This window comes from Mytilus californianus, unplaced genomic scaffold (assembly GCF_021869535.1).
Source record: "Mytilus californianus isolate M0D057914Y unplaced genomic scaffold, xbMytCali1.0.p SCAF_1, whole genome shotgun sequence".
Classification (NCBI taxonomy): Eukaryota; Metazoa; Mollusca; class Bivalvia; order Mytilida; family Mytilidae; genus Mytilus; species Mytilus californianus.
In genome coordinates this window covers 93,188,152-93,256,023 of record NW_026262581.1, presented here as the reverse complement: position 1 = coordinate 93,256,023, position 67,872 = coordinate 93,188,152, and the positions used below count along the sequence as shown (strand labels likewise).

The 67,872-nt window shown below is 32.5% G+C and overlaps 3 protein-coding genes across 5 annotated transcripts in view; 1 reads left to right on the top strand and 2 right to left on the bottom strand.

The window, feature by feature from the left end:
• Positions 1-494, bottom strand: part of LOC127726376 (uncharacterized) — a 1,836-nt gene extending 1,342 nt beyond the window's left edge. Inside the window, exons 1-2 of the mRNA XM_052233757.1 lie at positions 396-494; positions 1-228 (exon numbers count right to left, since the gene is read on the bottom strand). The exon at positions 1-228 is cut by the window's left edge and continues 1,342 nt beyond it. Of these exons, the coding sequence (XP_052089717.1) occupies positions 1-228; positions 396-400 (233 nt within the window). The 5' untranslated portion in view covers positions 401-494. The remainder of the gene's footprint in view (positions 229-395) is intronic.
• An 8,944-nt stretch (positions 495-9,438) lies between these two features.
• LOC127726380 (pyruvate dehydrogenase E1 component subunit beta, mitochondrial-like) lies at positions 9,439-27,687 on the bottom strand. 3 transcript variants are annotated; one of them, XM_052233788.1, is made up of 13 exons: positions 27,627-27,687; positions 24,347-24,409; positions 22,676-22,783; positions 20,309-20,371; positions 19,233-19,268; positions 18,630-18,692; positions 16,845-16,889; positions 14,620-14,797; positions 13,598-13,684; positions 13,413-13,436; positions 11,858-11,949; positions 11,111-11,252; positions 9,439-10,839 (listed from the first exon to the last, which is right to left on the bottom strand). In XM_052233788.1, the coding sequence occupies exons 1-13, from the start codon at positions 27,657-27,659 to the stop codon at positions 10,691-10,693; spliced, it is 1,083 nt and encodes a 360-aa protein (XP_052089748.1). In that variant the 5' UTR covers positions 27,660-27,687; the 3' UTR covers positions 9,439-10,690. The 3 variants fall into 3 exon arrangements, with proteins under 3 accessions (XP_052089748.1, XP_052089730.1, XP_052089740.1); XM_052233770.1 differs by lacking the exon at positions 13,413-13,436 and having other exon boundaries at positions 13,493-13,684; XM_052233780.1 differs by lacking the exon at positions 13,413-13,436 and having other exon boundaries at positions 10,344-10,839; positions 13,574-13,684.
• Positions 27,688-34,030: 6,343 nt separating this feature from the next.
• Positions 34,031-43,614, top strand: LOC127726418 (phosphate carrier protein, mitochondrial-like). Its single transcript, XM_052233809.1, has 7 exons — positions 34,031-34,123; positions 34,229-34,355; positions 34,976-35,280; positions 35,715-35,896; positions 38,568-38,740; positions 39,719-39,829; positions 43,068-43,614. The coding sequence occupies exons 2-7, from the start codon at positions 34,235-34,237 to the stop codon at positions 43,220-43,222; spliced, it is 1,047 nt and encodes a 348-aa protein (XP_052089769.1). The 5' UTR covers positions 34,031-34,123; positions 34,229-34,234; the 3' UTR covers positions 43,223-43,614.
• Positions 43,615-67,872: the final 24,258 nt, after the last annotated feature.

Genomic DNA, 67,872 nt, shown 5'->3' with positions numbered 1-67,872 from the left:
GTATTCCTTCCATCAGGATCATCGTGATTTTGTGTAATTTCTGGATATTTTGTAATTTCATCATCTTCAGATTTCTTCATAAAACTAGAGGGTTGTTCTGGTACGTTACGTATTTGCATTGTTAGAACTCTGACTGTTTCTTCAGATGGAGATCGCTGTTGGTTACTGTGTCTGAGAGCGTAATCATTCCCAGTCCATAGTTTTTGGAATTTGTACTTTTTACTTTTCCTGAAAAATAAAAATGCAATAACCTTATAAAGTGATAAAAAATAACCTTATAAAAGGATAAAAAAGTAATTTATGATCAGATACTCAATGCTTTTTTAAACAGTAGTCGAACATCAGACAAACAAACCAACTTTAAAGGAAAACCGATACAGAAAGATGAATCTTACCCCATTTTTTTCAATCTGGTGAAAACTTAAATAGTCTTCTTGTCTTCTTGTACATGTCTCATCCTGAACTAAACATACGTCCGTTAACCAGGTAAGTTGGTACAATTATATTTAAAAAATAATTAAATGCGTTATATATATGTGGGAAAAGGTGCAATCATATATTATTTTTGTCAATATTATACATTTATTGTTTGCCTAATGACCTTTAAATAATAGTTTGGTATAGACCGTAAGCTAGTCAACTCCTGGTATTAAAGTCTGTACAAATCCTCGAATTAGACGTTCAATTGTTGTCCTGGTCGCACCAAAATGTGTACTTTGCTTGTTATTGTATGACTGTTCTGCACTGTTTGAAAATTTAACTAAATCAACACGATCATGACTATTAATATATTTATAAGTAAAACACAAATTTAAAATAGTTCCCACGTTCTTTCTACAGTATTGCTGTCTTTGAAAAGAAAAGAATTTAAATGTCCTAAAATTTTAATTTATTTGTTTTGAAAATAACTATAACATAATGATCGTTGAAAGTGAATGCAGGGTATGAACTGACCTTCGACTTTTCATTGAGATTCAAATCTTAGCCTTTGTGTATTTACAGGGTTCCCAATAGGGATAGATAGATGTATATTTTATTATGATAATTAAGTTCTTTTTAGCAGGTGAAGTTATTTCATATTCGTTTTTGATCAATATTTTAATTAAGTTTTAAGTTGATAAGACTAATACTGTTCATGAAGGTGTGTAATTGCATTTTCAAAACTTCGCCTCGAGTACAAACCACACACCAATGTTATGTAGCATACATGTTTAAAATATGCAAGACGATGATAATAAGGCAGAGGAGTATTCATCTTTCAAAGCATAACTTTTATGTAGAGATTGTTTTGACAGCTTGAAAGAAAATTAAGGATTTTTGACAATGTCTATTATAAATAGAAAATCTAAGCAAAAAAATCACTCCCTGGCTTAGCTTCGTGCCTAACTATATATATATTTTAACAAGAAAACAATAAAGAAAGAGGAAATGTGTAATTTGTATTTCGTAGTTTATATATTGCTTCTCTACCCTTTACCCAATTATTTCACATTATAAACTTAAAGAGGATTAAAACAATTAACAAAACTTTGTTAATAAAAGATTCAACGTACGTGCAAGTATATTGTTTTAGGAAGCGACTTATACTCGTTTAAATGTGAATAAGAAAAAAACTGGCACGCAAACAAGAATATCTATAACTGATATCAACAAGATGCCTCATTTTTTTTTATTAACAACATAGTTGATACGTCTGTTAAAGTGTTATTATACTAACAGTTGTGCTCACTGTAACTTTGTGATGAAGAACAGCAATATAAACGGTGTTCATTTGCCTTTAGTGAGCGTAGTGATTGTGTGTCATGAATTGATACACCATATCCTTTATTTTTCATTCTATAAACAGAGATTGCCTAGTGCTGTGTTGATGCAGTAAAAAATATTCTTGTGCCTGAGATGCGTGCTTTTCCATTTTTACAGATATGGCTTATTTTGTCTTAAGATGACTTCTTACGTATTGTGTGATTCGTCTTCTTTTTTCCTTCTGTCATTTTGTTTCATTATTGACATTGTTATGCAGGACTCTCAAATCATTTGCCCTTTTCATACATAATTTCCTTCCAAGCTATCTAAAATATATCTTAAGGTGTCCTTTGATTGTCTAACTGTTTCTATTGTTTCAGTATTTTCAGTGGCGTAGCTCAAATTTATGCAATGAAGCTACTTCATCAATAAATTTCGACCGAGAAAAATTTAGAAAAGTTCAAGATAGAAAGACGAAATGAACAATTTGTAGTTTCAAATATAAGATGGTTCTAAACATTTTACTTCTCTACCCTTAAAGCGATTATACATCTTTCTGAGTATCAAAAAAGCCTGAAGAATAAGTTCATCTTTATTTTAAAAAGGAATCAGCATATATGCAAGTATCTTGTTTAAGGAAGGGGCTAAATTATTATTTTTTAAATCCCACACTGAAACAGGAAGTTCTGTCAAACTGACATCATCAATCGCTAAAAGCCTTATTCTTTATTGACAACTAATTTTAATACATTCGCTGAATGTGTAATTCAATAGTTGGCTTTCCTATGGGAACTAACTGTGCTCCTTTTCTTATCGACTGTTCCTTTATTCTTTTCACAATGTCTCCATACAAATGTTTTTTTAAGAAGAACTAAACTATACAAGAGATAATTTCAATGTTATCGTAATCTTTCCATCTCTATGTAGAAACATTTTTCGGCGCCTGAATATGGAGAATGATACAATTCAGCAGAAAAAGATTGCACTAAGATATATTTCTCTTTAAAAGTTTTTGTTAGGGGACAATAATCTCATTATGGGGATTGTTGTTAATGAAGGGTTTTTTGCGGACGAAATATTTTATATATATATATATATCAGCTATAGTTAGAGGAGGGGATAAATCGTCTGCGCAATGCTAGGCGGTGCTGCCGTAGAAGTATGAAGTGAAAAGTACAGGTTCCAGCCCCGCTCGGGGAGGAAGTAAAGAATCAAATCTACTCTAACATTGTTAGGTTGATTTTCTACGCAATTTTTATATATACATATATATATATAAACAAGTCTAAATTGAAAACAACATTCAAACCTATGATTGCGTTGGATAAAAACCGCAATTTTTATACGTGTGCATGCAAAACAAATTTCTTGGTAGTGGGGTCTAAATAAAGCACAAACAACATTTTCCAAAAGACCAAAAATGTGAAAAAGTATATTTTAACAAAACGCATATTTTTGACATTTTTACCTATTGTGTCTGTTTGTTTTGTTCACGCATCGTTGTCAATATAATGGAATTTGATGCGACTGTCATACAAGTGAGAGGTTTAGCTAGCTATAAAACCAGGTTCAATCCACCATTTTCTACATAAAAAAATGCCTGTACCAAGTCAGGAATATGACAGTTGTTATCAATTCGTTTGATGTGTTTGAACTTTTGATTTTGCCATTTGATTGGGGACTTTCCTTTTCGAATTTTCCTCGGAGTTCAGTATTTTTGTGATTTTACTTTTGACTAACAGGTCAAACAACAGATGTTCTTAAACCCTGCTGACTGCCATTGGCGATTGCCAAATAAACGGTTCACAAGATGTAACATAATGGATCTTAATTATTAAGTTTATACCAAACAGAAAACAATGAACTTGCGGAAAAGATGCAAAAATTAGTACAACATACCCGGATTTCGACAATTAATGTCTCTTCGGTGATGTTAGGGATCGAAACAGTATTTGGAAGGCCATAACATTTGTCTCAAGTTAGGAAAGACTCTTGAATTTTAAAGAGTCGAAATAGGATGAACGGATCATATAAACCCGAAGGAAAATATAACACATGCCCAAACGAAAAAATATAAACAAGTCTAAATTGAGAACAACGTTCAAACCTATGATTGCGTTGAATAAAAATCGCAATTTTTATACGTGTGCATGCAAAACAAATTTCTTGGTAGAGGGGTCTAAATACAGCACAAACAACATTTTCCAAAAGACCAAAAAAGTGAAAAAGTATATTTTAACAAAACGCATTTGACTAATATATATATATATATATATATACAACTCGTCTTAACATCGGCCCAACAATGTAAGATCTGAAATTTGCTTTCGCAATTTTTTTGTTCTTCCCCCGCCGGGATTCGAACTCATGCTACTGAGATATCGAGACACCAAATCGCCTGCACTGTATCCGACACGCTAGACCACACGACCACCTAGACTTCACAATAATAAAGCTTTCGGTGGCACAGCTAGCCATGTATCACCATCACTGCTGGTGATCCGATGGATAAATCTGTTGTAGAGTTGTCACTGGTTCAGACGTACTTATATATATTTTCATCTGGTGCTAGACCGGAATCTTTAGAGAAACCTTTCTTATAGATGTGTAACATACAACTTTGCATTTTTTATTTTTCTATTCTACATTTTTTGCTGATAATGTTTTGTTTTTGTTTAAAATGCTGATAATGCTCGTGATTCAGCAATCAAAACTGAAAATGCAACAATCCGATAGTTAACGTTTAGAGCAAGACATGAACCCAAGGTCGTATTTGTAGGACTAGCCTTTCTAACTGCCTGTCCCTGATGTAAACAGTAGCAACTGATGCACTAATTGTAATAGATACCGTAAAGTTTCAATCCTATTTTAATTCTACCAGGTTTAATCCACCATTTTCTACATTAGGAAATGCCTGTACCAGGTCAGGAATATGACAGTTGTTTTCCATTCGTTTGATGTGTTTGAGCTTTTGATGTTGCCATTTGATAAGGGATTTTCCGTTTTGAATTTTCCTTAGAGTTCGGTATTTTTGTTATTTTACTTTTCAGCTGTATCATGGAAGACTTTCCTGCTTTATGAAATGCGTAAAATGTGATATACTAACACCTGTTATAGGTCTGTTTTGTCGTTCATAAACGGATATTTAAAAAAAAAGCAAAGTGAACATAAAATAAAACCATTAGCAAAACTGACAGTATATTTTCTAAAAAAAGGTCGATTGAACATCGCCGGCACATACTGAACAGGATCAGGTATTAATAACAGGGAGTAACACATAAACTAACTGCAAGAATAATAATATATACTGTCAAGTAGGGGGTAATATATTCAACTGATTAAAATTAAAACAATTGATGGTTGACTGTCATATTCCCGACTTGGTACTTCATGTATTATGCGAATGCACGTGGCTGAAGGTGTTAGACTTGAACCAGACTTCTTTCGGCCACAAACACACCCAGTTCCATTCTATGAATGCAATTATGGCATATTCCCAAACGTATAACGTTGCAAGACAGAGCTGAACTTTAAGACCACAAAATAAGACACAACACGACACACAAAATTTGAAGAAGGTAATCATTATTCAAACTCTATATACATGATATTATTGACTTGTGTGCTTGATGTAAAAGTCTACTATTTATAGAACTGCATTAAATTTTTTTCATGACAGAATAACTAGTTTATTAGTTTTTATCATATATAAAAATTACGAAGTATGGACAATTGTGTACAAAAATATGGCGATCTTGAATTCTATCGTCCGATGCCATATGGTATTTTGAACCCACGGAAACACCTATGGAAAATTTAACCCCAGGTTTATTCTTTCAAGATACTAATAGGAACACAATATAATGGAATAAGTAGTTTTAAAATGCTATTGTAAATTGAAATTCTGATATCTGATATGGACTTCAATTTTCCATGATGGGGGAATCAAAATACCATGGCCAAAAAAGTGTTATGAAATCTTTAAAACCATATGTTTTTCATTTAAGATACTAATTGCAGCATTACAAGAAGTTCAAGTGGTGTAAATGCTATCATAAATTAAAATTTTGACCTATAGGTAGAGAAGTCAAAATACCAGGGCTAAGAAAAAGTGTTACAAAATATTTTCAAACATATGTTTTTCATTAAAGATATTTATCATTGAAGTATAACTAGTAAAAGTGGTGTAAATGCTATCATAAGTTATGAGTTTGACTGTCCCTCTGGTATCTTTTGTCCCTCTTTTAAAAGTGAACTCATCATAGATACCAGGCTCATAATAAATTGTACAACAGAGACACGTTTCGCCTACAAAAGACTCATCAGTGATGCTCGAAAAAAAAAGTTAAAAAGGCCAATAAAGTGCAAAGTTGAAGAGCATTGAGGACCCAATATTCGGAAAGGTTTTGTCAAATACAGCTAAAGTAATCTATTCCTGTGGTAGAACATTCAAAGTTTTTTTAAACAGTTAATATATAATTATGACCATATCAATGATAATTCATGTCAATTTTTGACCTTTAGAAAGGGGGTTCAAATTTCCATGGTACAAAATACCATGGCTATGAAAAAGTGTTATACGACCTTTTCCAACATATGCTATTCTTTCAAGATACTTAGTGTAGCATTACAACTTGTTGTGGTAGTGTAAATGCTATCATAAATTAAAATTTTGACCTATTTGGAAAGGGGTTTAATTTCCATGGTAGGGGGTCAAAATACAATGACTTAAGAAAAAGTTGTATAAAACCCATGCCTAAGGGTAACGACCCTTTACTATGCAGGATATACTTAAAGATACGCAGACAAATACATGTATAGGGAGTGTACCACATTATCTGCACATTAATAAACCCTTGCAACATTGACGGGCTTATGAGTGACCTGTTTTATGGCACTATGTCTGAACCTGTGCAAAATACCTCTGTTTCAGTGGCAGTCTGAATTTCCCACTCTTCATTCAAGTCAACCTATTTTGCAAAACCTGTACTAACATATTCACTGTTAATTTGTACTCTTACTGAATATGCATGAAATATTTACGAATGGACTTTAAGCAATCATAAACAATCTCCTTTTTTGCATATAGAAATGCGTCTCCGGTTTGTCAGTTTCTATAAAAAAAATCATTTTAAGATTAACACCCCATAGAATATGGAATATTGTACCGATGAGGAGATAAATACTTCATATTCAGGTGCCAAAAGAATGTTTCTACATAAATGAAGATTTCAAAGGCTAAATTGATATCTCTTTTGTCGTGAAGTTTAGTTCTCAACCGTTGTCAAGGATATGTAAGGAAGATTAGTCCCTCCCTAAAACAAGCTATTTGCATCTTAGTTGATTCTTTTATTGAACGAAATGGGCTTATTCTTTTCAATGTCTTCACATTGAATAGGAGATATAATTGTTTAAAGGATAGAGAAGTAAAGTATTTTTAAAAACCATCGTATACTTCAAACTATACATTTCGTCATTCTTTCTCTATCTCTCCTATATTTTCATTGGTCAAATTAGTGAGGAAGTTGCCTCATTGCCTAAATTAAGGCTATGCAACTGAAAATTACACAGAAACAACAAAAACCTTTATACAACCACAGGGCTCCTCAACATATATATTTTAAAACTTGGCAGGAAATTATGTATGAATTGGGGGCATGCTTCACAACAATAGCAATAATCAAAATGGCAGAAAGGAAAAAATGAAGTAGCAATACACATTTTTAAAGAAGTTATCTCAAGAAAAAAAACCTTCATAACTGTAAAAAAGAGCAATACATCTCAAGCACAGAATTTTTTCTACAGCATCAACACAACATTAGACAAGACTCTGTCCATAAAATGGGAAAGAAAGGATTTGGTTTATCAATTCATGACACGCAATCACTACGCAAACATAATAACACCAATGTAAAAAAAACAGCAGTTTTATTGCATTCTGTTTGCCATGTCCAAGTCAGTGAGGCCTTCAACATAGACCCAAACGTTCCCATATAATTGAAGTTGAGAGACTAACCCGAGCACCATTTTTTTGCATTGTCAATCGAAACAATGAAAATACTGTTATAATAAGGTGACCCCTGTCAGACAAACATTTACTCCAAATAGCAATTATAGTTTAACTAATACTCGTATTAAATTAGAAACTGACCTAAGCAAACAAGAAAAACTTTACTTGGATTACCGAACCATGAAAATTAGTCGAGTAAGTCAATAAGAGACACCAGTACTACCAAAGTTCATTACTCATAAATTAATTTTGAATGTTCCTGCCAAGAGAAAAGAACTGTGATGGAATCATCTAAACACCAAATCAGGGCATCTACGCGATAAGAATATCCTATGGTTCAGACATCACGTGTCATGTTAAATCAAAAGAGATAGGATAATGAAGTGCTCAAAATGTGTAAAGTCAGACACTATTATATATCCATTTGTATGATATAAGAGGTATATGAGGGTCAGGATTGGGTTTACAGAATAGAGAATTATGGGTAAAAAGTGCAGAAAAAAGGCCAAAAAATATAAAGAAAGAGAAAAATCGGCCAAAAAAGTAAAGAATAGGGAATAATGGAGTGCTAAAATATAAAGAATAGATAATAATGGGCAAAAAATAGATGATTGTTTTCTTTTTAAACGCAACTGTTTAACATGCAATAGATAATAATGGGCAAATATATAAAGAATAGAGAAAAATGACCTAAAAAATTAAAGAATACAGAATTGAAGGACCCCCCCCCCCCCCCCCATCCAGACCCTCATATATAACTTTCAAAAACAAGAGTTGTCATCTCTGATTATTATAATTTATTTCATATCGGTTAAGAATTAGCTTCTCTTATTTGATAACAAGGGGCCACATGACATTCTTTATTCTTTAGTAAAAAATTCCATCGGTCTTTAACAGAAAAAAAACCGGACCAGAAAACCGGTCGTTAACGGACTTTTACATGTTAATGACAAGTGGGGCGTGGTTTCTCTATTTAGAGTGATGTACCTTTAATAAAACGCAATCGTGATTCAGACGTTTGGAACATGGCTGAACTGGAAGGCACGTCTGCTACAGACAACTCAAATGATCGTTTTGCCGTTCTTTCCGATGCTGATAGAGACAAACTACTCCGCAACAAGAATTATAAAATTATAGAAAACTTTATTTGGTATTCATCTACTGAAAAATTGCACTTAAAAGAATGGCAGTGACTTATACTTATCACTAGGACTGGTCTTCACTCTTTCCTATAGAAATCGTACAATAACTTGAGTTTGCTTTGAACAATTTGAATTTATGAGGATTTTTAAAAACATGGTTCCTCAATGAAATAAACTTAATAGTTATTGAAGAACTGGTCATTATCGAGATACATGGACTGCCCGTAGGATAGTGGTATTGACTGCGACAGCGATAATGACGTCGCCTACAGCTCAGTCATTATCAGTGTCGTAGTCAATACCACTGTCCTGTGGGCAGTCCATATATCACGATAATGACCAGTTCTTCAATAACTATTATTTAAATAAAACAAGAGAAGTCATCTCTTATTTTTATAATATGATGGCTTAATTACATGTCATAGGAACACAATTAACTAGCTTCATTTTGTTTCATTATTCCCCAGTAGATGTTTTATACATTATTTTTATGTTCTACTCTCAGTCATTTCTAAGTACTAGTATATGTTTAATAGTGAGAAATAAACATAAGCTTTATTTCACTGCCTTTAATTTTCACATAAATAATATTGAAACATAAATGATACAAACTTCACACATAACAGAAAACAACAAATGCAATGAAATGAAATTCATCCAAGTTTACTGCAATAACTTTCAGACTGAAATTGATAGCTTAAAACTTTAAATGGGCAACAGTTTTACTTTTATATTTAAATCAATAGTATTTTTATCCATTGTAGATTAACAAATACAATTTGAAATAAAAACTTTTTTTCTCTCAAAAATAAACAAATTGTATCACTACTTATTTTATAATTAAACTTAATAGTTCAAGCCATCTTTCTCAATTTGATCTCATTAGCTTAAATCTGATTGTTATTTTTTGTAAACGCAACTGTTAAACATGCAATTAAAAACAATAACAAGGAAATATTCGTAGGTAAGAGGGAAAAGCTTTCTACATGGTTCTTGTTGTTATTGCTTCCAGCAGGAGTATGTTAAGACATCAACCAAAGTTTGTTAACACAAATACAATAATAAAAGTTTGGTAGTACTTTTTTTGATGGGACATACTTGTTATAACTGGGAAAAATTATGGGAAACAAAAATTTAGTCAGGTCAAAATATAAAACAAGATGTGCAATATGTAGCGAACCTTTTCTTGCAGTTTCAATGAAATCTAGTCACTGGTTTATTAGGCGTTGCAGCTACACAGTGCAGATGGATTTAACATAATCAACAAACAAAAGGACGCAATATTCACTTTAAACATCTCCCTTTCCCCCAGAAAGGAGATAAAAATTCACTCTAAACGCCCCCCCCCCCCCCCCCCTTTTGCCAAGAACATTGGAACATACAATCTCTTTTAACTAATATCTCTGAATAATGCTCTTTAATATACCTTGGTTTCTAAAGAAAGTAACATCATTATAAAGACTTTATTACTGACATCACTTTTAGTTTACACATATTAATCTTCATGAGATTCAACAGAATATCAAAATAAAAAATAACAGCTACATTTGATAAAATTTTATCTACAGGAAATCAACCTGACTTAAAAAATAACTTTTAACACATGAACATTATATCAAAAAGAATGTACTTCATATTAGAAACTGATCCATTTAATAGTAAATTTCTCAAAACATGAAGTCACTGTACTATGTTCATGATGAAACAATTCTGCTATAAGATATATCTAACTCCAATTTAAACTCATTTTCTAAGTAAGTCAAAACAGTTTAAAATCACCTATAATGAGTATCTGTTAGGAAATATTCAAAGACTTTTTGACTGCTCCAACAATGTTATGAGTTTGAGGAAAAGAGCTATCTTCTAACTGTTTTGCATATGGTGTTGGTAAGTCAGCTCCTGTTACACGTAATACTGGTGCATCAAGGTAATTAAAGGCTTGACCTACAAAATAATTATATTACAGCATTTACATGCATGGTAACCACAAATACCTCAAATAAAGATACTGTTTTTCTCTCTCACACATACTTAAAGTATCACTATGCATAACATTCATTTTTTTCTATCTTTAAACACATAAGCTTAATAAATTCTATCTTGTGAAAATTTTCATGTTAAGAGGTATAACATTTATGATATTATGAAAATTAATTGCATGCTTCTATTTGTATAATTACTTATTGCAGAAAGAAATAATATTGACTCAACATACTTTCTATGATTCTGGCACATATTTCAGATCCTATTCCACACTGTGGCCATCCACCCTCGACTGTTACTAAATGGTTTGTTTTCATTACTGATTTTATAAGCGTTTCTTCATCCATTGGCCTAATTGTTCTTAAATTTATTACCTGAAATCAAAGTACTAATTTACTTTTTAAGTCAAAGTAAGAGAAAAATTTATGCCATGAATATTCATCTCAAGGTATTACAAGAACAGCAATATCATTGGACTAAACTGTCACTTAATATGTCATTTAAATTACAGATGTTTGATTATATATTGTGTAATAATAAATTTGATATTTGCATGCTATGAAATTCTTATGTCTAATATTGTATCTTAGAAGACGATCTTAGTTGGACTAACTTGTGTCTAATCCTTTTTGTGAGTTTTTTTTTGCAAATAAAATATGTTTAAACTAAACTAAATCAGAGTAAAACTGAAAATGTGATAGTATAGAATCTAAAAAAACAATTAATAGTAAGAGAAATCCTAAAAAGCTGTCATTATCTATCATGTCATTGAGAGGAAATAACTAAATGACCAACAAAGAAACAATGAGCAAGTCTGGGCATATTGATTTTGTACATGGATAAAAAAGATGTTTGGGTTAAAAAATCTATCTTACACAGAGCATCTAGTTTTTACAAAACCAATGTTACATCTTATCATATGTCTCAAGCTAATTTACCTAATATCATTTTTCTCTGACTAAGTTATATAAAATATTACCTCACATTCCACACCTTGTCCTGCTAATTCATTGGCTGCCTCTAAACAATGTCCTACATATCTACTGTGTGATATTAACGTTATGTGATTACCTACAAAGTACAAAGATAAGCTATTTAATCACTGTTCATTAATATATTAAAGGGGAAGGAAGCTATGGAGTATCAAATAAAAAAATATCATACTTGCATCCTATTTGTATCTTTTCTTTAATGTTACATTATTTCAATTAAATTCACAGACTGCTTTATTTTCTGAGTGTTTTTATGTGTTTCTCTAGTTTCTAATCTGTTGTTTACAATGACTAATTAACTTTCATATAATAGAAAGACAAATGATATGCTTGTTTAGTAATGAGAGCTTTCAAAGATAGATTTATATAATTTCTCGACCCAGACTTGTACACAATCATTCTATAGTTTTATTGAGTCCTCTTTTCAAACCACTTCAATATATACATAACATGTTAATACAGTAATTACTCCATGGAAAATACATTTAACATTGAACAATGAAAATCTATGGCATAGAATATGTATCATATGAACATACTAAAAAAAAGGGCTGCGCCATGAGCGCATGATACGCCTGTCGCTTTTTTAACTAAAAAAAGTTCCATTACTCCTCAATGTTATATCAGAAATTTATAAAAAAGACTAAAAGGAGCTTATTTTAATAGATATAAACCAGCCACCAAAGTTTCATGAAAACTGCTGAAAGCATTTTTCAGTTATTGACTGAAAACTTGCCATTTTTTTGGCCAATTTTGCCTGCCCTTTTTATGAATATAATCTCATAACTCAAAAACGTTAAATCTAAAATTTATAAAAATCCAAAGGGAGCTTACGTCAATAGATATAACCAATTCTCCAAAGTTTGATGAAAATTGGTTTAAGCGTTTTTGAGTTATTGTCTGACATGTTGACGATGGATGGATAGACTGACATCGGTATACCATAATACGTCCCATAACGGCCATATAAAAATTAGAACAATCCTTATGTGAACAATTAAAATCTATGTCTGTTAGACAAACTGTCTATAACTTTGACCATAAAACTATGGCCTTGGTTAAAAAACCTGATATGTTCTGAGCCATTGGTAGTAACTGTATGAAATATTATTTGTATCGATGAAACTTAAAACAGGTAATAGGTATAGTCTGGACATGATTTTGTTACATTTTCTGAGTTTGAACTAAACCTTCAATGAGATTCAAGCAGGTAGCTTAAAAATATGGCCTGGGCACCATTTTAATGCATGTTTCAAATCAAGATTAACCTAGGGTCAAGGCCATGACACTCACTTCAATCATGGGTAACTGTTATCTGAAATGGGACATATATTAAAGAATGCATGCAGTACAAGTATTGGCATGGAAACCATTTCAAAGCATGTATCAAACCATCACCATCAAGATTCAACATTCTTAGACTATCAACATACAGATTTCTTCTGACATATGACCTGCTTACCTGGTCTTTCTATATTAGCTTTTCCTATAGGAATAACAAAATCTTCTGACATAGTGTCATCAGACATATGACCTACTTACCTGGTCTTTCTATTTTAGCTTTTCCTATAGGAATAACGAAATCTTCTGACATAGCTTCATCAGACATATGACCTACATACCTGGTCTTTCTAATTTAGCTTTTCCTATAGGAATAACGAAATCTTCTGACATAGCTTCATCAAACATATGACCTACTTTACCTGGTCTTTCTATTTTTGCTTTGCCTATAGGAATAACAAAATCTTCTGACATAGCTTCATCAGACATATCAAATGATGTTCCATACATAATCTCATTCTCTAAAAATACAACTGGAAAGAAAAAATATCTAAAATTAGAGTAATTCAAAATAACCATAAACATGATTTTAGCACATAATTGTGTAAAACTTGTCTTACATTCATGTACCAATGAGTATATAAAGGATGAGGTATACAAATCATTATTTGCAAAAATAGTCAAACTATTTAATGCTGTTCAATATTATGTTAATTTCCCCGATACATGAATAGGATTATATAGTCTGGTCACACTGGAGCACTTTTTATGCCGCATTAATGTTTTTGTGATATCACTGACATTATAAATATGTCATTTACTAACATCCCCATTTACATATAGGTTTTGGTAAATTTGAATATGAGCAAGAGTCTTTATACGCAAAAAAGACATTTGACTCACTTCAAAACATTTATTTTAGACATTTTGTAGTTACTGATCTGTTTGTTAAGGTGTTGTATATAACTAAATATTAAATAATCGAAGGTGAACTAAATAAATGCAAGCAGTGAATTTACAATTACATTATATAGAAGTTTCATAGGATTCCCTAATTTTGATTGGCTAAGGCATTCCTAAAGTTGAATTTTATTTCCATATAAAATGCAACATCTTTGACTGCACATGCTCTCCGTGACAATGATAAACAATGCATAATCAAAGGCTTGATCTAACTTCTAATTTCATGGTTCTAGCATAAAAATGTAATCAAACGAATACTTTTTAAATTTTTTAAAGTGATGTGAACATGTTGAACATGTCCACATTTTTAATATGAAGGGCTTCCGAGCTTCATACAAAATGTCCTTTGGTCAATGCTTTTACACCCAAATAAAATAACAAACACAAACATTCAATATTGTTTTTATAAAACATGTTTCTAAACCATAAAACTTCAAGCACTGGTATTTCAGATTCCTTTCAATTAACTGCAAACATTTTTTAATTAACATCCTTTCATACAGACCTGGGTTAGGATCTCTAATTGATGCTTTTAATAACCCTTTACAATCTTCTGATGAGAATGGGGATACTACTTTTAGCCCTGGACATGTACTGTACCATGAAGCAAAACACTGTGAATGTTGGGCTCCAACACCAGCTGCAGCTCCATTTGGTCCTCGAAAGACAATAGGAACCGGAACCTGTCAAACCAAATAGTAAAATTCAAATCAAAGTATAGTTAAAGGTGAGACTGGAGCTCACTTATACATCACAGTACAGATGTTACGACTGTTAAGATATCTCTGATAATTCAGTGGGAACTATATGACAGAAGTGTAAATTAGTCCCAATCCTAGTGTACTATGTGATATATTGTAGAAGCAAACATTAAAAAAAAAACTTTTTGCTGTTAGATGCAAACATGTGAAACTTTTGACTTGATATTACATTGTACATAATATTTTACACACATTTAATAACAGACGTCTTGGCAAGAACTACTCAGTTACCAGTAATCATTTTCATGCAACCTCATTACTTGGGGCAATATTCTGTGGTTATCAACTGAAGACCTGAACGCATGAGTCATAAATATTTTTAAAAATCTACGAAATAAAAAGAAGGTGGACTATGGATGATATAATGTTACATTCAGAGTTCTTGAAAAAGTGGTGGTCCAAAGGTTTTGACCACCAAAATTTTGCAAAAGACCGACACAATTTTGGTATTTTGCAATAGAAATAATAGTGCGGACCAGCAGATTTTCTTCAAGGACCACCAGGGAAAAAAAGATTTTAAAAACTCTGAATGTTACGGAAAACACTTCTTGTAAACATTTTCAATAGATGACAATAAAATGTACAAAATTTAAAGTGTTAAGGGCTAGGTGTAATACCACCATTGTTTTTCCCTTATTAGTCTTTGTTAAATTTGCACTTTTCAAAACATTGTGCAGAATTTATCTTTGTTTCAAATACAAAAATACTTGGCATGAGTAAAGTTTTATCCTGTCCAGTACTACAAACAAAATTTCACATAGCCTTTCATTGCATATAAGATAATAACCATCACTGGAAGTTAACCAATCAAATTTCCACCCTTTTCTTTCCTGTTTACAAGCTTTAGTAACCATGTAACATCAAGTTTCCAAAATATTTTTTAGAAACACCAAATAAATAAACTGTTAACACAGAGATATGTCTCGCCTATTTGTTATTTTGATAATGCAAATTTGAAATTAAAATAGCAATACTTTAACATGTAAGTTGTGCAAATATTCAAAGTCAATGAACTATGACTGAAGGTACAGGGCTAAACAATTTCCATGAAAATGAGATGTGCCAATGCTAATACAACTGCATACCAAATACCATTGACTTTTCATAAGTCGTTCACTTTAAACAAACCTAAACACAAACATTAACTTGTAAACTATGTAAACGTTTCAAAGTCAATGAACCATAATGAGGGGGTGGGGTTATATAATCTCCATGGAAATGAAACTTGCAAATGCCAATACATTTGCATACAAAATATCATTGACTTAACATTAGTGGTTCATCTTAAACGGACGTTATCACAGACTAATACATATGTAAACTAAGCAAAAGTTTCAAAGTCAAAAGACCATGACTGAGGGGGCAGGGACAAATAATCTCCATGAAAATGAGATATGCCAATGCTTATAAAACTGCATACCAAATATCATTGACCTACCACTAGTGGTTCCCCATAAACTGACCTAATCACAAACTAATACATGTAAACTTATCAAAGTTTAGAAGTCAATAGACCATGACTGAGAGGGCAGGGCCAAATAATCTCCATGGTAATGAGATGTGCCAATGCTAATACAACTGCATACCAAATATCATTGACCTACCACTAGTGGTTCACCATAAACTAGACCTAATCACAAACTAATACATTGTTGACGCCTCCGCTGCCGCCGGAAACAGCATACCTATGTCTCGCTTTTTGACTCCGTCAAGGCGAGACAAAAAAGAATGGTGCTTTGAAACACCCAAGATATATATATATGACTCAGAATTTTTTTACTGCAATGAAATGTAAGATTAATTTCATACAACTGTCAAATTCAAGGGAATATTTTTTTCGACCCTTTTTCGTATGCAACCAGATGTGACGTACTATTATTTGGTGGTATTACACCTTAACAGCCACAGACAATTTGCCTGTTTACAAGTTTGTCTGGCTAAAATTGAACCTTTTCTTATAATAACTTACCTGTCCTGCTGACATATAAAATGTTTTAGCTGCTGAGTTGATCACCTGAAATTCAAACAGTTAATTTTTACAACAAATGTCTAATTACACTATACATAAAGCAAAATATGGTTCACTTAAACTCTATAGCAGGCGGAAACCCAGTTACAATTAAACAAAAGAAATGGAATTCTTTGTTAGAGAAGGTAAAAAAAAAGCCAAGCTGGTAAATTTGAATTGTTTACATCTGTTTCTATGGGCTTTAAAAGTTTAATGAATGTGCATAATTTAGGATTTTATGCGTTGTATGTATGTGTTTTTACTTAAATTTTGGTATGGAGCTTCGAGATATTTGTTAATAGATTGATCTTTTTAAAACATTAATTTGCATCTCTGCCCCCAGTGATAGTTTTTTGGGAAAAAATCCCCAAAATGGGCAATAATTGCATCGTAAAGAGAAAAGTACACCTTTTTATGTTCAGGTGTGTTTGAGTTGACTATTGTGTATTGAAAACGTATAAAAGAAAAATATTTGATACATCATCTCGCTTAAGAATCTATTATTTTTATATATTTAGGCTCAAGGTTGATATAATAACATTAAAAATTTACAGTACTAAAAAAAGAAATATATGGGTCAAGTGAAATACCTTTCTGATGTGTCATAACAACAGAGTAGGTGTGTTCTAAAAGTACTTGACGACAGATTTTTCAAGTGGATCTTAAAAATGCATAACTTCAAAAAAACTTCATTTTATGTGTGTGTTATCTAGGGTAATTAGTCTTCAACCTCTGAAAATTTTTAGTCTGCCGTTCCACAAAATATTTAATTAGTTGTTTTTTTTAAATATTTTGAACTTTCAAAAATTTCCTCTGACAACAGATCAGACAATAGTTTTAAGTTGATCAAATGCATTAAAAGTACATTAAATGATGTTCAATAACTAGTAAATATATTTGTCTTTTAAAAAACGACTGGCAAATAAGGATCGTAATGATGCTATGTGGATAAATTTATCGGTTTTTAAGAGCTAAATTGACAGCATGTCATCACAACCATGGTTTCCATTTTTACGATTATAAAAATTAGGTGGCATAATGAGGAGATAATTTTGACGAAGTAGAATCCTGACTGTATAGGCACTCTAAAAACAATTTAGTAAGTATAATCTGATGACATTGATTATACAGATGAGGGATACTTGCTTCCCCTGAATTACTTTTACACAAGATGATGTCTAAATTTAATTACCAATAGTTTAATATGCAAAAACCAATTATTTATTCTATAAATCTTGTATGGGAAAGACTTAATATAGACTGAGTCTTTATCCAATCCCATTGTTTAAATGTACTTGATTTAAACAATAAAATTTTTGAATTGAATAGTTATCATTTGTTAATCTTAATAACTCAGGAAAACTTCAAATTCAATATCATTTAATGAAAAATTATCTAAAGTTATCCACAGTGCAACAATTTAAGATCAAATTAATATTATATTTTCTGAAAAAGTTTTGATTTTTGTAAATTGCAATATTCTTTTAAAAAGAAACCCCAAAACCATTCAATATAACACAATTTCTATCTTATCATACAATTACATGTTTTGCTATGTGCCAAAATAAAGTTGCATTTGAAATAGGTGTTTTTTAGGTGAATTTACATATACTTAATTTTTCTATATTTCAGTTAGTAAGCAGCCATAATGATAATTATCTGTATTCAAGTGTAACTGTTTTTATTAAAATACGTACACTTTCAACAAAAATAAAAGGAGAAAATAAAATTTAAAAAGTGACATACCTGATCTATTGCTTGCATGGAGAAATTAAATGTCATGAATTCACAAATTGGTTTTAAACCTGCCTGAAAAATAAAAATTACATCTACAGTTAGATGGTCAGTCAAGTAATCTTTTGTTTTTATGTCAGTAAATTCGAATTGCTTATTTTGTTATCCTTTACATTGTGTGTTTGCTAAATATTCCTCCTCTTATTTTCCATTACTAGAAAAGAATAATTCTTGCTACTATAAAGCACTCATCAGAATGGGCATATGTGTATTAACAAAATAGACATGACACAAACAATTAGGTTACCGTTACTTTCCCCTAATGCTTAATCTCATGCATTAATAAAAATATAAAGGCACACTGTAAAGTTTAAGGTTACCAACTTAAGTATGATTTACCCGTTAATGTTACAATCAAGTTTAAAAATCATACAAATTTATGGATGTAAAAGTCTGATCATTGTTCATACAGATTAAGATGGATTGCTTCCCCTGAATCAATTTTAAAATGGACTATTCCAGCATTTAAATAAGACAGTCTTAAAATGAGGGGAGTGATCTCAGATAAGTGCACCAATATTCAATTAAAAATGTATGATTTGTTAAGTTAAATACCATAGCTGCTCCTACTGCTATACCAGCAAAGCCCATCTGAAAAACAAAATGTCAGGAAATGTTTGTTAAAGTGATGATATATTAAAATCAACAATATATATTATATCAACTTAGAGGAATGAAGATACTGTTACATACTGTCTATTCAAGTAACCCTAAAACATCAATAAAGGTAGACATTATCATTATAAACAGCTGCTGTCTTTAAATCTCAACTTGTGCCATTTAGTTTTGTTATATTCAAAATCAAATATGTAAGGATTACATAATAGTTTTTAAGTTTGTCAGTCATCTAATCCTATTGCAATTACTTTAAAACATTGTATTTCAAGACTCCAAACATTAATTTGAATAGTAAAAAAACATAAATTTGAATAATAAAATAAAGTTCCTTTGAAAACTGAAAATAATGAAATTTCAATGCTAAAAAAGATAGCTCTTTTGACCGAGTTTTTCTTGATAAGTTGTTACAACCCTGTTTTGCGTCAATCCTGCTAAAAAATGATATAAAGCTTTCCAGGTAATTGTTCTAGAAGTGGTGAAATTTAGTTGTTTTGTGTTTCAATAGAACCATTTTTTAGATAACTTTGCATAATGGTAATAGACGCATACTGAAAAAAGACCCATGACCCGCATTCAATAATTAAACTTCCCTTCCTACCCTCCCACATACATTTTAATGGAATAGCCCTAATGTGAATTTGAAACAACAAACAATAATAAGAGATTGGTGAATGATTTTCAAGTACTGAATATTAATAAAAAGAAATTAATGCAAAATTTAATCATGTGATAATGTAAAAACATTTGGTTACGGTACATTTTTCACATTAAAACAGAGACCATTAATTTTAGAATTTCTAGTATATCATTCTGCGTTTAGTAAATTATCTCCCCTTACATGGAAAAAGTGTGAGTAAAAATTGAGAGACTTTTTGATTTTTCTCTGAGACAGCAATTCTTTTATTTATGTGAACAATATCTGAGTGTTTATGTTTGTCTTTCTTGTGATGATAAAATGTCATAATCACATTTTTGGCTCAGTGAGATAAAAATACAACGTAAAATTTACAAACCTCAGTTATAGGAGTATCTAATACTCTCTTGTCTCCATATGTCTTGTGTAATCCTCTGCTAACCTGTAATCAAAAAAATAATTTCAGAGAAAGAAAACACTTCTTCATAAGAAGTATACAATAAAAAAATTTGTTATCACAAAATTTAAATTAAAAAAAGCGAAAGAACTAGTAGAACGTAAGGTTTTAATAATTTGGATATAAAAGAACATTAAAGTAACCATGCCAAATATTTTTATATGTATATATGTAACAGTGAATTTGTAGAATTAGTAATTATATATAATCCCTGAAATTTTCAGAGATTATGTATAATCACTGGTAACTTTAGTGATTATATATAATTACTAAAATTTTCAGGAATTATGCACAATCACTAGAAAAAGTGTCAGGGATTATACAAAATAACTGGAATGAAGAAACAAGGAATAAAAGTAAAATAGTTTATTCTATAAAATCATATTTAATCATTTCTAGAAACATAAATATTAAAATCATACGCACGAAATCATTTATTTTTACAAGCTACATTGTAAAATTAGACGATGTTTAATATGAGGTTCTGGATCGGGGGTCCCTCATTTTTTTATTCTTTAATTTTTAGATCATTTTCTCTATACTTTATTTATTTTGCCCATTACTCTAAATTCTGTATATGCTAGCACACTATTATTCTCTAATCTAATTTTTTTGGTCTATTCTTTATTTTTTTTAGCCCTTTATTTTGCACTGTTTGCCAATTATTCTCTTTTCTGTAAACCCCATCCAGACCCTTTAATATTGAACATTTGCTCTGCTTATCCCTTTTTTTTTTGGCAACAAAAAAAACCCTTTAGCCTTCACATATTGAATCTGATTTTACTGCACTTTGAAGAGAAATAAAGAATTCACAAGAAACATCTGAAGGTGCTAAGAAGGTCAATCAGACACCTCAAATTGATTCCTCGTGTATTATCTGGGCATAATTTCATGTTTCGTAGTCATTATCCTTTTCAGCCCTTTTATGAACGATGGCAATTATGTTTTTGGGGTCTCCCTTTCCATGATCATCAACTGCCTCGGTGGTATCGTGGTAACGTGTTTGCCTCGAGTGTGGCAGGTCGTGGGTTCGAACCCTGGCCGGGTCAAACCAAAGACTTCAAAATTGGTATTTGCTGCTTCTCCGCTAAGCATGCGGCATTAAGGAGTTAGAGCAAAGAATGCCTGGCTTGGAGTTAGAATAATGTATCAGGGTAAGGTGACATGTCTTCCTGCGGACTGTTACCTTGTGAACTAGTAGGTTAAAATCCAGCTCAGCGTGTCAGTCTAGTACAAAGCAGGTCATATTACATTAACATGTTCTCATCCTGAATATGCATATTAATTTGCCACTTGATGTTTAGCTGCCATCCATCTTCATCATCTTTCCACGATCAACATGCAGAATCAGTATCACAGCCTACTCAAAAAATTGTGTTCAATCTGTCAAGCATGTCTTCTGTTTGTGTTTCTAGATGTTTAGTTGCATTTCTTTGCTTAGTTCGAATTCCATGTTATCTTTCATCCCCTTTGTTTCACAGAAAGTTACATGATCTGTGCTTTTATGTTGGTATTATTGATTTCAATTTAAAATACTTATTTGTTTATGAGTTAATGTGGTTTAATACAGTTAAATAGAATATCACTGGAAAAACTGTTCACTTTAATAAGATTTGATAAATGGACAGGGAATGAAAATTGTCCACTTAAACCAAAAAGAGGTTATACATATGATTTGTTTGTCTGTATTTGAATTAATTTTACCAAACAGAGAATCTTTGTGCTATTGATAATCCCTGAAAACATTCCAGGGAATTTGAATTATATATAATTCTTAAAATTTTCAGTGATTATGTAAAATCACTGGTCATTTTCAGGGATTATATATAATCACTAATGATTTTAGTCATTATGTAAAATCCCTGAAAAATCAGTGATTTTACATAATCCCTGATTATACAAATTCACTGTAACATATATATGATGACATTGGACACACTGTATTCTGATCTTAAAATATTTGGCAAAATATAAGGACTAACCATGCCATTGAATATTTCATTTCATAGTGTAGGCCATTATCCTGCTTATAATCTGATCTTCACGTGTTTAACAAAGAAGTTCACAACATTAAGAGAAGTTTCTATTCAAATTACCACATATAGAATTTGTTCTACTTATCCATACCAAGACAGCTCTTTGATGAATGTTCAATCATGAACAACTAGGACTTTTAAAGGGAAAATTAGAATACAGACAATTAATTTTAATTTATTTCATTGTAATTTGGGCCAGCAAGTTTTCAATGGGTCAAATTGCTTTCATTTCTGTGTGAATATACTTAAGAACCTTGTAGGCACCATCATACAATGCAACTTCCTCTCCCAAAAGAAAAACTTTATCATCTCTTTTGATTTCTTCATCTATAGCTGCATTCAAGGCATCTCTCACAGTTAACTGTAAAAACAAGTGGTCATTTAGATTTAGTTGTAACTGAACATGTTAAAAATTAGATCATGTTCTTGATTATTTTTTTTTGGCACAACCAAACAATTAGTCCGTAAGATAAGCATATGTTGCCTGCTATTGACATAATTATGAGGGATAAAAATTTCACTTTACTGCAAATTTTGTTAAAACATGTAACTAATTGTTTGTATGTTCGATACAATTTTATGATGCTATGCTATTTATAGAACACATAGAAGTAATAAGGGGTAAACATCAAACATTTACCCTAAATTCTGATCAGATCATATTTTGTTAAATAATCTGATGTCGTTCATGTTCACATCGACATCTTAGTCTAAATTAAATTCAGTGAAATTTTCACCTCTTTTTATGATTCATAATTCACAAAACACCAAAATCTCAATCAATAAAACCATGACATTTTAAAATGTCTTACCATCAATTACATGTACTTAAAGTCACTACTTATAAACTAAAAATATTTTATCAATAAAATTTTAATCAAGAGACTAATGATAACTACATGTATAATGATCCTGAATATTTCTAATAGAACAAGAGGCTCTCAAGAGCCGGAATCGCTTAAAAATGCCATTTAAATGTTCTTTGTATCTGTCATATTTTCTTCAAAAGCAAAAAAATGCATTTTACCCCTATGTTCCATTTGAGCCATAGTGGCTATGTTTCTTGACGTACAAGGAAATAATATACAAAATTTATACAAGATACTCTGAAACTCATTCAGCCCAAGTTTGGCTGAAATTGATTCAGCAGTTTCAAAGGAGAAGATTTTTTAAAGTAAGCAAACCAGATTAGATGACCAAATTGTGAAAAATTGTCTTTAAAGGACAATAACTCCTTAAGGGGTCAATTGACAATTTTGGTCATATTAACTTATTTGTAGATCTTACTTTGCTGATCATTTTTGCTGTTTACAGTTTATCTTTATCTATAATAATATTCAAGATAATAATCGAAAACTGCAAAATTTCCTTAAAATCATCAATTCAGGGGCAATAACCTAAAAATCAGATACCCGATTTGGCTGATAATTTCAGGGCAGGTAGACCTTGACCTAATGAATACTTTAACTTATGTCTGATTTGCTCTAAATGCTTTAGTTTTTGAGATATAAACCAAAAACTGCCTTTTACCCCTATGTGCTATTTTTAGCCATGGCGGCCATGTTTTTGACGAAACAGAAAATAAAACACAAACTTTATTCTAGATACCCTAAGGATCATTCAGCTTAAGTTTGGTTGGAATTGGTTCAGTAGTTTCAGAGGAGAAGATGTTTGAAATAGTTTACACCGGACGGACAACGACGACGCCGGACGCCAAGTGATGGCAAAAGCTCACAGTTCCTTCGGAACGGTGAGCTAAAAATGAAAAGTTGGACTGAGTACAAATGGCCACTAAGCCCTGCTAAACGTATTTGGAAAACAATAAGTTGATGTGTGAAGGATCATGATGTTGTAAAAACGCTGCTTGATTTTCTATTTTGGATAAAAAACATAGTTCTACTACCAAGACTAAATACCAACTTACCTGAGATCCAGCTCTAACTGTTGTTGTGGAAAACTGTTTACTGAAACTATTCAATGGCACTTTCTGCAAATTAAAATGTTTAGACCAAAATTAAACAAGTGAATCTGTGAGCTACTGCTCACTAATGATACCCCCGCCCCGCTAAAAGTATAAGGTAAACAGGAAGTTGTTGAGTGATGAATCTGAAAATGCATCACAAGGTATAGCTGACTCATATAAACCCTGAAACCAAATTTCAGAAATCCTTGTAATGTAGTTCCTGAGAAAGATGTGACAAAAAATATTCATGGGACGGACGGACTGACGGATGGACAGACAGAGGTAAAACAGTATACCCCCCCTTTTTTAAAGCGGGGGTATAATTTTGTTTATTTTTCCAAACCCAACATACACAACTATCCTTATGTACATGTACATTTTTTTGTACATTGCACTAGCAAGGTAGGTAAACTATGTTCCAATTAGAAATGATGGATAAGCCATTAGGGGGTATCAGGTCGTTCCGGCCCCAAGTCGATCTGGCCTCAAGTCGATCCGTCCCAAGTCTTTTCGTCCCACGTCAATTCGGCCCTAATTCGATCCGGCCCCATAATAAAATAATGGATAATTAATATTAACATCGGAGGATTTGGTAACATATTTGATTCAGGGTAAATGGAATTTGCACAAAGTATCAATGATTAATGACAGCAGGTAAGTGAAGTATGCCTCATACTGGAGTAACATTCAAAAGATTTTATTCTAAATCGATACGAAAAGGAGTACGATTGCACATGGTACTGTTATTAAAGCAGCATGTAAATATGAAGTTATTTTCCATGATAACTTGGAACATCATGGAAAAAAATAGTTTTTATTTAATTCACTGTCACACATTGAAGAAATAAATAGATATTTACAATCCAATGGAACCTATTATTATGTAATCATCATAATGACTTGTTTAATTCAAAGCAATGTCTATAATTGGTTTGTTTATATAATTTATTCAACAATTGTCTGAGGATCATGAACCAAAGTAACACCAGTTGTAATCACTTAATTTAATCAAAATCATGATTGATAAAATTTATTTCCTCAACAAGGTCTTTATAGTTTGATCTTTTTTTATGTTCTAATAATTAAAAAATGCTAATTACTGCTGATTAATGTTTTTATTAATTTATAATTATAAATACACAATAGTCGTGAAAACTTGTAATAAAAACAATCAACATAATTGTTTTATACTGCGTAATCACCCGTACTCACATGTGATAAATTGATTTGAATTCAAATATTCCATACATAAAATAATATTATATTTCTATATGAAATCTTAATATAAATATTTGACATTTAAAAAAATATTCCAATAAATGTCTCATCTTATGAAAATCAAATATTTAAATAATCGTCAAAGGCACACCTTTTTACCGTCCACCTTTCATATCATTATAAAATTCATAAACATTTATGTATTACAATTCATATATTGTATAATTATCCCTTATAAATATGTTTTAAATTGGGGCTGGATCGAATCTAAATATGGGGCTGGATAGACTTGGGCCAGACCAACTTGGGGCCGGATCGACATGAAAGCGATTAGGGTTGGCCTACTTAGAAGGCCTGCCACAAATTCATATAGCAAAGGTAGGCTTGTTACAGGTTTTTCTCATTGTTGAAGGCCGTACGGTTGCCTATAATTGCTTACATCCACTTCATTTGAACTTTGGTGGATAGTTGTCTCATTGGCAATCATACCACATCTCCTTATTTCTATATTGTTATACACCATAGTGAAGATTTACTGCATATAATAAGTATAATTGGGATAGACAACAGTGAGTGGAAAGATACAGAAATTTAATTTGCATTAAGAGTGTCATTTGCCATTTCACTGAGAGAAGATGAAATAATTTACAGTTTACCCACTTAGATGGCCTGGTTATGGTGCAGACATATGTGGCACCAGGAATTTTTCATGTATTATTGCTGCATATTTTTAGTACAGACAATTACATAAAATAGTCTGGATATTAGACACTTCTTTATGGTACATTTGTAGGAGTTTCCATCTGTACAACTTTGCAGTGGTACGAGTTGACATTTAGTTGTATCAGATATAGTGCCAATGTGCCCTTCATCTTAAAAGTGTGCCCTTGAATCCTAGCTAGACATGGTCAGACTTTGATTTATAATTTTTCTAGTTTTCTTAAATATTTAGTGAGCTGACAGAGATTTGTTAAGATAGGATGTTCATTGATTTTAAAAACTTTACTGATTACAGAGAGCGTGTTAAAACAATAAAAGCTGTTACACTACAGTATCTAGCAATCTCCGACGTCCAACGGCTGTTTTGCCAGACAAGCAGGGGCCCTGGGATGTCAGAGCTCGTTTCATATCAAAAAGTGGATATTTGCCCGTCCAAAATGGATGCGCCGCTTCGTTGCTTCTGGAGCCGACTGACGGCCTTGGATCCATATGTCAGGCCTCAATTTGTTCATTTTTCATTTATCTCTTCATTTATGTAAGTTTCATCTACCTGCCACCCTTTATTGTCTCATATTTGGACGTTGACAGTGACCCATCAATTCCGGCATTTTAACGTTCACTTTGAAAGATTGTCATGTGACCAATGAGAAAAAGTAAGGCGCAATGCATAATGGGAGCTGATTTATGCAAATGACCCTGGGTCAATATGAATACAAGTGTGTTTCGATTGTTATCATTTTTGACTTGGAAGGTTCAAGGCCGAAATTAGCATAAAAATTTGCATTCTTAAGTCTCAAACCGTGAAGTCTTTCGTAACATGACTCCCATTTGAAAATGAAAGTTAAAATGCCGGAATTTCCAAGGCTGTCAGTTGGCTCCAGAAGCAAAGAAGCGGTGCATCCCTTTTGGGCGGTCAAATATCCACTTTTTCATATGGGAGAGCTCTGACGTCCCACGGCCCCAGCTTGTCTGCCAAAACAGCCGTTGGACGTCAGAGCAATCTCGGACTATACGGTATCATGCATAGTGGGAGATCTTTACTATCACCACACCTGGTCAACTGACATCGATTTACTATCTTTAATATTTGTTCCCCACCAGAGTGCAGTATTTACGTTTAGTAGAAACGGTCTGAAAAGTGTCAAAACAGAAAATAACGAAGAGTTCACTGTAAATGTCTGTTTCAGAAAACGCCCAGACACCCTCAGAATGAAATTAACAAAGATCTTCCCTAGCTGAAATGCTTGATTAATTTTTCTTCAACTTCGTCAGCCTAAGATACATTTTTACTCAAAAAACATACTCGCACAACCCGTTGAACTACAGCGGATGCCATCTTTGATCACAGTGACCTTCACGCGATGTTCCAGTGAAAAAAAAATTGGATTCATCTAAATACCGTACCCGAATAATGTCAGCCGTTATTTTTCACCGATCTCCGATCGCTCCTCGTATTATAAAGGCTTTAGGCCGATAGAGGGCGCATAATTATTCTATGTTCAACTACCCAAAAAAAATACAGTCAGTCAAGTTTGATAATCCATAATTTCGTAAAAACTATACTGTTTTAAACTTGAAAAAATACATTATTTTTGCCCGATGATAAATCAAAGAAACTGGCAAATTCATCACATGATTGAAGAAAACATATTTCATCTTAGATCATCTTAAACACAGCCAGAGGGGTATTTTTTACAAATTCTCAGTTTCGTTTTGGTGGTATATTTGAAGCGGCGCGGGAAGTTTGCACTTTTTTATAAGACATATATATATATGCGCTTTTTTAAATGGACATTTGCGATTTAAAAAAAAAGGACATTTGTGCTTTTTCTACAGGATATTTGCGCGCACTGTATTTTATCAACATACCTTTCAAAAGTGTTGGTGCTTTATGAGTTCCTTCCTCTTTTAATTACCCCCAGTCTGGAAGAAATTTATGTAACCATTTTACTGCTTCACGAGTACAATTCATAGTCTTTATACTATATGACTGAGTCTTTCACCACCATCTTGTACAGTGTGTCAGATGAAAACGACTGCACTTCATCGAATAAAATAAAGTTCTTATATTAACCATGACTCTTTCTTCCTATGTTTTATAGTTGTCGCCGTTTCTTCAAAGTCAACATGAAGTGTAAATAACAACAAAAAAACACTATGAATCTCGTGTGTTTGAGCAGGAACATATATACTGTTCCCAGGTTTGAGGCTCTTTTCTGGATTTAAAAACTTGATCAATCTTTTATCTCCACAAATTAAAAGAGCTTGATGATAGATTTCCTCGGACTTTCCAGGCAATATATAATTAACACTAGAGAAATGTAGTTTCCGTTTTTAAATCACTGAATGGTACAAATATAAGTTGATATTTATTTGCGTTATCGATGATTGCGCCACGGTTGGATAAAAACCGCAATTTTTATACGTGTGCCATGCAAAATAAATTTCTTCGTAGAGGGGTCTAAATACAGCTCAAACAACATTTTCCAAAAGACCAAAAAAGTGAAAAAGTATATTTAAACAAAACGCATTTGACTTACAGGTCGAACAACGGATGTTCTTAAACCCTGCTGACTGCCATTTGCGATTGCCAAATAAACGGATCACAAGATGTAACAAAATGGATCTTTAATATTAATTTAATACCAAACAGAAAACAATAAACTTGCAGAAAAGATGGTATACCGCAAACATGATATTATATATAAATATAGACAGGGTACATGACCACAATGTGTTAAAACATAGATAGCAATATATAATTGATAAAAGGAGGGTTGGGTATACGTCAATAAGACAGCAACCAAACGACAAAAATAACCAAAACGATTCATAGAGAGCAACAAACAGTCTTCAACAAAAGACAGGTGCTTAAACAATATGTCAATCTCTCAAAGATATGTATAGTTATATACATGTATTAATCTATTGAAAACTATATCAATCATTGTGCGAATAAAGACAATACTAGTATTCAAAGATGGTAGTACAAGATTGAATTAATAACCGTAAAGAATAAGTTTATTCAAAAGACTAATAAGGTTAAGAGGATCGTGTCTTAATTAAAGAGCTCTGTAAACAACATTTTCGTAAAAGTTAGAATGTGCCATCCCGTTTTTAATAAGAATTCCACCGGTAAACCAAGCTTCCACAAAAAATATTTGTATTTATGAAAGAATTTTGACGTAATTTAGAACAGAGTGTCACTTGTGAAACAGATATATCAAAATCAAGAAAAGACCAATTCTTGCTATTCATATTTGATGCTGTCAGTTTCCTGGTATAAATTTCTGCAGTTTTGTAAGAACATTCTTGATTTTTTTAAAAGAAAAAAAGAAAAAAAAATAGGATCAAGGTAATGGTAAGTGTAATCAAAAAATTTTTTTTCGATGGAATTCGGCATGTTCAGACGGATATTAATATTGAGTTTGGCATAAACTGTGATTGATAGCAATACAGGAACAAGTTGTCTATTTAATGGATCCTATTGGTACCCAAAGGAACACATATAACATGCCAATAAACTCTGTTGCCGAAACGTACGTAGATGTTGTCAAGGAGATAACAAACAGCGGTAATCATCTCATCACAGTTCCAGTAAGTCTTTTTTGCATATTAGTCTCTTTTATTGCAAAAGAAGGCTATGTATTATTTGCAGTAAATATTTTTGCAATAAGATTTTACAAAGGCTCATTTGATTAAATAAAATTACTTCTTGCTATTTGATTAGATTGTGGCCAGAGTCGAAAAGTCACAACTGTCAACGAAATTGAAAGGACCATCAAAAGCACGTCAAATTGATATTTTTTCATCTTCAAACATAACTGGTTTAGCTTCTACGTGAGTCTAAGTCACATTTGATAAATTCTTCATAAAATAACATGATAATACTATAACGTGTTTTACTTTGTAAGGTTGACTCGACTCTTTAGTTTTACCATGGAAGTATTATATTGACAATTATATCAATATAATACTTCCATGGTTTTATATATAACTTTTTACATAAAAGTCCTTGATTTAATATCATATATCTTACAGGTCAACTGCCGTTTAATTATACACGAATACTTTAGTATATATATACAAAAACTGAATCCTTATAAGTCTATGATATGTGCAACACACTAAGTCTAATACACATGTATGTGTGTGTATGTATAAATTGTTGTGTGAGGAGGTAACAAGGCCGGAAAATATGGGTTCAATTTCTATGGCTTCGGGGTTTAACTTTATACATATTTTGTTTTTGCAGATATAAAAAGTGCCCCCCCCCCCCTCCTTTGTTTAAAAATCTAAGATCCGCCAAAGTTTTCCATCTGATTTTTATGAAGAAATTTACCTCAAGGAAAGGACAGGTAGCAATTATAAAAGCAAGCACAACTTGAAAAGGTCCAGGTTAGACACATTTTCTTTCAGTGCAAGGTTTTTGGTGACCGGACATGCACGCATTTAAATAAATATAGGGCCTACTCCTTTATACTATGATTTAAAAAAGTTTTTTTTATCGTCAACGATGTCTGTTTTGAACTTTTTGTTAATATATTGCTGTTTGTGTTGCTGGGCGAATGACATTTCAAAGTCCAACATTTCCTTCTTATCAGTGTTTATCGTGTATCTATACATTGGTAGTTGACGTCGTAATTGGAGAGTTGATGAATTTACGACAAATTTAACAACGTTATTCGCCGATTTTATGAGCTTTCCAGATACGGATCCAGGGCAAACTAGACAAAGTTAGGAGTGGAAAGTGTAAAAAGTATATGCATTAACCATATATGTAGCACCATAAGGGAGTCGGGCGCCCTGTACCCACCCCTCCACCTTTCCGCTTAATTCGCCCTCTGGGAATAGTATACCAATAGGTTAGATAGATTTGTCTCAGATTTACTTCGAAATTTGTATTCTACAATATTTCAGAAAGTGAAAGAGATAATGCCTAACGTTTTCGGTAGTTGTTCCTAAATGTGCCAAAGTTGTATGCAAAATTTTACCAATCCGTGACATATGTGTATGTACGTAAATTCCTCCGATATGCGAAGCACCCCTTCGAGAGCTGCGAGGGTACAGTGGAATCCGTGTACACTCCCTATAAGGATTAATGGAGATATGTCACTAACTTATATACAACCCACCACCACGGACAATACCCAACCCAACACCAAGGGAGTGTTAGGACACCGGGAAGTCTGTTATTATGGTGGAGGAAGCCGAAGTACTCGGAGAGAAGCACCGGGCTTCTCGGCGGAAACAGACAAACCGAAGCGATATCTACAGATTTATCTCTAGGTCAAAGCCGGGGCCACTTTGACCTACCGAGACCCCCAAAGTACCCATTCTAGTTTAAACTCCGGTCTAGACACCAGAAATGTGTGTGTGGGGGGGGGGGGGTGAAAATCACCTTTCTAATTTACTGAAATTTCGAACGCCCAGTGTCCATGGTGTCAGGATTGAACCCAGATCATTCAGTACTGTAGCCAACGGTCTTAACCACTGAGCCACGCACCCACACTGTACGGACTATAACAAACTCGGCCTACCATTATTTATATAAAGAACTAAAGTGAACAAAATCGGCATATAATTTGTAGATTCTTTTTAATGTTTTTTTTTACTACTTTTTTAAAAATTTCACTTAATGTATACTGGGACTATTATGCTTAGTATAATAGTCCCAGATTTATAATAATATAAATAAGAAGATGTGGTATGAGTGCCAATGAGACAACTATCCATCCAAGTCACAATGTGTAAAAAGTAAACAATTATAGGTCAAAGTATGGGCTTCAACACGGAGCCTTGGCTCACACCGAACAGCAAGCTATAAAGGCCCCAAAAAGACTAGTGTAAAACATTTCAAACAGGAAAACCAACGGTCTAATCTATATAAAAAACGAGAAAAACTTATGAACCACACCAACAAACGACAACCACTGTAACAACAGGCTCCTGACTTAGAACTTTATATACGAAGTTATGAGATAATGATAATGTTTTGGAAAAAATGAGGCCCCTCATGGAGGTGTCCAAGTAATCACATAATCACAAATTTTTTGCCAATATAATCACATAATCATTAATTATTTTTTTTAAACAAGATAATCAAACAATCAAAAATACAGTCCTAGGTTATCAAATAATCAAATAATCAAAAATACAGTCCTAGGTTATCAAATAATCAAATAATCATGAAATATTTGGTCTGGTAATCAAATAATCACTCTAAAAACGCCCAAGTAATCACATAATTAAAAACCCCATGGGGAGGCTCAAAAATATAAGAAATGTATTAAAATAAACTTAGGTCCATAAGATGAAATATGTGTTTATACTAAATAAAGTAAATATAAGTTTGAATTTAATACTTTTAAATGAGGATGATTAACTTCTATTTGAAATTTTGTTCTTAATTTCTCGTTTGTACCTTTATCTTGACAAGATAAGATAAGATAAGATAAAGACGTTTATTGCAATAGGCACAATTATGCTATAGCATATTTAAATTATTACATTATCATGTGTGGGGAACATGAAATTTATAATAATAAATTAAATAATATATAGTTACATAAAACAGCAGAGAACACAGTAAACATTATAAACACTTTGTTTGTGAAAAAACGACAGTTCTCAGTTTCCAACTTTCACGCAAAAACACATCGAATTGTAAATAACTGTTTTTGTTTGAACTTGTAGTAATACATGCAGTTTTGTTAGTATTTGGCCATGTATAATAATATCTTGAGAAGTACTTAATTAAGTCTACACTGTCTATATGCTGGACAAACCATAACAAGAGGCTGTCAGATTGACAATACTTATAATTACATATAAGAATTGCAATCAAATTAAAAAAGGGACATAAACATGCCAGTAATACACACACCTATCCAAGAAGTTACTGTTGAGTCACTGGGTATTTGGTTAATTAAGATTTCATGTAATTACAGGTAGTCATGTTCTCATTTGGGTGATTAAAGGTGTCAACTGTACACGTGCCAGTTATTAGTTAAAATTAAGGTTATTAAAAAGTTGTCAACAATACACGTGGCAGTATGATGCCATATTTCCAGTTGAATCAAATAAGACATGCATATGATAATTTTTTTTCAAAGGGACATAAAAATAAGAGAAAAGAAAAGACAAATAAGTGGTAACTTTTCATTATTAACTGAAATTAGTCTTACTTTTCTTTTATGTATCTTGTTAACGTTATTTATATTTCTTGATTGTAATATTTTCAAAATCAGTAAAGTATGTTTTTATTTAACTCATAATTAATTTAAAATAAAGTACACAATGTACTGATAATTAATTTAAAATAAAGTTATCATACTTATATTCCTCTAGTAAACCGAGTTTGTTATAGTCCAAGTTTGTTATAGGCCGATTTTGTGAGGCTGAGTTTGTTATAGGCCAAGTTTGTTATAGTCCGAGTTTGTTATGGCCGAGATATCAGGGAGTCCGTGTCAGTAGCCTTTAGAGATATTAGGGTTTTTTTCACGCAAGGATTAGACTGACTGTAAACTTTTGTGCTGAACATCGATTTTTTACTCGAAAACATGTTCGGATAAAACAGCTTTAGAAAATTAGCTGCATTCGCAAACGACACTCCCAACAGCCAATGGTTGAACATTTTTATATAATACCTAACAAAATCATCAGATATTACATGTTTTCTGGATGAAACAGGTAACCAGACGATATCGTCACAATAGCACCGTCCAATCACAAATGTATGAAGAAGTTAGCCCTGTTTGACCTTTTAATCAGTCCTTTCCGTCGCAACACGCCAGAACGGTAAGAGGACAAAACGCCGGTTGTCAGTTTAAACGAAAACTGTTTTGAAACTTTGATCCAAATTTTTAGAGACAAGTCTATATATAATATTCATGTCTGTTTCAGGATAAAATGATGGAAGCAATCTCCAAAGCGGTGAAAAATAACCCGTTCAGCAGCCCGTTCCATCAGGCTAAATGTGAAGGTTTCAAAGTGAACGAAACAAGAACAATCGCCGCTGCATCAGCTCAAGGTAAAAGAAGAAAACACATTTGATAGGCGACATATAATGTATTTCAAAAGATTTATTGTCATTGATCAATAACAAGAAAATTGTGGAAGATCTTTTTGATACAATTAAGTTTGAAATTTAATCAGCTGTCGGATTCAAGGACACTCATGATTTTGTATTTCATAGTTGCAAACTGTATATTTATGAATGAATATTTGAAAAGAACATTTTCTTTCACCTGATATAATGTGGAAATAGTAATTTTCCTGGCAAGAATCTATTGATTTATACCTTCCTATTTATTTTTGACGATAATAATGTAATGATCCTATAGTCTTGAACCGATTGGGACCAGTCACCCAAATCAGTTGTAATTTCCTGGTCTGGTATATACATGTAATTGATAGTCCAAATAAGCTATAAATTTACAGTGCAAAAACAATCAGATTTTTGGAATTAGCAAAATTATTGAAAACTTCATTTGTGAAGGTCAATAGTGGCAATATTTAGTTGTTGACATTTCAAGCAAAGGCAAAACAAAATAGAAAAGATATTTACTTGTTTCCTGCCTCCTGGCAGAAAAAATAAGGTACACTGAAGGCAGATAAAATAATTTGATTAATAATATTTGACCATTTCAGAGGAGACCAGCTGTGAATTTGGATCTAACAAGTACTATGCCCTGTGTGGTTTTGGTGGTTTATTGAGTTGCGGCATAACTCACACAGCTGTAGTGCCACTCGATTTGGTTAAATGTAGAATTCAAGTACAACCTGAAAAATATGGTGGTATCATTAAAGGTTTCAAAGTATCCGTCAAAGAAGGTGGTGCTGTGGAGCTTACTAAGGGATGGGCTCCAACATTAATTGGTTATTCAATGCAAGGAATTTGCAAATTTGGATTCTATGAAGTTTTCAAGATATTTTATGGAAACTTATTAGGAGAGGTATGAACATGATGAACGGAACTAATTATGCAATTTTTTGAAGAGTTTACTTAGTTTGAAAAAAAAAATATTGGTCAAAATTCACTTTAAAGTTAATCATGATGATGGCTGTAACAATAGAAGATAAAAAATATTTAAACAAAATGAAGATTTCACACATTAACATTTATTAGAAAAAATTTGAATTGAACACAAGTTACATTCGTTTTTACATTGTGAAATTAGGTGAAAAGTACACTTAAAAGGGCAAAGGCCGGGCAATGCCCAAGTATCCAGAAGACCTTAACGGTGGCTATTTCCGAAGACAATATTATGTTATAAATGCACGTGTAGAAAATGAGAAAAGTCATTTCATTTTTTTTGAGATTCTCTCAAGGTCAATTGATAAATATTTGAAGCATACACACAAATATTTGCTGCCTTTTATTAAATAGGAAAATACATTTTTATGGAGAACATCATTATACCTGATATCCAGTGCATCAGCTGAGTTCTTTGCTGACATTGCTCTTTGTCCAATGGAAGCTTGTAAAGTCAGAATCCAAACACAGGCAGGCTGGAGTTCAACACTGAGAGAAGGTTTCCCAAGGATATTAAAAGAAGAAGGAGTTAACGGGTTAGTTTGATAACTAAAGTGATGTAGATTTAGACATAAATAACGCATCCTTTATCTTGTTTGATTTTTGTCTTGCCTGCGATGAAAGTCGCGAAAAGCGAGACATAGGGATTGCTTTTCCGGCGATGGCTGCGATGACGGCGTCAACAATTGTTAAGTTTTCTGCTTAAGTTAGTTTGAAAGGAACTACTTGTGATAGATCATTGATATTTTGTATGAAGATGCATTATTATCAGTACATATCAGTTTGACGACAATTTTGAGGCCCTGCCCCTAGGCCATGGTCCAGTGACTTTAATTTTAAATCAATTAGCCATTTTAAATGTTAAGTTTTCTGCTTAAGATAGATTGATAGGAACTACTAGTGATAGATCAATGATATTTTGTGTGAAGTTGCATTGCTATCATTACATATCAGTTTGATGACTATTTTGAGGCCCTGCCCCCTAGGCCATGGTTCAGTGACTTTCAATTAATTAGCAATTTTCAATGATAAGTTTTCTGCTTAAGTTAGTTTGATATGAACTACTTGCAATAGATCAATGATATTGTCTATAAAGTTGCATTACTATCAGTACATATCAGTTTGATGACATTAAGACCCTGTCCCCTAGGTCATGGTCCAGTGATTTTCAATCAATAAACAATTTTCAATGTTAAGTTTTATGATTAAGTTAGATTGATAGGAACTACTTACAATAGACAATATTTTCTATAAAGTTACATTGCTGTTTGTACATAATAGTTTGTCAACCATTTCGAGGCCCTACCCACTAGTTGGTCCAGCGACTTTGAATTAATTAGCAATGTTGCTGTCCATCAGATTGTCATTTTCTGAATTTTATGCCGACAGGCCAGACATCTCTGTGTCAACAGTTTATTTCAATTAATGCTGAAACTTCAATAATGACTTTTCCAACAAATTGCAGGATAAAGCAGTGAATATTTGACAGGTTGAATCCTACTGTAAAACACACATTGATCCATGCATGATATCAAAGATGTCTTGATGTATTTGCATACTATTAATATTTTAAATGTCAAGTCCACTTTGATATGAGGATGAAACAGCTTATAAATAGATCATAGGGGTAAAATGCAGTTTTTTGGAATATATCTTAAAAACTAAAGCAGTAAGAGCAAATATGACAGCAGGAAAAATGATCAGCAGGTCATGGTCTATCACCTGTGAAATTTTCAGAAAATCGGACATCCGATTTTGGAGTCATTGCCCCTGACGTGTAATTTTTTAGCAAATTGAAAAAAAAATTTGGTTTTTATCTCACAAATAAAAGCAGTTAGAACAAATCTGAAGAAGGGTAGAATTGACAATCAGGTCAAGGTCCATCTCCTGCAAAATATCAGAAAAATGAAACCACTGATTTTGGAGTTGTTGCCCCTGAAATGTTAATGTTTTGCAAATTTCAGTTTTTGGTTATTATCATGAACACTATAACAGATAGAGAAAAATTTCAAACAGTAAGGATGACCAGACAGTAAGATGTACTGATGAATTGTCAATTGACCCCTTATAAGAGTTATTGTCCTTGAAAGACTTATTGTACTTATATTTTGTAGAAACTTTAACAGATATAGAGAAGTTGTAAAAGCAAAATAAGATCTACAGAAAAGTCAATATGGATGAATCGTCTATTAACCCTTTTAAAAGTTGTTGCCCTTTAAAGACTTATTTTACTTACTTTTTGCATTTTTTTGCAGAAACTCATGATAATAAGTAGGGAGAAATTGTAAGTAGTAAAAGGGAACAACAAAATAACATTTACAAAGATGTCAACTGAACCTAAATTTTTAATTGATTGCTTTAGGAGTAATTGCTCTTGAAAGATGGTTTTTATGCATTTTTTGCAGATATTATTTAAGATAGAGAGAAATTGTAAATAGCAAAGATGTAAAGCACAAGAAGATCTACAAATAAGTCAATATAGGTGAAATTGTCAACTGACTCCTTTTAGAAGTGATTGCCCTTGAAAGATGATTTTTTTTTCTCCATTTTTACAGTTTTTGAACAAAAAATATTAGATAGTGAGAAATAGATAAAAGTAAAACTGTTCAGAACAATAAGATCTACAAATCAGTCATTATGGCCAAAACTGTCGAACACTTTCTTGTAGAAGATATTCCCCCTGAATGATGATTTTTATCCATTTTTTCCATTTTTGTCGAAACTATAGAGTTAAGAGAAAAACTTTAAATATAAAGATCAGCAAAATAAGGTCTGCAAGTAAGTCACCATAGCAGATGTGTCACAGTATGTATAGGATTAATTGCCGTTAAATGATGTTTTTCACCTCAAAAATGTCAATATTCAGGAATAAACTGTAAACAGTAAAAATGATCATCATTTATCCACAAGCCCTGTGTCTCAGGCCAATGGAATTTTACAGTAGTAAGAACAGATTATTTTTATCATCCAATCAAAATGCACAATTTTGATGAGGGGGAATTATATATAATTTACCTAAATACAGATTCTTATACATTTGTTCACTTTACTTGATGTTGAAATGAATCTGAGAAAAAGTGGTCATCATTGTGTGTTAAATATAATACAAACTGTGAAATAATATGCATTGTTAAAGTTTACAAGAGTAACATCTCTATAACAAATACTTTAACATTTTATATATATGTATGTTTTCTTTTTATACAGATTTTACAAAGGACTGGTGCCTTTATGGTGTAGACAGATTCCATATACAATGATGAAATTTGCTTGTTTTGAGAGAACAGTTGAAGCTTTGTACAAATATGTAGTTCCCAAACCAAGAATGGAATGTAACAAGGCAGAACAACTCACAGTCACCTTCTTAGCTGGTTATATTGGTAAGGAAAAAGGGGGGTTATAAATCTGTCTTTAAGCGCAATCAGTCATTTAAAATCCTAGTATTTAAACATTTTTCTCAAGTTTTCACCATAATGAGATGCACTGAGCATAGATTTAGGTTATAGGATAAAAAGATTTAGGTTATAGGATAAAATTTTATCTCCAGTAGAATGCTTTTAAAGGTTCAAACAAATTAGTCTAAAAGGCAAATAAAACAAATATTTCAATGAAATTAATTCAAAAGACCTAACCAATTTTTTATTCAGTAGGACAAGTTAAGCACAATAATATACAATAAACATGATAAATAATGTAACATTTTTACTTGAAATGTTAATGTATAATATTGAAAATTTGAAAGGAAATCCAACTGTAACATGTTGTCTTGAGGCAATAATAAAAATCAAAGTATATCTCATAACACATGCACAAATGGGGAAAATTCTAAAAGACAGCATGCGCGAAAAAAACTAATGTTTACTCTGTCTTAATACAGGAATAAGATAAGGGTCTTTTACACTTTACATGTATCACGAAATACTAAAATAAGAAGAATGTAAATACAGAAATTATTACATGCATTTTTGAAATTTTGTAAGATCAGTATCACTACCTTTTTATAAGTGGAATGTCCCTTCATAAAAAGTTCATAAAAGCCAAGAGAAATTAGAGGAAATTAATGGATCATTAATATTCATGATAGTACCTATATGTACACTGCAATATTTTAAGATGGCAATCCATGCATTTTGTCCCAACTAAGTTCATAATAACCTGACTTTTCACAATTTAAAATCAAACAGTTCAGCTATTAATACTTTCCTGAAGACACTTTATACTTGATACACAGAAGTTCTGATTGCAAACTAATTTTTAAAAGACCTAATCAAGAGTTATCTCCCATAAAGAAAGACTAATCTTTTATTCAATGATTTTATTAATGTAATTTGTTTTGAACTGTTTATATTTTTTTTCAGCTGGTGTATTCTGTGCTATTGTGTCTCATCCTGCAGACACCATTGTATCCAAACTCAACCAGGCTAAGGGCAGTAACTTTGTTGATATTGCTAAGGATCTGGGATTTCTAGGTGAGTTAAATTTCTGCGATAAAAAAAACTGGTACCTTTAAAAAAAATCATAACTCATCCAAGATTACATATAAAAACAACATAATATTACAATGAAAATATGCCATAGGTAAATGTATACATAGATTCTACCATTGCATCGAGTGTGATACAAAATTTCTACACTCAGCACAATTAAATTTCATATTAACGAGGCTTGCCGAGCTTTTTAAATATTTAGATTTAAACTGTCAACAGTGGAGAAATATCCTATTGCTCGAGAATACAGTGGTAGAATCTGTTTCTTTAATGATTTTTAAATGATAGGCAGACAAACTTTATCCTTCTTTCCAATGATCTGCAAAAAGATACGTTCTTTCTATGTGATTTCTTCAGGCATTGTCTCCTTTTTGTACGACCAAAATTCTTGCGGTCGTATATTGGTATCACGTCGTCAGCGTCGTCCGAAGACATTTGGTTTCTGGACCAAGGATCCGGAAATTTTTCCACACAATTTCGGTCATTTTGAGATGATTGAAAAGTTGGTGCCCCTTTCCAAATTGTCGATGTCAAATTGAGTCTTGACTAGATTCATAGCATCAACGAACTTGTATTGCTGTTTCATCGCATTTACTAAATAAATGTCATACCATTACCATGAAGAACAGTTTCGGGAAGGCAATAGTTTAAATTGAAATGATTTTAATGACTCAAAATGGTAAATCTCACATTGCTTACGTTTCTTTCGATTTGACAAAAGTTAAAACCGGAAGTTTGCGATAAAGTTAAAGTACGAATAATTCCGGATTCATTTCCGGGATTTGTTTTGTTTATCAAATTGACAGGAAATCACCGGCTTTTTATGTTTTTTTTAATTTTATTACCTTTAAAAATGTTTGAATGAAACAGACAATAGTTGCACTCGTTTAATTTAGCATGAAATCAGTTTGCATTTTACGATTAAATATTAAATTTGCTGAAGACAATTTCACGCATGCGTATTATACAGTAGATAAAGCACATGAAAAAATACTTTTTTTCTCCGTGAATTTAGGTTTACCGGTAATTTTTAAATCAGATTTGATTATTGTCTTTGCTGAAAAGTAATTAAATAATGAATACACTTGTCAGGGAATTTCAATTTTTGTTAAGATATTATTCTGAGCTTGTGATCACTGTCAGGTGTGAATTAAAACCACAGGTAAAAAGTGATTACCGATCATTAGCCAATGTTTCCCGGAGGCATTGATATAGATATTAGGAGGGCCCTCAGGATTATCAAACTACTGGAGTGGCAGTTTTATTACAGGAAAGGGATTATAAACAAAACAAGTTATCACAACTTACACAAGACAGTGCAAAATGGCGATTAAGAAATCCGATTTCAAACATTGAGTCAATGAAATGACCGAAATTACTTCTTTAAAAAAATAAAATTTGTCCTAAATCCCAATTACTCGTTTAGGACAAATAGTTTCATCTTAGGACATGACTGGCATATATGACCGTTTCCGGACCCTTGTTCTGGACAATAACTTTAGTTTAAGTGTATGGATCTCTATGAAATTTAACCAAAAGGTTCAATACCACAAAAGGAAGGTTGGGATTGTTTTTGGGGGTGATGGTCCCAACTGTTTAGGAATTAGGGGCCAAAACAAGCATTTTTCTAGTTTCAGGACAATAACTTGTGTATAAGTATTTTGATTGCTCTGAAATTGTACCACAAGGTTCAATACCACAAGTAGAAGGTTGGGATTCATTTTGGGGGTAATTGCCCAAACCGTTCAGGAATTAGGGGCCAAAAAGGGTTTAAAACAAGCATTTTTCTAGTTTTCAGACAATAACTTGTGTTTAAGTGTATGGATGTCTTTTAATTTGTACCACATTTTTCAAAAAATAAATTTCTTCAAAATTATTATTTTTGGAAAAGGGGGGGTAAAAAAAATTTTTTTTGGGGGGGGGGGGCAATTTTTTTTCCTCAAGAAAATTCTCTTCAAAAATTTTTTTTGGAGGGGGGATGGCAATTTTGTTTCCCCTCAAAATTTAAGAAATTGTCAATTTTCCAAAGAAAAAAATTGGGGGTCACAATTTATTTTGCTAATTCTTTGTATATAGCCTGAAATCAGATTTACTAAGTTGCGCAACAGCACAGTGTATTGCACAACAGCAAGAAATCTTCAATTGAATATAAATTCAAATCATACAACCAATTTCAAGTTCTTTGTCACATTTATTCTGTGTCAGAAACCTATAATGTGTCAAATATTTAATTACAATCCAAATTTAGACCTGTATCAAGCTTGAATATTGTGTCCATTTTTGCCCCAACTGTTCAGGGTTGGACCTCTGCGGTCGTATCCAGCTGTGCTCCGCCAAGCAGTTTATTTTGTGATGTTAAAATAGGAAAATCAAAATTGCAAAGAAAGCAAGAAAATTTCACATCATAATTGAATTTTACCAATGAAGTATTGAGGTCAAAAATACCACAAGTTGATTGAATAAAAATAATCAACAGGTCAGGAAAAGTATAAATCTACTAAGAATTCAAGAAATAAATATATATGGCTACAGGCTAAAAGTTAAGAAAGGTTAGTTCCATATCTCATCAGTGTACCATAAATGTTTTGAAGAAAAAAACACCAATGCAGTAATGCATATTAGACTTTTGCATTGGATGCACATATTTGAATGTAACGAAAAGTTACTCTCTGATAGTTATTATATATATAGGTAATTTATTGAGGTATCATAACCAATCCACCTGAATCTTTCTTGAACACATAGAAAGGGACAACTCTTTGTTAGTATGACAGTTATACTATGTGTACAGTCTTCACGTTAAACCAGTAGTCTGAAACCCAAGGCTTGTAAACTTCCTGGTGGGCCTGTGAAAATTAGTCTTACAGGCCTATAGAATTTATACAAAAAATTCTGAAAAAGGGGATGTTGGCCTGTGGTAAAAAAAGTTAACTGTAAAGACTGTGTGTAGCTTAGTTGCAATATTACAAATATTTGACATTTATCAGAATAAGAGTCTTTTTATCACGTTCACATTTTAAAACCTCTTAAAATTACACAATGCCGACAAAAAACTGCATAATCTTAAGGCCAGTGTTAACAATATGAAATATCCTTACTCCAATACACAAATGCTCTCAACAGAATAAACATGTTTCAGTAGAGGATGTAAAATTTAATTGCAGGTTGGTATAGAAACTGTTTCTTTTTAATAATGTTTTTTTTTTTAATTTTATTTTAGGAATGTGGAAGGGCTTATTCCCCAGAATCATCATGATTGGTACACTCACAGCATTACAGTGGTTCATCTATGATTCTGTAAAGGTGTACTTCAGACTTCCACGTCCACCACCACCAGAGATGCCAGAATCACTCAAGCGTAAAATGGGAGTTTAATGACAATGTTTACCTAGGAATATTTATAAATTGAACAATAGATGGCTAATTTTTTTACAAAGTATTTTTTATATTTGACCAGCTAAAAATACTTTGAAAGTTTCATTGACGTTTTCCATTCAGTCTCATGTGCAAACACTAATTCGTTTGATATATATTGTTTTGATAATTTATCGGTGTGTCCTTGACTGTTCATCAAAGAGGGGGAGGAAATCCCATGTCAAATGTGATAGGTTTCAGTAGTTGTTCAAACTGTTCATTTTATTTGTTACACTGACAGATCTGATCAGCTATTGAATATTTTGTTGGCATGTCATAATTTCCAGGAATCATTTTAGTGAAAAGACTTATTTGCAAAAAAATGAGTGAATAAAAAAGAAAAAAATGCAGAATTTGTATTTTATTGCATTGCCAGCAACAGTAGTTGTGGAAGTTTGACTTGAATGCCTGTCGGCCAGGTTGGCAGCATCAACAATTATTAAAGTTTTCTAATTCCAAAAGTGAGATATGTGTAAGTAACAGTTTGTATTGGTCTATTGGATAAATTTGGCTTTGAAAAAAAGTTTATGAATTTCTAATATCTATCTAACAGAGGCAGCAAACATTGATTGGGAAAATAAAAATGTGAATCATCTACCTGTAGCCCTTTAATACAATGATGAAGAGGAATATGTTTTGCTGTTAATAAGATGCATGATACACTCTTTTAATATGAAGATTAATCATATGACCAATAAGCTTCTAGTCTATTTGCCAATTCCTGTTAATGACACTGTAATTAGAGATCCATTTTTGAGTTGTCTCCCTTTGGATGGACACAAATTTTCATTGACAATGAAGAGCTAGCGGAAAGAGCAAATTTATTTGTACCTTAAAATATTCACATCTTTTAATTACATTTAATTTTTTGTTATGCTAAAAACTTTTGATACCAGGAGTTATTTTTCACTAAAAATTCTATATCATTTTCAACTTGTCATGCTTTGCATAGGCATAAGCCCATTTGTCCATTATAGAACCAATCTACAATTGACAAAGGGGAACAATTTGTATTAAAATTGTGTAATAACAGATTCAAAACAGTAATTGGCAAATGGTCTATTTCAACTATATTTTAAACTTTTTTTTGCCATATTGTTTTTGCTCTGAAGTAATTTTTTTTAACTTTTGGTCACAAGTGTACCTAATCAAGGTGTTTGAAGAAAAAAATGATGAGCACATGGAAATAATTTATTTTTTATATACATCGTTCTAAATAATATAACAAAACTTTTCCAAAAAAGGTAATCAGTCAACTTCCTGCTTGAGTTCGTATTGATCTTGAAATAAAATATATTTGAAAATGTCCCAGAATTCTACAGAAATAAATATAAAATCTTCATACTTATAAAAAAAAAATATTTCTGTTAAAAATATGTCCATTAATAGGTTATACAGGTGTGAAGTAACAGTACGTTTTAAGATTACAATAAGAACTGAACACTGAAAAATATTAAAATAAAAAAATAAGAAGATGTGGTATGATTGCCAAAGGGACAACTCTCCACAAGAGACCAAATGATACAGAAATTAACAACTATAGGTCACCGTACGGCCTTCAACTGATTTATGTACAAAATAATGAACGAAAAAAACAAATATGATACACAGCAACTAACGACAACCACTGAATAGAGGCTCCTGACTTGGGACAGGCACATACAGAATGTGGCAGAGTTAAACAAGTTTGAAGGTGCGCCAACCCTCCCCTAACCTGGGACAGTGGTGTAACAGTACAACATAAGAACAAACTAAAAATCAGTTGAAAAGGGCTTAACTCATCAGATCGATACAAAGCAGAAATACATCTAACAAAAACACAGAGTGGACATGGCAGGGTACTTGTACATCCCCACAACAAACAGACACTGAGTACAGATCTGAGAGTACTAGCAGTTACTGACAGCTAGTTCAAAGCCAATAACAACTAATAAAAAAAATTATGCATCTAAGACTAAAATATCAATCGGTACACATCCAAAATCCAAAGGATTAAGTTTAAAGACGTCAGGTATAGACAGATGGTAGAACCATGAATGTGCATATTTATATAAAAATAATGTTTAGTTTGATTTTAATATACTGATAACAAAATTAAAATTAATACCAATAAAAACAAGATTCAAAGATCTAATTATAGTGTTGAATTGGTAACGTTTTAGAATAAGTTTATTTGAAGGATTGATAAGTTTACCTGGATCATATCTAAGTTTACGGGCTTGGTAAACAACATCTCCGTAAAAATTAGGATGTGCTATCCCGTTAAAAATAAGTTTTCTACAGGCACAACCAAACTTCCAAGTCAAATCTTTATATCTATGGAAGAATTTAGTAAAGCTTTTCAGTAATTTGTGGTAACGAAATCCCTGACTTATTAACTTATTAGTAATACATATATTACGTTCATTGAAATCTAATACGTCACAGCAGACATGGGCATAGCGAACGAGTTGTGATATATAAACACGGTAAGATGGTGCCAAAGGAACATTATCGTCCAAAAAAGGAAAATTAAAGGGGTGCAATTGGTGCCCATAGGAATACCTACAACCTGTCGATAAACTTTTTTGCCGAAACGTACATAAATATTATAAAGGAGAAAATTAACAGCTTCAATCATCTCATGACACCTCGAGTAAGTATATCTAAAGGACGCCTCTGGGTGCAGGAGTTTCTCGCTGCATTGAAGACCCATTGGTGGCCTTCGGCTGTTGTCTGCTCTATGGTCGGGTTGTTGTCTCTTTGACACAGTCCCCATTTCCATTCTCAATTTTATATCTAGCATATTTACCTTTCTCATTACAGAAGAAGGCTTTAAATGAGTTGCAGCAAATATATTGCATTCAGATTTACCAAACGACCATTTAATTAAATAGGGAAATTTTTTGTTTGTAAAGATTGTGTGGAAGTGAAGTGTAAAGGTATAGAACCACTACTTCAGGCCCGATCGGAAAGAACATACAAGAAAGTAGTACATATTTGAAAAAAAATAGTTCATACGCATAGCTGTATCTTTGTCAATAGTTGGAATATTTGGGTTGTTTTAGGATCAAATGAAAGCTTGGGGACTTGGGATCACTGTAGAACCCTTGTTGAAAGTTTTATTTGAATAATAAAGAAGTATAAAAAAAAAAATTAATAGGAGGGCTCATTTGGCCTGTTGTTCAGATCAGAAGTTCCTGTTTTTGTACTATCAAACTTCCGGGAACCAGAACGCTCTAATATGCAATTAAAGGTATGTTGATTTTTTCAGCACAAGTCAGGATAAGGTACAGGTTTGACATGAAATAACTGCCACTTTATTTGAACTTAAGATAAAGTAGCCATTAATGTATGAAATTGCAGAATTTAACATAGAAAGCGATGGGGCTATGAATTAGTGGTTTTATACCTAAAGAGTTGAAAAGTCAAAACTGTCAACAGAATCAAAAGGACTATCAAAGGCATGTAATTTATCTAAAACATGTAATACTAGTATTATGTACTCTTATTTATTTCTAAATTATTTTCAAAATGTAATATTCAAATGTCCACAACATTCATACATTTATTTAAATAAGAATCAAGAGATTTTTTATCAGATTTTTCCCGTTTACACCAATTTTTATAATACGATGAAAGAGCGTCTTTTGTGACCTGAGTGACGACACTGCTTCCAATCTATTTTAGATGGAGGACGATATTTTGGTTCTTTTTTTCAAAAACTTTTTAACCTTATCTGGGGATTTGATCCATCAACAAATATGACCGCTGATGCTAAAAGTAGAACATACCCCTGGTAGGAGTAAAATGCATTTTTTGACTACTGGTACTTGTATCTCGAAATGTAAAACAGTGAGAGGAAATCTGACATGGGTAAAAATAATCAGCAGGTCAAGATCTATCACCAATGAAATTTTCAGAAAAATTGGACTACCCATATGGAGTTACTTCTGAAATATCATTTATATGCAAATTTCCTAGTTTTTGGTAAAAGAAAAAAAGAGAAATTTTAAACAGTAAAATTTACCAGAACAGTTTGATCTACAAATAAGTCCACATGGACGTATGTCAATTAACCGAGGAGTTATTGTCCTTGAAAGACTTGCTAAACTTGTTTCTATCTCGCCTGCAACAAAAGTCGCAGAATGTGATACCAGGATTACAATTCGGCGGCAGCGACAGGGTAAACTATTTGTATAAAGCTTTATATTTCAGTAGGAAGCAGACCTGGATGGTTCTTACCTTGTATGTAGATACCTTATGTTAAGAAGTTTCCGTTTGTCATATGTTCATTGTCCTTGACCTAATTTCATGGTACAGTGACTGCTTGAACAAAAAAAATATAGTTTTTGTCATGTGAATTTCCCACTTATCTGCAATTTTTGCATTTTGGTCAAACTAGAGGAGTTCGAGAGAAAATTTATAAAACTGTAAACAATAAAAATGACAATGATACAAGACCTACAAAAATGCCCTAAATAAGATCTACAAATGAGCAAACATAAATGATTGCAGTTATGGATTTTTAACCGATTTTTCGAAGGAAAAATCGGTTATTGATTTGGGGATGTACAGCGGGTGGCTGACAAACAGTGTCCGTTCATTAACATGAAAACGCTTTGACGATTTTTTTTCAAATTTAGATATGTTGTTTCCTGTGACTAAATGAAGGTCAACGTCAATTTTAACGATTTTAGCTTTTCTCGTTGGTGAGTTATAGCCTTTCCCAAGAATTCAATTTTTGATGTAATACTTATTAATTACTCCATTTCTGTTCAAAGGGAAATCACTCATTAATTAAAAGACATTGTATTAATGATAAATGACATTTTGGATTTTTTTTTCTTTTCTTTGGTAAATTGTTAGAAGAATTTTGTGGTAGGTTTGTTTGTTATTCTGTATACATTAATTTTCTGAATGCTATATATAATTTTTTTTGATGAAGTGAACTCTTTTAATTTGATAATAATCTATTTTTATAAAAGGATATATTTCATTACATTACACTGTGTAGATAAAGTTGTTGATATTGATAGATAAGTTGCAGATCATTAGTTTGTGACATATTTGGAACTATTAATTATATTTGATTATAAGTTGAAAATAGATATGCATTATGTAACATCATATCTAATTTTAGAGAACTATTTTTAGTGGTTAAATCAAATCTAATTTTAGAGAACTTTGTTTGCTTTATTAGTTAAACCATTTCTGTTCAAAGGGAAATAACTCAAGCTTATTCCATGAACCAGTAATGATAACATAAGTATATGGATCCTGTTCAATTAATTTTATTCATTAGTTGTCAAAATTTCTTTATAACTATTTTTTTTTAAGTCATGTGTGTTATGAAGGTATATGTCACAGTTGTTATGTGGTATTTTATTTTTGTTGTGTGTGTTAATGTTTAATTTTTACATGATCCTGTTTGGGGGTTCAGATTTGCAAATATCATTTTCATTATTAATTAGATAATAATCTATTTTAAATATTCAATCACATTCAATCCAAATTCAGAGCTGTTTTTAAGCTTAAATGTTGTGTCCATACTTGCTCAACAGCTCAGGGTTCGACCTCTGCAGGAAAATCCGGTTTGCTGTCACTCGACAGCCTCTTGTTTTTGTATCAATTAATAAATACTAAATACCATACTCGTTCAAAGGGTATCTACACGTCTCAATTTTCAAAATCGCTTATCTAAGAATACTACAATCGCTAACATTTTTAATAATAAATTTTGAAACTGATATAAATTGAAAAACTAACAGTATTATCTATTTACTCACATGAAACAAACCGGGATGCGGTATTCAGTACGTAGTGAAACTGGACGATATTTATCAAAACGCACGCAAGAACACCTTTATCGTTTTAGAAGACCCCATCAATTTAAAAGTATCTTTTATCAACACCTTAAGAAGCACAATCATCCTATTAAATATTTAACAGTTAAACCTTTAGAAGTACTATATAAGCAGCCTGGGGAATCTCATTCAAAGTTTGTACGATCACGGAAAATAATTGAATTAAATTGGATTAAAAAATTAAAGACAGTCTATCCTCTCGGTCTTAATGATAATATCATGGGAATTGGTAATATACCAAGAACCGATTCTGTTAACATTTTGGATATAGTTTTTAAAACTGTTCGTAAAAACCGTTCTCATGGGCGTAGAATAAATCGCAATCAGAGAAAATTTCGTACCAACAATACAAATATTTCGGACCTAATTACTATTTCAAAAAACAATGGCAGACATTATCTGTTAACCAAGCTCTGGTCTTTACCTGTTAATAAATTGCATCAAATTTTAGAGGATTGCAACACAATTCCATATTGCAGTCCTAAGTATGAAATCATCCAAATTATAATTGCATATTGTTATTCTAAACTGTTTCCCAAAATTGATCGCCCTGAAGATCACAAAAAATATTTTATTAAAATCAAATATGTCAATAAAGGTTTTGATTTTGTAAATATTGCCGGTATTTTTAATGATCATTCCGTTAAAGAACAAATTCCTGGCTATTTTGATAATACTGAGCTCCCTCTTGTTTGTTATGTTTACAAAAAATCTACCCGGAAATATGTGTTTAATTATAGCGAAGTGTGTATAGATGTTAATATCAGTGACAATACACCTACTTCATGAAATTGCAGTAATTCCGAATACATTTATGGTCCCAGTTCCCATGTTATAACAGGAACCTTAACATCGTCCATGACCGAGTGTTGAAATCATTCCTCAGTAAAGGACCTAAATATCGCCCCCGTCAATTATTAATTGGAATGAGTGTTGTAACATCATCCACGACTCACTCCGTACTTACTGCACGAAATGGATAAAACGAGAAAAAGCTGTCTACTTAGATTCTTTTTTTTAATTCAGTAATGAACATAGTTGATATTCGTATTAAACATTTTAAAGAACATTTCACTCCTAACAACAACCATAATAGCCCTATTTCTCGTATCAAATATAAGCTAAAAGAACTCGCCAAGGAATTCGTTTTTGTCCGGCTGATAAGGCTGCCAATAATATCATTATTGTTTGACGTAAATTTTACATTGAGGTTCTGCAAAAGGAAAGCACGAATTCACCAACATTCCAACTGACTCCATTTTCGGAAAATGACATCTGTAACAAACATAAACTTTTAGCTTCCTCTTTACAAGCAGAACCAAATACAATGAAAGTTCCAACTATGTACTGGCTTCTGAAGCTGCACAAAACACCTTACACATATAGATTTATTTCGTCTTCAAGCCATTGTTCCACTACTAAACTGTCTATTCTACTTACTATTACACTTGGTAAAATCGAAAACCTGGTAATTAATTGTTCAAATAAGGCCTTTGAAAATAGTGGAATTAATTACTTTTGGAGTGTCAAAATTTTGTTGGAAGTACTTGATAAATTGCATGTTTATATTGGTGATTTCGAATGTTCAAAGTTTTGATTTTTCTACCCTATATACCACTTTGCCTCATAATCTCATTAAGAAAAAATTCACACACCTAATTAAATGGACATTTAAAAAGTCAGAATGCGAATATATATGTTCAAACTCTTTTAGGTCATTTTTTAGTAACAACAAACAAAAGAACTATGTCAATTGGACCTGCTTTGATACAATAACTGCACTTGAATTTTTACTAGATAACATTTTTGTTCGCTATGGAGATTCCGTATATCGTCAAGTTATCGGAATTCCAATGGGGACTAACTGTGCACCACTTATAGCGGACCTGTTTCTGTATTGTTATGAGTTACAATTTATGACTAAAATCAACAAAGACACATCGAAACAACATCTGATACAAAAATTTAATAACACTTTTAGATATTTGGATGATATATTGGCTCTCAATAATTACGACTTCAGTATGTACACTAAAGAGATTTATCCTTCTGAACTGACTTTAAATAAAGCTAATACTAACAATGAACACTGCCCTTTCCTGGATCTTGATATCTATATCTTTAACGGGAAGCTTAATACCAAAATTTACGATAAAAGAGATGATTTTTCATTTCCTATAGTTAATTATCCATTTTTAGATGGTGACGTTCCCTTGTCACCATCTTATGGTTTTTATATATCTCAACTTGTTCGATTCGCTCGTGTATGTAACAACGTATTTGATTTTAGCGAAAGAAATCTCTGTATTACTGAAAAATTATTACACCAGGATTTTCGATATCACAAACTAGTCAAAACATTTACTAAATTTTATCATCGGTACAAGGACATCATTCGTAAATATAAATCAACATGCAGACATCTTATACGTTCAGATATTTCACATACAATCTTTTATGTTAATGTTCTATACAAAGCACAAAAATGTCGTCATTCACCTCAAAAGCTAACCAAACCTTTAAACAGACTTATTCAGAAGTGATATAGTTACGATACTGTTGTCAGGTCATTAAAGATGGCATATTTTGGAATTAATATTGATTTACTCATAGGGTCTTTGCATCGGAAATAAACACATTTATTCTAAAACCAGTTGTTGGCATGATACGGGTTATGTTCTTCTCTTATATTTTATGATGGTATGATACTAAACCCCTAACGGGAGGGATTGTGCTTGATTTTCATATGATGAAGACATAATCTATCGATCAGCTTAATTGAGGTCTGGAGCTAGCATGTCATCAGTAACTGCTAGTAGTCCTTTGTTAATTTATGTATCATTGTCATTTTGTTTAGTTTCTTCTGTTAACTATTCGGACATCGGACTCCGACTTCTTTTTAACCGAGGTTTGCTGTGCGTATTGCTGTGTGTGTGTTTATTCTATATTGGCTAGAGGTATAGGGGGAGGGTTGAGATCTCACAAAACATGTTTAACCCCGCCGCATTTTTGCGCCTGTCCGAAGTCAGGAGCCTCTGGCCTTTGTTAGTCTTGTGTGTTTTTTTAATTTTAGTTTATTTATATGTTTCGGAGTTTAGTGTGACGTCCATTTTCACTGAACTAGTACACATTTTTGTTTAGGGGCCAGCTGAAGCCCGCCTCCGGGTGCGGGATTTTCTCGCTGTGTTGAAGACCCATTGGTGGCCTTGGGCTGTTTTCTGCTCTTTGGTCGGGTTGTTGCCTCTTTGACACATTCCCCATTTCCATTCTCAAATTAATGAAAGGATGCTTGTTATAATTGTTCCCACCACCAGAGGGTTTGTTGTGAATACAAACTCATCAAAGCTACCAGGCTTATAATTTTATACGTCAGACGCGCGTTCATCCGCATAAGACTCATCGAATTACAACACTTGTAAGGCCTAATCAAATACGCTTTAAAAAAAATGAAAATTCCGGAAAGTTGTTCCAAATAAGGCTAAGGCAATCTATACCTGGGGATAGGAAAACGTATTATATACTGAATACGGTGGACATGCTATAATTTTGTGAGTTATAAACCAATGAGACAGCAACCAACAAAACAAATAACCAAAAGACATCTAAGAGGGTAACAGTTTTCAACAATAGACTGGTTTTAATACAATATGTCAAGCTCTTAAAAATTGTGAATGAATTAAATCGGAACAATTACAGATCTTCCATCAACAACCAATTATCCATATAACAAAAGGGTTAAGATATGAGATGTTTTTGAAGGTATATAGTACTCACCCTGTTTGTACATGTGTCGTATAAATTCAATAGGCTGGATTGATAATGAAACTTTACAGTTGTAGAAAACTTACTAAGTGTGCATACAAAAATGCAATTTTGGTACTACATGTTAAAGGGGATGTAATCCCCAAAATTGCAATACGAATTAATAGTCTCGCAAGCATAACTACTGAACAGCTAGACAGATGTTGATGAAAGTACACAGTTGTAGAACACAAGTTCACTTACAGTTCTAGTTGTAAAAAATGCTCGCAATTCTTGAAAGCTAGCTCAGAGTACTTAATTGAGGTCAAGTTGCAGTAAATAGGTCATGTCACAAATTTTATCCGATTTGTATACAAATGTATATTAAACTTGAACTTAAAATATAATGCATTTGTCTCTTATTTCTTGAAATATCATTGCATGAATTCTTGCAAAATAGATTTACATTTGTATAGAAAGCAAGTAAACAAGCTCGCAGATGGAATAAAACTCTTTCGCATTGCTCTAAGCGTTTGGTGATCATTCTGAAAAGTTACTACGAAGAACATCTCAAAACTCTGACTGGTGAATTCAACTCTTTAATGAATAATTGTAAAGAGGAATGTGATTATATCGAAGCCAGTATAAGAGACGTCACTCTTACAGAATATCAAAAAAGGAAAATGAAAATTACCTAGGGACGACATTGAGAACAGCCAATCTTCTGTAACCACTTAGAGAAAAGAAAAATAAAACAGGAGAGAGTTAAAATAAAACTTTAAATCATTTTTACATCGCGATGACCTTGAGGTCATTCCGATGTATTGCTATCGCCTAGATTTCCATTATGTAAATTAGTTTTGGGTTTGTAACCGATCTATAAACATGATAAATATGCGCACATAAACGAGTGCAAAATAACATTCCTTATCGTTTGATATAAATACATCTCTTCAATGAATACTGATGAAAATATTTTTGTTTACAACATAAATTAATAATATGAAAATGTTTTGTAGTTAGATATATATATATAAGTAAAAAATCATTGATAATATCAATGCACGCGTACCGAAAAATTGTGTTAAAGCATGCGGAAGAATATCTCAAAGAACGTTTTGCGACAATACCGGCAAGGACCGATAACTCTGTAATTGTTTTTGCAGGAAAATATGAATGCCTACTAGTATCCAATCTTAGAAAAATCGAATTTTTACAGAAAAGTGTCCACCATGCACCTGCATTGCACTATTATTAGAAAAGTAGAATAGAATGATATACAAATGGATGCAAATCATATATATATGTAACTGTTATTTTAATATGATATATAGCAACAAATCAGTGTATACTGATTTGTATCACTACAATATAATAGTTATTACGGTGAAGTTGAATTTCCTGTCATTTATTCATCATCCACGCACGAACTTGTCTCAAAAAAAAAATATATCTCTGTACATTAACCTCAGTTTCAGGTAAAGAGATATGTTGTTTTTTTCTGAGACAAGTGCTTTTGACCATCCTCAAGAACTTGTGGTCATCCGATGTTCAGTACTTCAGTACTTTGATTTTGTTTATTTACCTTCATCCGGAACGCTCAAACTCAAAAAATTGAAAGCCAAGAATGAAAAAAAAACCCACTTTAATACTTGCCGTAGCAAATTGGACATACAAATAATAGCCAACTCCATCCAGGTTCAAAAACCAAGTTAAAAAAAAAATTCTAATTTTATCAACGAAGAATTACAGAACAGAATGTTATAGCAGTCAGCCAGCAGCGGTATCGACCCAATGCTAGAAAATTAAAAATAACGCGTTATAAACATGGATTAGTCTGTAGCATATTCAAGAAGACCAGAGACAACTAGACTCCGACCAAACACTGAAAATCAGCAGAGAAATAACTTTTTGGTTAAAATTCACGAAGACGGCTTCATCGATGAAAAACATTTGAATATTTGTCACCAATAAAATAAAAAACGACATATTTCATTTTATGAGCACAATACAATTTGTCAAATGACCAACATTAAACCAGGTTGACCCATTGTTTTAAGCGAACGGTCATCCGACTGAAAATACTTCTGGATTGTTATATTTTAACCTTCATCAGCATGTTGAAAGGTGACTTACCATCTCATACCAAAGACACTTCTATTTCTTAAGAAAAACGGACACCTTATATTTTCTCACTGTTGACAGTCTATGGATGTAACAACCCTCTATGAAGATTCTACATGTTTTAACTGGTATTTTCAAACAGTAAAATATATCCACCTACTGGGTGCCTAATTGCAATGCTCACGATGACGAAATACAATAACTTCACCTTTAATTGAGATCACTATTAACAAATTAATGGAGCTGCAATTGGTACCAATACTACCAAAATGGCACAATCTTATGTAAACATATTTATGGGTTAATAAGAAAAAAATACTCTTTGAAGCTTCTTTCGAAAAACCGCTTTCCTGGTTAAGAATGATAGATGATATGAATTTGAAATGAAATAAAAGAGACGAGTATTTTTACACATTTGTCACCAATGAGCAAATGCAGTAAAATAAACAATTAAAATCAAATCACAAATACTTTATTTAAACATTGAAAGCCATTGACCCTTTCTGTTATATGACAAAATGGATACTTGAAGTTACACATAAGCGAATCACTTGAATCGTGAATTACATACACGTTGGTCTTTCACATGACGTTACATTAAAAGACACTTAAATCGACTTTTTCTAATCTAAAAGTACCGTTTCTTTTTTTCTAGGATTAAGTTCACAAATGCAATATTTCACAGTGAGACACTAATGAAATTCTTAATTTAGAACCAATTACAGAAACAATAAGCAATTGTATGTTTGGTGTGACGAATGTTATTTCAAAACAAAAAATGAATAAGTTTGTTAAAACGGAAATGTGAATTAAAAATTGTCATGTAAAAATCATTTGCAATTGACTGTTACGAAATACCGTATTGAAGAGAGTATAAATATCGAATGTACTCCGCACTGCAAGTGTGTAATTTGACAATAAACTCATCATATATACCAGACTAATTTTTTTACACCAGATGCGCGTTTCGTCTATAAAAGACTCATAAGTGACGCTGGAATAAAAAAGGTAAAAACAGTGAGCGTCTAGATTTCAAGATTTTCTTCTTTTATCAGAAGAAAACATTTTGATTGGTTATCAAAACTAGTATACATTTTACTGCTACTATTATATGCACCTCCGATTTATGCTATATTGCCTTCATATTCTCATAAAACTTCACACTTAAACAGTTTGAATGAATACATAATTCTGAAAGTAAGAGCATACGATGGAGCATCCTGATGATCAAGACAATCATAATATGATTTTAAGTATCTGTTTGCATTCGGTTCCGCACATGTTTGTTTTGATTGCCGTAAGTTTCTTTCTTCTAAGGTAAACCGGGAAAACAAGTCTCTTATAGATTATATAAGAATGAATATTTTGATTACATTTCATTCATGGAAACCACTATCTACACTTGGCGGAGGTGGAGAATAATCAAGATGTCGTTGTTGATTGGAATACCGAGAAGTAAACATTACTATGGGTTCCATTCTTCTATCTGTAAAAAAAAAGCAATGTATTCATGTACATATCAATGAAGTCAACGAGACAGCAACCCAACGACAAAGATAAACCAAAACATCTACAGGGTTTCATACAGTCTTCACTATAAAAAGATGTCTATAAACTATTTCAAGCTCTAAATCGTCCCGAGTCTTTAAAAGTTGTGAGGAAATTGAACAAAAACAATCAATGATTTGCCATTAACTATTGTCATTGGTCAGACAAGTATAATATGGCGGTATTAAACGATGTTTTTTCTTAGATCTCAACCCTCCCCGTTTTAATTTTGATCTATATATTAACAAAACGTACATAAAAGAACATATAATAAAAGTCCGTAAAGGAAAAACACCTAACTCTAAAATAACGGTATAAAACGTAACAAAACAAGCCTGCTATTAATAGTATATATTGTTTAAAAAATGATCGCAGTTACTGAAAGTATGGACATTTTTTTTTATTGACAATATAATGCTTTCATGCTAAAAGCAAGATTAAAGTTCTTAACCTAATACAACGTGTATCCTACTATATAAGAAACCATGCCGTTTCATACATAATGTGGGTTCAAAGATCAAACAGCAACCTCATAAACTGAACAGGAAGACATTATATTGTGCAATGCCCAAAACAAACTACACAGAAAAACAATAGAAACATTTAAACACGCGTCTGGCGTACTAAATTTTAAGCCTGGTTTCTTTGATGAGTATTTATTAATGTTCAAACTATAAATTAGGGAATTAATATTTATATAAGATAAACGTGACGCAGTGATTCAACAACAGCAGTAGCAGTATAATTATATGTGTTATTAATGATTCTATTGGCAAAGATTCGATTCGATACAACCATCAAAAACTAAATCCGAAATAATACTTTGTGATAAAATAAAGTAAACGTGTTGACCAATTTATGATCTCTATATCCCTGCCGTAAAACTTATTTTCGTAATAAAAATACTACATTCTTTTACTTCACACATAAAATTGAGAATGGAAATGGGGAATGTGTCAAAGAGACAACAACCCGACCATAGAACAGACAACATGCATTTCGAACGAACTGAGAAATGTACTGAGCCAAACCGGTCTGAGCCAACGGGAAACCATATTCAAGGAAAGAGAAATTAACAAAAGGAAAAGAAAAGTCGTCCCGTTTATCATAAATTTTGGTAAAGATATTACTATGTATAATTCTTATTTCAAGGTCTAAAAAGGACATTGGTCACTTTTAATGTTTGATGTAGCTAAAAAACTAGTTCAGTAGTAAACGTTTTATATGTCAACTAATATAATAAAACACTGAATTGTTTAAAAGAATATATCATCTAAACATATAATGTTTGCGTGCATTGGGTCTTTATGAAGCTTTGTCATTGGGATTCATAACAGTAATGGAATAAATCGACAATATTAAAGAGGGATACAGTTTGTTTCCATCGGAATACCAGTCACTTGTCGGGTTACTTTATCTCTAAAACGAATCTAAATATTATCAAGTAAAATATCAATGGCTTTAATCGTTTCTTTGCATGTCCGATTTGTGTATTTTTGTAAGTTTTTTTTTAATGAAAAGGTAATTGTAACGACTTTACGGAAGCCCATTTAAGACCTTTCAAAAATATAATTTGAATTCGAGATCACGAATTTAAAACGTTATCACGAATTGTATAATTCGTTATCACAGATTAAATTTGTGATAACGAATTTGTTGTAATTTGTGATAATGAATTAAAATCGTTTTAAAGAATTGTATAATTGGTTATAACGAATTTGTTGAATTAGTTATCACAGTTTTTTTTGTAATTCTTGATTCCGAATTAAATTCGTTATCACAGATTTTTAGCTCACCTGACCCAAAGGGTTAAGCAAGCTTTTCTCTTCACTTTGCGTCCGTTGTTGTTCGTTGACTTTTACAAAAATATTCTTCCCTGAAACCTGTTGGCCAAATTGAAACAAACTTGGCCACAATCAGTTTTAACGCATTTTATTTGCAAAATAAGCAAAAGGGATTGGACACAAGTTGAAACAACATGCGTGACGTCCTCTCCCTGTACAAATATATATATACAACAAAAAACTCATTTTTTTAGAGGTTATTGATGTGTGAACCGGATCGGTTAACTCACAAACTGATATGTTAAGTTTGTTAGCCAGCAACCTAGTTTACACACCAATATTGTCTAGAAAAAAATGTGTTTACTAATCCTTATAATTCTTAACCGATTCATTTCTATTCTTTTTTTTTCATCTTTTTAGACCGGCGAATTTCATTCATGTGTATCGCACATGAATATATTTCACACAGAGGCAACGGATTTCGAAGTAGTTTCGGCAACATAGTTTATCGAAGTGTAAACCTAGGAAAGAAAATCTAACAGACCAATCACATTCAAGTTTTTGTTGATATGCTAATAATACAAGAATTATTTGATGATGACGAAAACATAATAGAAGTATCAAAAATAAACAAAAATATAAAGAAGAAGAAAATAGAATATAATGTGCAAAAGTAGATAAGGCTAGCCTGTAGTGAAGTGAATTGGGAAAAATAAATTAGCTATCTAATTTAAAGAATGCATGCGATGATCCCGCCTGCCGAACAACATGGCCAGTCATTGGACACCTATGGACAGTCATTCTTCCCAAAGACCATCAGGGATTGGAATCAGCTTCCAGCTAAAACAACATCGGCTGACTCGATAGAGGGATTCAGAGCTGCTCTGAAAGCAGGATCTGGAAGGAAGTAAACAGCATAGCGTGTACATAATTTTAATTGTAAATTGGCGAACGTTTTAAATGTAAATAACTTTGAGAAGACTTGCTGCCTTGCCCGGCACTGCGCTAAGTTTTCGCGGGACCATACACATTCAATATGAATTCGGTTCCTTACTTGGAAGTAGAAGAAGAAGAAGATGGCCGACATGACCTAAAATAAAACATACGGGTAAAATACAAGTTTTCTCAAGGTTTAGAATGACGAGATTTACCTAATGTCTATTTATATAAAAATTGTTAGATGACTCCTTATAGGAGTAATTTTGCTTTTTTTTTTAAATTTGTGTTTTGTCTATTATTTTGAAAATTATAATAGATAAACTTTCAATCAACTATTATAGCGAATAAGTTCAGAATTCAAAGATCTACAAATAATTCCACATGATTGAAAGCGGCAATTGACCCTTAATAGGAGTTGTTGCTCCTTAATCACCATTTTACCAATTAGTTTGCGGTTTTCCTTATTTTCTAATATAATAGATAGAGCGAAACTTTAAAAAGCAAAATGATCAGTAAGACGAGATCTACAAATTTTCAGACGACTGAAATCATCAGTTTGACTGCTTAGGGAGTTTTACCCCTAATTATAATTTATATCACTGTTTTGCATGTTTCACAAAACCATTGAAGATAAAGAAAAACTTTAAAAAAATTATCAGCAAGACAAGATCTAATACCCCCATTACACTAGGACCACGATCCCGCTACGACCTCAGAAATTATGACAAATTTTGGAAATCGTAGTAAGATCGTGGTAGTCGTTGAAAGGACGTGCCAAGGTCTTCATGATCGCGGAGGTCCACGACCAACTTTGAACATGCTCAAAACATTCGTAGTGCAGTCGTGGCCAAAACTAGTCGTAGTACATGAAGAATCGAAGGAAGGTCGTAGTAAGGACGTCGTAAGATCGGGATGGGCGTAGAAGCATCTTGGAAACGTGGCGCAATCGGGAAGCCAATGGAAAAGATTTCGCTGCGACCTTACTACGATTTCACTGCGGCTATTTCGATTTCACTACGTCCTTATAACGCTTCTACTACGATATTGATACAATTATACTACGATGAGGAAGACAAATGTATGCTTCTTCTACGCGCTTGTCGTCCTTAGTACGACCTAAATACGATACTACTATGTCCTAGCAACGATAATTACACGACCTCATTCTGTTGATATAAAACAAAAACGGATGAAATAATTTCTACCTGTGTTTTTGGTACCTTTGGTGGCATGCTTTCGCAAGGAAACTGCATGGTTTGTACAATGGAAGTCAAGATACTTATATGGACGAATAGCGCAGTGACAACGTAGTGGAAATGTTGTGGAGTCGTGGTTCGATCGTAGTAGACACGTATTTAGATCGTAATGCGATCGGGAAGGTCGTGTAAGCGTGTAAGTCGTGGTAGGGTCGTATTAGACGTAACAGGAACGTGACAAGATCGTAACTTGGACGTGTTACTATCGTAGCGGACTCGTAGCAGGATCTTATCAGGATCATAGCAAGGTTGTGGTATGAACGTGAAAATTATAAAATATTGAATATTAAAGTCGACCACACCACGATCTCACCGCGATCTTATTTTATTTTTTAGATCGGAGTGGGATCTTCATGGTCTTCGTCTAGTGTGACGGGTGGTGTGTCTTTTCATTGGGGCTTTAGACATGCATTTTATTCTAGTCTTCAATGTCGAAAATGCACAGATATCAAGGTGAGCGACATAGGCTCTTTTGGACCTCTAGTTATAATTCATGATAACGATTTAAAATCATTATCACGAATTGTATAATTCGTTATCACGGATAACATATACTGTGATAACTAATTCCACAAATTCGTTATCACGAAATTAGTCCGTGATAAACAATAATACAGTTCGTGATTACGATTTTAATCCATTATAATGAATTTTAAAAATCTGTGATAACGAAATTTAATCTGTACTCAAGAATTACAAAAAAAACTGTAATAACTAATTCAATAAATTCGTTTTAACGACTTTAATCCGTGATAACCAATTATTCAATTCGTGATAACGATTTTAATTCGTTATCACAAATTACAAAAAAATGTGATAACGAATTTAATCCGTAATTACGAATAACGAAAACTGTTCTAACAAATTCCACAAATTCGTTATCATGAATTTAATTTGTGGTAACGAATTATAAAATTCGTATAACGATTTAAATTCGTGATCTCGAATTCAAGTTATATTTTTTGAAGGTCCTAAATGTACGGAAGCCCATTTAGGACCTTCCAAAAATATAATTTGAATTCGAAATCACGAATTTAAATCGTTATCATGAATTGTATAATTTGTTACAACAGATTAAATTTGTGATAACGAATTGGTGGAAATCGTTATAACAGATTTTTTAATTTGTGATAATGAATTAAAATGTTATAACGAGTTGTATAATTTGTTATAACGGATTATATTCGTGATAACGAATTTGTGGAATTCGTGATCACAGTTTTTTTGTAATTTGTGATTTCGGATTAAAATTCATTATTTTCTCCTCACTTTTACAAAAATCCTCTTCACTGAAACCTTTTTGCCAAAGTGAAACAAACTTGACCACAATCCGGGGCGATTTAGTTTTAACGCATTTTATTTGCAAAATTAGCAAAAGGGATTGGACACAAACTGAAACAACATTAGTGAGATTTTCTCCTCACTTTGCGCCCTGTTCATTAAATTTTACAAAAATCTTCTTTTTTTAAACCTTTTGGCCAAAATGAAACAAACTTGGCCACAATCTATTTAGTTTTAACGAATTTTATTTGCAAATTTAGAAAAAGGGATTGGACACTTAATTAGGGATATTGTTTGTTTTTTGTTTTTGTAAAGGGGCATAACTCAAGAACGGTAAAAGCGATGCCACCCAATTTCAAACTTGATATGTGTTTTAAAGTAATAAACATTGTGTAGTAGTTTAATAACATTTGATTGAGGCAAACAAAATGTAGAGAACGGAAACGACAGATCTAGCACTTTGTCTATTTATAAAGGGGCATAACTCAAGAACGGTAGAAGTGACGCCATTTAATTTCAAATTTGATCTGTATTTTTGTGGTAATAAGCATAGTGCATAAATGTTATAACATTTAGTTGAGGCAAACTAAAGTTAGAGGACGGGAACCAATTTTGGGAACGTACGCGACGGACGGACTGGACTGACAGACAAGGACTAGACTTAATGCCCCCATCGCCTAGCGGCGGGGCATACAAAATGTGTTTAATACTCATAATTCGTAACCGATACATGTTTATTCATTATTTTTTATTTAAAGTCTTTTTAGACCGGCGATTTCCTTCGTGTGTATCGCTCATGAATATATTTTACACAGAGGCAACAGAAGTAGTTTTGGCAACATGGTTTATCGAAGTGTAAAACCCATGAAAGAAAATCGAATAGACTAATCATATTCAAGTTTTTGTTGATATGCTAATAACTTAAGAATTATTTGATAATGACGAAAACATAATAGGAGTGCATGCAATTCAAAAACAAACAACAGATACTAGTATAAGGAAGAAGAAAATGGAATATAATGTGCAAAAGTATATATAAGATAAGGTTAACCTGGAGTGTAGTGAAGTGAGAGAAATAAATAAGGTTATCTACTTTAAAGAATGTGTGCGATGAGCCCGCCTGCAGAAGAACATGGCCAACATGGCCAAAAATAGAACATAAGGGTAAAAAAGGGTCAATTGCCGCTTTCAATCATGTGGAATTATTTGTAGATTTTTCCTTTCTCAGTGATCACTTTCGCTATAATAATTGATTGAAAGATTCTCTCTATCTATTATAATTTTCAAAATAATAGACAAAACACAAAATAAAAAAAAACGTCAATAAGGGAAAATTATTCCTATAAATAGTCATCTTACAACTTTGATGTAAATAGACAGTACTCCAAGGCTCCGTGTTGAAGACCGTACTGTGACCTATAATGGTTTACTTTTATAAATTTTGACTTGGATGGAGAGTTGTCTCATTGGCACTCATACTACATCTTCTTATATCTAAGTACGTAAATCTTGTGATTCCAAACAATTCTCTTTCTATAGCGATTTTCAAGATAAAAGAAAAAAAAACTTGCATTTTACCCTTGTGTTCTATTTTAGGCCATGTCGTCCATTTTGTTACGCTTGCGGGCTCATTGCATACATTCTTCAAACTAGAAACCATGATTTATTGCTCTCACTTCACTTCACTCTAGGCTATAGCCTTATCTACTTGTGCACTTATATTCTATTTTCTTCCTCTTTATATTTTGTGTTTGTTTTTGAATTACATGCACTCCTATTATGTTTTTGTTATTATTGAATAATTGTTATATTATTAGCATATCAATAAATGTGATTGGTCTGTTAGATTTTCTTTCCTAGGTTTACACTTCGATAAACCATGTTGGCGAAACTACTTTTGTTGCCTCTGTGTAAAATGTATCCATGCGCGATACACACTAATGCTATTCGCCGGTCTAAAAAGACTTTAAATGAAAAATAAGGAATAAAACTATATCGGTCAAGAAATATGAGGATTAGACACATTTTTTTTCTGGAGATTTTTGGTATGTAAACTGGGTCGCTGACTAATAAACTTACATATCAGTTTGTGAGTTAACCCACCCATTATACACGACAAAAACTTCTATGTACAGTGTTTTTGTTTTTATATTTGTACATGGAGAAAACGTCACTAATGTTGCCTCAGTTTGTGTCCTATCCCTTTTGCTAATTTTGCAAATAAAATGCGTTAAAACTAAATCACCCGGATTGTGGTCAAGTTTGTTTCACTTTGGCAAAAAGGTTTCAGTGAAGAAGATTTTTGTAAAAGTAATGAACAGCGACGGGCGTAAAGTGAGGAGAAAAGCTCACTTAACCCTGTGGGTCAGGTGAGCTAAAAATCTGTGATAATGAATTTTAATCCGAAATCACAAATTACAAAAAAAAACTGTGATAACGAATTCCACAAATTCGTTATCACGAATATAATCCGTTATAACAAATTATACAATTCGTTATAACGATTTTAATTCGTTATCACAAATTACAAAAAATGGTGATAACGAATTTAATTCGTAATTACGAATAATAAAATCTGTTATAACGATTTCCAACAATTCGTAATCACAAATTTAATCTGTTATAACAAATTATACAATTCGTGATAACGATTTAAATTCGTGATTCCGAATTCAAATTATATTTTTGAAAGGTCCTAAATGGGCTTCCGTATAAATTGGTTTCCGTACGACTGCAACAGATATAGCTACAGCCGGATTTCAAAAGACCATTTTATCAAATAGGAAAACTTCATGTTTAAATAATAAGATTATACGGTAGGGTAGTAAAAAAGTAGAGCAACCATAACTGTCAAAGGAGGCAAACTGAACTTCAAAGCATCGTACCTTGTCCAAGACTTCCAAAAAGTTATTTTTATACTCCAGAAATAGTTCATACCGCGAATGGCAAAGGCTTTTTCACAGTATTTTATAGCAAGTTTCATAATGGTATTAAAAGTATAAGTCAAAAGAACCGACACATGTGTAGTGGAATATTTACTAGATGCATATATTAACGAAATTTATAATTTTTAACTCGATTTTGGTCGTATTGCCCTTAACGTGTTTCGGTATTTATACATCCTTGGTTTTCAATTTGTTTGGATTGGAGCTTTCCTGATGAAGATAAATTCAGAAAAGAGCTTCAGACGCCTAACATTTATAAAGTGTTATTTTATTTTTTGTAAGATTTATTTTTTAATGTAGGAAGGCAATACAGAGCGGAAACTTCGTGGAAACACAAAAACTTCAATCATATAAATTTGATTAAACTTCAATATAAAATCATCTAAATGGTGTTTTGGAAAATAAGGGCCATTAATGACATAACGTTCTAATCGGATAACTTGATGAAAATGTAGCGTTGTTAGACTTTCCGTTTTTTTTAATCTATTTTTGAAAATGACGAAATTGATATACGCAAGTAAAATGCAATTGACCGTTGTTTTTCCATTTGAATTGTTTAACTTTTTTCAAGTCGTTATTGGTTTTGCTCATTGTTGAAGTCCGTACGGTGACCCATAATTGCTTAAATTTGGACTAAAAAGTTGGATAGTTGTCTCTTTGGAAATCATACCACATCTCCTCATTTTATAATATATGAAAATAAATGTTTGGGGGATATAACGAAGTTTATGGAGAACTTCAGTCTCCATACTTTAATAACACGTATAATTTATTTATTATCAGTAAGTTATTGGCTTTGGACTAGCTTTCAGTAATTGATACTACTCTTAGATCGGTACTTGTGTCTTTTGTCTTTATGTTAGCGGTTTTTGTGCTTCGTGCCAATCTGACGAGCCAAGCCATTTCCAACTTATTTTTAAAGTTCGTGCGTATGCGGGCTGTTACACAACGGCCTCGTTTATTGTTTTATCATAAATCAGGCCGTTAGATTTTTCGTTTGAATTTTTTCAGAGTTTAACATGTCGGGAACCTTTAGAACTGACTATACGGTATGTTTTTTTTTGTCCCACCATTAAAAGCCATACAGTGACCTATAGTTGCTCAAATTGCGTCATTGTGGACTCTTTAGACAATTGTCTCATTTTCAATAATACCACATCTCTTTATTTCATTTCCAGAATAGATTCTACAAACATGAAAAAGGAGATAAGGAATGATTGCCAATTAGACAATTAACTGTAAAAGGCCACAGGACAAAGATTTTAACAACTACAGGTCACCATGCCGAAAAGGCATCGGACTGAATAAATGTGCAATATTCAAAAGAGAAAACCAAAGGCATTATTCATTGTACAACAATACACGAAAAAAAGACAGACGGTACCAAACGACAACACATTAAGAATATTAATAATGCATTTTAAATTTATCCTCTTGTTTCAAGTCGTCCATAAATTGCGAGATCGGACAAACCTTCTCTTGATTTGTCATTGGCTGAATTTGCAAAACCTGTTGGTGGGACGTTATATAATGATGAATTTACAATGTATAGACCGCTATGGATGACCATAAAGCAAACCTGTTGGAGGGACATTAGAATGATGAATTTACAATGTATAGACCGCTATGGATGACCATAAAGCAAACCTGTTGGAGGGACATTAGAATGATGAATTTACAATGTATAGACCGCTATTGGTGACAAGAAAGCAAACCTGTTGGAGGGACATTAGAATGATGAATTTACAATGTATAGACCGCTATTGATGACAAGAAAGCAAACCTGTTGGAGGGACATTAGAATGATGAATTTACAATGAATAGACCGCTATGGATGACAATATAAAGCAAACTTGTTGGAGGGACATTAGAATGATGAATTTACAGTAAATAGACCTCTATGAATGACAATAAAGCAAACCTGTTGGAGGGACATTAGAATGATGAATTTACAAATTTACAATGTATAAACCGCTATTGATGACAAGAAAGCAAACCTGTTGGAGGGACATTAGAATGATGAATTTACAATGAATAGACCGCTAAGGATGACCATAAAGCAAACCTGTTGGAGGGACATTAGAAAACAGTCCAGCTACTAACATGATTATCCCTGACTTGAGCAAGGTAATACGTGACGGCAAAACAGTCCAGCTACCAACATGATGAACCCTGATTTGAGCAAGGTAATACGTAACGGCAAAACAGTCCAGCTACCAACATGATGATCCCTGACTTGAGCAAGGTAATACGTAACGGCAAAACAGTCCAGCTACTAACATGATGTTCCCTGACTTGAGAAAGGTAATACGTAACGGCAAAACAGTCCAGCTACCAACATGATGATCCCTGACTTGAGCAAGGTAATACGTGACGGCAAAACAGTCCAGCTACTAACATGATGTTCCCTGACTTGAGAAAGGTAATACGTGACGGCAAAAACAGTCCAGCTACCAACATGATGATCCCTGACTTGAGCAAGGTAATACGTAACGGCAAAACAGTCCAGCTACCAACATGATGATCCCTGACTTGAGCAAGGTAATACGTGACGACAAAACAGTCCAGCTACTAACATGATGTTCCCTGACTTGAGAAAGGTAATACGTGACGGCAAAACAGTCCAGCTACCAACATGATGATCCCTGACTTGAGCAAGGTAATACGTGACGGCAAATAATTTGGAAAGCAGGGATAAAATATGTTCGCTACTGCAGGAAGCTAGATTTTATTGCATCGTCTCTTCAAATAAATAACATCTCTCTTACCTAGCATGTACTCTAAAATATCCATAAAACGAATTATCTGATCATACGTTAATCCCTGGTCCGCCTTTCAGGCTTAAAATCTTTGGGATTATTCCTTATATTTAAAAGACAATAGCGGCAAGACTTTGCACGTATCAATAATTTCAACTTTAATTGTTATTATTTTATAATATTGTAACAAAATTGGCGTCCATCTATTAAAGTTGTATAGGATTTTTCGGATTTTCGCGTATGTCTCATCAAGGGGATATAGGTAGCGCCTTTCATGAATTTATAAGTCAACTGCGATTGTCGGTTCCCTTTAAGGAAACTTGTCTCCCCCCAAATTTGTGTATTGATATTGCTTTAATGGTACCGATACATTACTGTTGTTGTTATG

Coding starts and splice junctions, on each gene's coding strand:
- LOC127726380 (XM_052233770.1), bottom strand. CDS start 27,659: ATGGCATCCGCTGTAGTTCAACGGGTTGTGCGA. Junction 18,693..19,232: donor TAGCAGTAGGAGCAGCTATG/GTATTTAACTTA, acceptor TTTATTTTTCAG/GCAGGTTTAAAACCAATTTG. Junction 14,798..16,844: donor TTTATATGTCAGCAGGACAG/GTAAGTTATTAT, acceptor TTGGTTTGACAG/GTTCCGGTTCCTATTGTCTT.
- LOC127726418 (XM_052233809.1), top strand. CDS start 34,235: ATGATGGAAGCAATCTCCAAAGCGGTGAAAAATAACCCGTTCAGCAGC. Junction 38,741..39,718: donor CTTCTTAGCTGGTTATATTG/GTAAGGAAAAAG, acceptor ATTTTTTTTCAG/CTGGTGTATTCTGTGCTATT. Junction 39,830..43,067: donor TAAGGATCTGGGATTTCTAG/GTGAGTTAAATT, acceptor ATTTTATTTTAG/GAATGTGGAAGGGCTTATTC.